This window comes from Topomyia yanbarensis, chromosome 3 (assembly GCF_030247195.1).
Source record: "Topomyia yanbarensis strain Yona2022 chromosome 3, ASM3024719v1, whole genome shotgun sequence".
NCBI lineage: Eukaryota > Metazoa > Arthropoda > Insecta > Diptera > Culicidae > Topomyia > Topomyia yanbarensis.
The window spans coordinates 324,639,822-324,700,769 of NC_080672.1; the positions used below are offsets into that span (position 1 = coordinate 324,639,822).

Below are 60,948 nucleotides of genomic sequence, written 5' to 3' on the forward strand. Positions count from 1 at the left end.
AGTTTGCCAACTTTCAAGGGTTCTCTGATGAGTAATACTGAAAAATTCGCTGAAGCAAATTGGTCTTTCGTAAACGTCTCCTTCTAAGGCACCCACCTTAGCTAAGGAGTCTGCCTTCTCATTGCCCGGAATGGAGCAATGAGAAGGGACCCATACCAAGGTAATCTGGAAAGAGTTGTCAGATAAAGCACTCAGTAGCTCCCGTATTTTCCCCAAAAAATACGAGGAGTGCTTGCCTTGTTTCATCGAGCGAATAGCGTCAATGGAACTGAGGCTATCCGAAACGATGAAGTAATGGTCTGCGGGTAATGTTTCATTGACTCCAAGGGTATACTGAATGGCAGCTAGTTCTGCGGCGTAAACTGAAGCAGGGTCACTGAGTTTGTAGGAGGCGGTGAACTTTTGATTGAAAATACCGAAACCAGTGGATCCTTCGAGGTTTGATCCGTCAGTATAAAACATCTTAGAACAGTCGACTTCCCGGAATTTATTATAAAAAATGTTTGGAACCACTTGTGGGCGTATGTGGTCCGGAATTCCACTAATCTCGTCTTTCATGGATGTGTCGAAGAAAACAGTAGATTCAGAAGTATTTATGAAATGCACACGGTTGGGATTGTAAGAAGAAGGGTTAATATTCTGCGCCATGTAGTCAAAGTACAGGGACATGAAACGGGTCTGAGAATTGAGCTCAACAAGCCTTTCGAAATTTTCAATCACGACCGGGTTCAAGATATCGCATCGAATGAGCAATCGATATGAGAGTTCCCAAAATCGATTTTTCAACGGGAGAACGCCCGACAGCACTTCGAGACTCATCGTATGGGTCGACTGCATGCACCCTAAGGCGATACGCAAACAACGATACTGAATTCTTTCGAGTTTGATGAAATGTATGTTCGCGGCGGAGCGAAAGCAGAAGCATCCGTATTCCATTACCGACAGTATCGTTGTTTGATACAACCTAATTAGGTCTCCTGGGTGGGCACCCCACCATGTTCCGGTTATTGTACGAAGAAAGTTGATCCTTTGTTGGCATTTCTGTTTCAGATACCGAATATGGCATCCCCAAGTACCTTTCGAGTCGAACCAGACCCCTAGATATTTTACTGTGAAGACCTGAGCGATAGTTTGACCCATTAATAGAAGCTGTAGTTGTGCTGGTTCACGCTTCCTTGAAAATACAACTAGCTCAGTTTTCTCCGTGGAGAATTCGATACCCAGCTTAATAGCCCAAGCAGACAAATTGTCCAGGGTATTCTGTAATGGTCCTTGTAGATCGACAGCTTTGGGTCCCGTAACAGACACCACGCCATCGTCTGCAAGTTGCCTTAACGTGCAGGAATTGTCAAGACATTCATCAATGTCGTTGACATAGAAATTGTATAAAAGGGGGCTTAAACATGAGCCCTGGGGAAGGCCCATGTAGCTAAATCGTGATGTCGATAAGTCACCATGCGAAAAATGCATGTGCTTTTCCGACAACAAGTTTAGTAAAAAGTTGTTTAAAGTCGCTGAAAGACCATGCTGGTGCAGCTTCTCTGAAAGAATGTTGATCGAAACTGAATCAAAAGCCCCCCTAATATCTAGGAACACTGATGCCATCTGCTCTTTGCTAGCATAGGCCATTTGAATTTCAGTTGAGAGCAACGCAAGACAATCGTTCGTCCCTTTGCCTTTGCGAAAGCCAAATTGTGTATCTGACAGTAAGCCATTTGCTTCGACCCAATTGTCGAGGCGAAACAAGATCATTTTCTCGAACAACTTCCGGATACAGGATAGCATTGCGATCGGACGGTACGAATTGTGGTCGGAGGCTGGTTTTCCTGGTTTTTGGATGGCGATGACCTTCACTTGTCTCCAATCGAGTGGGACAATGTTAGCCTCGAGAAACTTATTAAATAAGTTCAACAAGCGTCTCTTGGCAGAGTCAGGCAGATTCTTCAACAAGTTGAATTTGATTCTGTCTGGCCCCGGAGCTTTATTGTTACACGACAAGAGAGCAAGTGAGAACTCCACCATCGAAAAAGGTGTTTCGTTCGCGCTATCGTGAGGAGACGCGGCGCGGTAAATCTTCTGTGCCGGGGCGGAATCCGGACAAACCTTCTTGGCGAAATCGAATATCCAACGGTTTGAATATTCCACGCTCTCATTAGTACTGTTTCGATTTCGCATACGTCGGGCTGTTCCCCAAAGAGTGCTCATCGATGTTTCTCTCGTTAATCCGTCGACGAACCGGCGCCAATAATCGCGTTTTTTGGCTTTCATCAAACTCTTCATTCGCTTGTCTAACGTCGCGTACTGTCGAAAACTGGCGGGTAACCCGTCGTTCCGGAAGGTCTTAAACGCGGCGGCCTTCTCTGCGTACACGTCTGAGCACTCTTTATCCCACCAGGGATTGGGAGAACGTTTTTGTATGTTCGCGCCGGGTACTGGCCTAGTCTGAGCTTGATTCGCGCTGTCGAGAATCAAGCCAGCCAAAAAGCTGTACTCTTCCTCCGGAGGAAGTTCTTGGGTAGATTCGATGTTGTCGGATATCGCGGCAGCATAGCTCTTCCAATCGATATTTCGTGTGAGGTCATACGAAATATTGATTGATTTCAATGGCCTTGAACCGTTATTGATTGAGACTACAATCGGCAGATGGTCGCTGCCGTGGGGATCAGGAATTACCTTCCACGTGCAATTTAACCGCAGCGATGTTGAGCAAAGGGACAAGTCTAAGGCGCTCGGGCGCGCTGGAGGAGCAGGAATCCGTGTCATTTCACCCGTGTTTAAAATTGTCAAATTGAAGTTATCGCAAAGATCCTGAATTAAGGAAGACCGGTTATCATCATAGAGGCAACCCCATGCTGTACCGTGAGAGTTAAAGTCTCCTAAAACTAGTCGCGGTGCTGGCAGGGATTCTAAGATGTCTTGTAGCCGTCGGTGCCCAACCGCGGTGTTGGGGGGAATATATATGGAAGCTATGCAAAGGCTTTTGCCTTTGGTTGTTACTTGACAAGCGACAACTTCAATACCTGTTATCGAGGGAAGGTTAATTCTGTAGAAGGAATAGCACTTTTTGATCCCCAAAAGCACTCCTCCATAGGGGGTGTCTCGATCCAGGCGAATAATATTAAAGTCGTGGAAGTTGAGTTCTATGTCGGAAGTTAACCAAGTTTCACATAATGCAAATGCATCGCAACTCAAATTATTTATTAAAATTTTGAAGGAATCGATTTTCGGGATGATACTTCTGCAATTCCACTGTAGAACAGTGATCAAATCCGTGACCTCGTTCGATGAGTTAGCCATCGAAGGATACAATCGCTGAGAGGAGGGGCCATTTAGCAGTCAACTGCTTCAAAAATGTTCTCACTGTAGGGAGAAAAGCTAACATAAGACTTTTAATAGGATCAGTAATATTGAAAGTTTTTATTATCCAGTCCACTATGTCCGAGAGTTTTATAATTCCAGTGCTGTGATTACTCTCGAACTGAAACAAAGGAACACTTGGGATTTTTGATGTTCCTGGAAGTGCTGGGAACTCCTTCTCTGAGCTTAATCCTCCGAGACCAGGAGCTAATTGCTTCGGTTTGGTTGCAACACTTCCAATAGATGTGACTTTCGGAGCCCCCTCAAGGGACACCTTCTGGCCTTTACAAGGAACTTTACGAGAGGAAGTGTTCCTCCTCTTCCTATAAATTCTAGGCACCCTAGTAGATGTTCCCTCTTGTGGGTTACCAGCCTCGCCCTCGTCAGGAGGCAAGTGAGTATAGATGTTTGCTGAGGATGGTGGCGTAGCATTCTTTAACATTTCTGCGAAAGAATGTTTGGATCGTCCCGCAAGGGAACGTTTCAGTTTATCCCCGCGTAGTTTGAACGCGGGACATGCCGAGATATCATGCAGACTCTCCGCACAGTAAGGACACTTTTCGGCTTGCTTACTGCACGAATCATCTAGATGATTCTCCCCGCATTTTCCACAGCGGGCCTTGTTGCTACAATGGGTGGCTGTGTGACCCAGTTGTTTACACTTTGTGCAATTCATGACCCGCGGCACAAACAGACGCACAGGCAGACGAACCTTGTGCAAGAGGACGAAATTTGGCAAAGCGGTACCAGCGAAGGTCACCCGATAAGAGTTTGATTGGGGGTACGTTTTTGAACCATCCCCCGCAACTACTACTGAGTGCAAACGTTTGCACTCAAGTATTTTAACTGGCTGAAGTAAGCGGTCTCTGAATCGGCCAACCCCGTACTTCAGCAGATCCTCGCACGTCAAACTCTCATCGGTTACGACGCCTTCGGATTGTACTCTTACAGCCGGAATATACACGTTATAATCCCGCGTAAAGTGCTCACAGCAAGCAATATCGTTTGCCTGCTTTGAGTTGGCTAGCAACACCCTTATCTTGTCCGAGCGGACCTTTGAAATTTCGGTCACAGCCGAGAACCGTTCCGTCAGGTCTCTAGAAATCTGAAGAAGATTCAGTGATTTAGTCTTAGGCCGAAAGAAGACCACAAATGGACCAGTTGAGAGTTCTGGATAGCATTTGGGCCGGGGGGGAGCCTTAGAAGTTGAACCCGATTCAACTTCCATTTGACTATCCGGAGAGGGAACCATAGAAAACGTCAACGCACGGGGTCAGCGCCCGCGCAGACGGAAGAAAGCAATAAATGTGTTACAAAAGACAAAAACCACTTAGCTTTAAACTGGTGTCCAACGACGAACCGATCCAGCTTATACAGCTGGCTATTGTTTAATCCTCACACGCGAACAAAAGACTGAGGACCGAACCGAACTGGCAAAATAACCTTGAATGCGGATTAAAACTATTCTTTATCGCCTCACACAGCACTACGGACTAGAAAAAACAACCTCTGTCTCGATGGAGAGCTCGAAAACGAATGAATTTATGAGGTTATGTATGTCTTTCATCTACGTCGACAAACCTTAAACAAATGATGAGCTAGATGCCATTATTGAACACGTTACTCACATTCTTCAGTCGTTCTCGAGAAAGTGACTAAAAGGTGAGCTAGGGAAAGTTTGGTTCACCGGACTGTCATTTGTAATGATTCAGGTGATAATTATAACTGAAATAATGAAAAAAATGATCACATGCCAACTCAAGTAGTCCAAAATGAAAAGAAAAACGCTAAGAGCACCCTTCGATCGATAAATTACTAAGGTGAAAAATATTACAGCAATCAAATACTCTCAGTTCCTATTTTTTCGAAAAATATCAAAGTTGCAAGTAAATTTATTTTTCAATTTGTAATCTCGTGGTTCACTCGCGGAACATATGTGTACCACTGGTTGCGTTATTTCCAATTTCAGTTCATGTAACCATTGAATCCTTATTCCTATCCATTCATTTGTTATAAGATGCACAAGCATAAATACATATGATTTACCGTTGGTTTAAAATAGCTCCTATTTTAGTGGAAATTGTTTATTTTTATTGCATCTTGCAATAATATTTCCCTGTGCTTCTCATAGAAGTTTGACCCAATAGTTCAACTATTGGTATTAATGCTACTACCGCGGTAAAAGAAAGATTTACTTTTAAAATTTCTCGTTGCAATCATACATGTCACATGTTTACATTTTTCCGATACACCGAACATGTTATAGTTGGCGCCACCGTACAGTTCAATGCTTCTATAATATGAAGTGGAGCGCATGAAGTGTGACCGGTGAATTTTCTCAACGTAATGGAAACAAAAATTCAACTTCATTATTATCTTGTTGACCTTTAGTTATGAATTGGTCAATTCAGTGTTGCAAATGCTATTTATCAATACGTGCGAGTTTGTGATTCACAAGATATGACAAGAATACGACTTTGTAACTAGAACGTTTTCAGTAAGAATAGCATAGTACAGGGTCATATTAAGGAAAGGTATATTTGGATGTGAACTAAAAATTGTTCGATGGAGTCAAACCGTATGCTGGAATGTAGTTGTTCACAAATCAAACTCTTTGCTCATTGATATAAATTTGTTCGAAAAGCAAATTGTTTCGCCTTCACCAAAATCACATCCTAAATTTGGCCCTGGATGGCTAGAAAGCCATGTTTCTTATATGCGTCATTTTCTAATGTATTGGAAATAAAACCTCAACCGGCTCAGGGATATTCATAAAAGGCTACCGGTAAAGCGATTTATGTTCCTGATTTATGATAAATGTGTGATTTCATTGAATAATGTTGGATTTCTGATATGTTTCGGTTTTCTCCTCGAAAAAAAATGAGTTATTTTGTTGATAATTTGGTTTCACCAGGAGCACGTGTAATAATATGAAGTGGAATAAAATATCACTCACTCTGATGCGCAGAAAAATTTGATGCTTCATTGGCAATTTTTGACATGAAGAATGACACTACTGTTCAAATTTAAATAATCAACATATATTCTGACTTGGTCTTCATTTTCGTTTTCACTGGTAACATAATCTTAACATATTTATAAGAAAATAAGTAACTTTTCAGTTGCGATTGACAGTCTAGGTGAACGAAAAAATGGTATGATTGAGTAATCTTGTTGCGACCTGCATTCAACATGTTGACAACAATATGATTTCATTTAGTTATTCTCGCATGGTTATTCCAACGAAACGGGAACAAGTTTTTACTGTTTTGCTCAATCATAATCATGTTGAAAATCGGCCTAAAACTGCGCTTTTTAGGTCGCACAGGAAGTTAGATGTCAGTCACAACAGCATCTATTTTTTGTTGCCAACTGGTTGTGAAATAGTTACTGAAACAAAAATTGCTACTTGGGTAGCCATCAAATTGTTCTTTTTGACTGCCTCCCCCGTTACCTATCAATCCAAATGTTTTCGGAAGTTCAAAAGTTCTGGGGTCTGGCAGGCAGAGCTTCGGCAGAAAAAAGTTCTAAATGTCTGGGAGAAATAGCTCTGTCAGAAAATCTATCGTCGGAATTCGATCACCAAGCACTTTTTCGGATTGGCACACACGCAGTTCTTCCTACACCACCCTTAGCGAAAGTTTTTTGGTAAGATCGTCTATACAGAACCGGCGAGGAGTTTTCAGCGGTAAATACACGTCATAGACGTACAGCAGAAACATCAACGATCCCAAGTAGCTTCCCTGTGCTATACCTGGCAATCTTCAATGACAACCATTATCTCTAGATCTGAGAGCTAGGATCGAAACAGCTGCAAAACCTATCGTTGTTTCCAAATTTATCCATTTTATCCGATTGTTATATGAAAACTGGCGGATAGGTTGGTGTAAATAATATCAGTTTGAGACGTCCTGGTTTCCCAGGACATGTCCTGGTTTTTGATAGACTGTCCTGGTGTCCTGGGACCTCAAGGGAAATGCTTGATTTGTCCTGGTTTTGCTCTTCCAAGGCAAAAATCTTCGCTTGGTTCATTCTAATCGATGCAAACAAATCAACCCGGTTCTGGACGTGGAACAAAATCTGAGAGCTATCGATGTTAATGAAACGAATAATAGCTGAGCTTCTTCTTGGTTTAAATCATCTTTCAATCTTCTACAACTTTTAATAAGTCACATCGACGTTTGGGTGACTCCTCTTTTTCCGATCGTACAAGCATCTCTTGCCAGTGGCATGTTTAAGATGGATTGCTAGAAATCCGCCAACATGTTTCCAGTTCGTAAAAAGGGGATTAAGCGAGACGTCAATACAGTGGCGTAGTCAGAAATTTGGTTTGGGTGGTGGGGGTGGCTTTATGAAAATCGCGATTTTTTTCGGAAAGTGCTAAATTTAGTATGAGTTTGAAAACATTTTCAACGTTCAAGATCACCAAATTTAAAAATCTCTTACTTTGAAAGATTGACAACTTCGAGAAGTTATCCAACATAAAATAGTCCATACTTTAATATAAACATTTTAGTGATTAATTCTCATAGAGGTAATTATGGAGAATGAACTCTTCAAAAATAGTAAGAGACTTGGCGCCTTCAGCAAAGTTATAGATAATGTCATTATAAACAAAATTTGTTGAAAATATGCAGGCTACATGAATGCAGCATATCGAGATATAAAACAACATGCTATAATTCTACTTAGTGAAGGAAAATTTTGGTAAAACCTATGTTTTTTGCACTAAGGAGAAAATTGTTTATTGCGTTTAGACAGACTTCTCATCAGAACTCGACACTAACTTTGTGACAGGACTAAGCTAGCGCGGAATTGATGCCATCTCCAAAAAACGGAAACACTCTTTATGTTTCTGGGCAAATCCTTAGTCCTTTTTGCCTTTCTCATATAAAGAAAGGCTATGCAATCACTGTAAAAATCGACTTTTTAACCGAGGCCCGGAGGGCCGAGTATCATACACCATTCGATTCAGTTCGTCGAGATCGGCAAATGTCTCTGTGTGTGTATGTATGTGTGTGTGTATGTGTGTGTGTGTATGTGTGTGTGTGTGTCATTTAAACTCACACAATTTTCTCAGAGATGGCTGAACCGATTTTCGCAAACTTAGTTTCATCTGAAAGGTATAACGCTCCCATAAGCTGCTATTGAATTTTTAGTTGATCCGACTTCCGGTTCCGGAGTTACGGGTTGAAGAGTGCGGTCACACAGCAAATTCCCATATAAACTGGTACCACCATAATGTTCAAATGATGTAAAACATATTAAAATTGATGTAACATTACTCTAGTTTGCGGGTCTGGATCACTAATGATCAATCAAAGCAGCTTTGACCACATTGGCCACCTATGACGGTTCATGACGCCCTCGGGGAACCCGCCAAGTTCCTAAGCTAATATCACACCCATTCCACAACGAATTCTCTACCGATTTTTACAAACTTGATTTCAAATGAAAGATACAGTAATGCCATTGACTGCTGCTGAATTTCATTCGGTTCTGACTCTTGCTTCCGGAGTTACAGGGGTGTTAGTAAGGATACACTGGAATTTCCCATATAAATCGGTACAATCGTAATACCTCAGAGGCTAAAAACTATTGAAATGGTCACCAAATTACTTCTAATCGTAGATCTAGATCACTGATTGCCAATCAAACATTCTTTGAATATATTGTCCACTATCGACGATTCCGGAAGTCCGGAATTCCGGGCATATTCCACAATTAAAGTCACATTGGTTCATCGGTGATGACTGAACCGATTTTCTCAAACCAAGTCTCAAATGGAAGGCAAAATATGCAGTTGAGTATTGCGTAACTTAATTTTAAATGAAAGGTCCATCAGCTGCTGTTGAATTTTGTGTGGATCCGAGTTCTGGTTTCTGAATTACAGGGTGATACGTACGATCACGCAGCAAATCCCGATTCTAACGAATTCTGCGATGAATGTAAAAAGGTGATTTTTTTTCCAAAATGTAAACACAACTGTTGAATTTGTAGATCTAGGTCCCCAACAGTCATTCAAAGTCTCTTTGGCCACACTGGCCACCATCGACGGATCCGGAAGCATCCAAAGTCAGAATAACGGTTATATTGGTTTCTCGAAAATGGCTAGATTTGCTCAACTTCGTCTCAAATGAAAGGTGTTGCGTCCCCAGAAACTGATATTAAATTCCATCTCCATCCGACTTCCAGCACCGGAGTTACGGGTTGTGGAGGTCGATCACATCGAAAACTCCGATTCAATTTCCATAAAGTTATATTGTACGAACATTTCCATAAAGTTATATTGTACGAACATTTCCATAAAGTTATATTGTACGAACCAGCTATTAAATCATAGTTTGGAGAAATGAGAAAGGCACAATTGCACCTCTAGGTGGATTAAAACAGGTTTTTAATGTTTGGAATTTGTTTAAGCCAGTTCTCTTGAATATATCTTTTTTGTAAGCTTCAGAGACTCATAACTTGAAAGCAATGTGAATTTTATTGTTAATAAACCTTTATCAGATTTATTAAATAAAGTTATATCAGAATAACTTGTAAACGTTGCACAGTGGACCAATCCAAAAAAGGTGGGACAAAACCTATTTGAGGCCTTAGATGTGATTTTAGAACCAGCATTTCTTCGTATGATATGTTCACAATATTATTCTGCAACTTTTTAAATAGAATATTTTGTTGTTGGACTAAAGTAGAGTACCCGAGCAAAAAAAAAAATTTTCAAAAAAATTTTTTGGAGGGTCGATGTCTTCGACAAAGTTGTAGAATATTATGTTTTGAATAACTTCTTCTAAGATACCACAGACATCAGACCTCAAATTTCAGGCAAAATTGTTGTTTTTTGAAAAAATGATCAAAAAATCAGTTTTTCGATATTTCCATGTTAAAAACCTTAATTGATTAATTTAATATGTTCTACAAACTTGCAGAAAACACTAAAATACAACTTTTTGTTGAAGGAACTAATAACCTAAAATCAATATTTTGGCTTCTAAAACTATTTTTCATATAAATTTACTCTATTTTCATCAAAGATTTCTGTTTTTAGGTGCACTTTTGTGCAGCCAAACTTTGGCTATTCCGATACCCTATTATTCGTAGAATAAAACTAATACTACATAGAAACAGGATATAGTTGGACGCATTGTTTGGGTGACCATTCATGTACGACGGTTTATAACATAAAATGTGTCTATATTATTTTTAATGTATATACATTATTTGCTATTAACAAAATCTTACATTTTGTACGCACTTACAAGCATATAGAACATATTGAGTTGCTCAATTACGGTTACAATATGAAAAAGTGAAAAAAATGATATAAATTTTGAATTTAAACTGCCAAAGAACAACGATTTCGGCTCAAAAAATAAATAAATGGTATTTTCAACAGAATTGTTCCAAATACAATATTTAACAATTTTGCTGAAGACCTCAACCATTTAAACAAAATTTGATTTATTTAGTTCGGGATTTCTACTTTAGTTTAACCAATAATATTAGTTCTACAAATTCATAAAAGTAGAATAATATCTATTATTATCCTTAGATATATAGAACCTAAGTGTGTGGAAAAATATTCACAATATAATTGATTTCTATTTTTTAAGATGGTTGAGGACTTCAGCAAAGTTGTATAATATTCAATTTCGAACATTTTTGTTGAAACTACCTTATACATGCTGTAGATTTATTTTTTAATCCGAAATCGTTGTTCTTTGGCAGTTTAAATTTAAATTTTATATTATTTTTTCACATTTCCATATTTAAACCTTAATTGATCAACTCAATATGTTCTACATGCTTATAAGTGCGTACAAAATATAAAACATTGTTAATAGCTAATAATGTATATAAATTAAAAATAATACAAGCACATTTTATGTTATAAACCGTCGTTCATGAATGGTCACCCAAACAACGCGTCCAACTATATCCTGTTTCTATGTAGTATTAATTTTATTCTACGAATAATAGAGTATCGGAATAGCCAAAGTTTGGCTGCACAAAAGTGCACCTAAAAACAGAAATCTTTGATGAAAATAGAGTAAATTTATATGAAAAATTGTATTGTAAATTGTTGTAGAAGCCAAAATATTGATTTTAGGTTATTAGTTCCTTCAACAAAAAGTTGTATTTTGATGTTTTCTGCAAGTTTGTAGAACATATTAAATTAATCAATTAAGGTTTTTAACATGGAAATATCGAAAAACTGATTTTTTGATCATATTTTCAAAAAACAACAATTTTGCCTGAAATTTGAGGTCTGATGTCTGTGGTATTTTAGAAGAAGTTATTCAAAACATAATATTCTACAACTTTGTCCAAGACATCGACCCTCTAAAAAAAATTTTGAAAATTTTTTTTTGCTCGGGTACTCTACTTTAGTCCAACAACAAAATATTCTATTTAAAAAGTTGCAGAATAATATTGTGAACATATCATACGAAGAAATGCTGGTTCTAAAATCACATCTAAGGCCTCAAATAGGTTTTGTCCCACCTTTTTTGGATTGGTCCCACTGTGCGTTGTCTACTACCATATTTCGATACTCTGAATATATGTGATATTCATATTTTCAACAAAGTTGTTTGAAATAACTTTACTGGGGACAAGGCAATCGATTTACCAACTGAGCTATGCCCGTCCCCTAACCGCCAAAATTATGTTATTAGAAGATGGGTAGTTATACGTTTTGAAGTTCTTTAATGATAGTTAACATCGAAATTTGACAGTTTCGAATGAATGTAATCGTGACCGTTAAAAATCTATCGAGAATTTATTTTACTTTTCTTCATTATTCAAGCTCACAACTTGACAACGAGTCCTAGACACGAAGTTTTAGCACGCCATTCAATTCAGCACTCAAATATACACCATTAATAGCCACTATCTTGAAAAATATTGAAATATTTATTAATTCCAATCCTGTTTATTCATATAATTGATAATACAACAAAAATCAAATAATCATAAAAGCCGTTCCAGCACACTCAATTCGGCTCGGTAATATTTTCCGAGTCTCAGCACACAAACGTCACTTTTACTGAGATCTCTGCAAAAATAATGTTTGCTGAATCTCAGCTGTTGAAATTTCGGCAAAAGATGCAAAAATGCTGAGATTCGGCAGAAAAAATTAAGTGTGTGACGAGACAACCTGTAAACGTCATTTTTTATCATCCTCCAACTAGTTTCCGAAACGTTATTCTTGTTATTACCCATATTAAATTTTTGTCTGAACTCTACGCAATCTAAAAAAACATTTTCAACAAATGTTGGAATGCATGCAAGTTTTCGGTGGGCAAGTTTACACACTTAAATTTTTCTGCCGAATCTTAGCTTTTTTTCGCATCTTTTGCCAAAATCTCAACAGCTGAGATCTCAGTAAACAATTTTTTTGCTGAGATCTCAGACAAAGTGACGTTTCATAGCTGTGACTCGTAAAATATTTCACCAAAAATCAGCAAACAAATTTCACTTTACTGGAATATCAGTTTCTAAATTTGCTGACTACATGGCTGTTGGCAAATTGCTGAAACGAATTTGGTGTGTATGTTTCATAGACGATCAACCTATTCAAATTGTCTCTAATCCTTATTTTACAGCATCTTTTCAAAAATGAGCTCATGATAATTCAGGCAGTTATTTTATTTTACATTGAAGAAATTTGACAACTATGGGATTTCGACTAAAAGATAAGTTACAAAATCCAATTCCCAAAATTTTCCAAAAGTCCTCATGATGCTTAAAACACGGTTCTCAATGTAGTGATCAGAGAATATTCTTCCAGAAATATTTTGAAATTATTATACCTCGTAAGGCTCATTGACAGCAATACCTTGACGATGATCAACATGGCGTCACATCCTGATGTTTAACAGCGACTTACCTTCTGTTTCAAACATCCTACAATATTCTACATAATCAAGAGTATGGAATATTGTGATCAATTAACAGCTAATCTGCCGCTTCTGATAAATCAAACCATGATATAACAATCAGAAATTTATTTATTTTCGTCAACCATATGTAGACTACATAGAATGGTCTCTAAAACGCAGATATTTTTAATCAAAAATATTTTGTGTAATTGTTTCGATCCTACTTCACGAGAGAGATTTCCGGGTACCCACATTCAGGTACTTCAACATCAACAAATACCTCATGGAAGGCAACTGATACTGTTGATGTTTTCGCTGTACTTCAATGATGTACTTTTAGTGCTGAAGACTTCACGGCTATTCTTCGCGGATGATCTGTAGATATTTCGTCTGATTCGATTATAGATTTCTCCAACATCTGCATCAAGTTTTCGTTGATTGGTATAGAAAGAGCAGCATATGTGTAAATCTGAAGTAGTGTTCGGTGAGCTCATTCTTACGAAATAAAGACCCGCTTGGCTTCAATTATCTGCAGAAATTGAACTCGAATTTTTTTTTACTACCGAAAACCTGAAAAAAATGCCAGGTATGGATGATCAGTAAGTATCGTTAAATTTACTTTGCATCAACGAAAAGGCGGAGCCCCTTACGACTGTCCTGGTTTTTTACTCGTCTAATATGGTCACCCTGTATATACCAATCGACTCAACTCGATAAATTGGGTCAATATTTATACAAGCCTATCGATTAAATTTCATCCTTTTGTTTCTCTATGTCATTTTTCGTTCGGGACCACCGTTAGGTATTACTTCGAGAAGGATTATGCCATGAACTTCCTCTTTTATGTTTTTTTTTCGTAACCTGTCCAACCTTCGCAGTATAAATACTCTGCAAATATCTATAAATAAGTCAACCTACCGGGAGATACCAACCAATCTGTCTTATATTCATTCACCGCCAATCAGGGTTGCCAAAATTAAATCTGTGTTTTATCCTAAAAAATCTTTTCTCTTTTACTCTTCCAAAAATCTGTGTCGATATCTGTATCGAATCAGTTGAGTCGTTTAACCTTTTGCTGGATTATCTATCGAAGATATTAATTCTTGTGGTCTAAATCAGTCAAGCAAGGACCTGTTTACATTTTCATAAAAAAAACACTGTAAGTCGTTCTGATATTTTACATCCAGAAACTTGAACTTTATCAATGTGCACAATGGAAAATAATTTTCTTCTTCATTTAATGACTTCTGTTGATATATAATGTTATATACATTAAGTCGACCAATGCACAGTGGTCCAGAATGCAAATTTAGCAGGAATTTTAACTTTTTGCTAAAATTAAATGACAGCCTTACAACGTGTTTAGCAAAGTTGGTGTACTTTGCAATGCCTTTCTTTTTGTTTAAACCGATGCTAGGGTGGTTCTAAATTTAGCGATATTTAAAATAGAACTTTTTAACGGTTTGAGATAGAGATTTACTGTATTCGATGAAGTTGTAGAGCAACACATTTTAGACAAATTTGCTGAAGACATGCAATAACTTTTATAACTTTTGAACTTTTTATTTTCCGCTAAACTTTTGAACTTTTTATTTTCCGCTAAACTCTTTGGACAACTTGAAGATAATTTTAGGACGCATAATTTGCTTTGAAACACCAACTACTTAACTTTTCTCGTTTTAAAGTTATAAGAACTTTTATATAAAAAATATAACTTTTTCAAATAGAATTATCTTCGATTCGGGCACTGAACTTTAAATAGGGAAACATGGGGAGACTTGACCAAGCGCAAAATTCTATTTTCGGCTATGGCGTCTTCTATTCGATTCTTAATTTTTTTTCAAAAATATTTTTATACTTGTTTCGATCCTTTAAGGTAATTTTGAAAGTTTGGAGTAAAAAATGCTTTCCTTGCAGAAAATATTACGTGATTAATAAATTTGCAATAAATGATCTAATTTTTTTATCAAACTTTGTATGGACATATCTACTCGACTACTAATTACTATTAAAGGACTAATATACCATCTTAATTCTTGTGAAGTAGTGAAATAATTTTACATAAACTGGAACATTGGAATAGTTATTACTAGAATTCGCATGAAATTGAACGCAATAACTAATGTTGGGGAGACTTGACCAAGATTTTATGGGGAGACTTGACCAAGTGGCGATCAGCTGAAGAAAGATACAAAATTCCTAATATTTATTATGCTTTGGTACCTACTGTTAATGTTAATCACGCCATAAAAAAATCCCACCCCAAACATAAGTCTTTATATTTTAAAATTTGTAAGCAAAGTTAGAAATAGTAGGACTGATTTCGTGACGTGTGAACATGCAATGCAAGCAGTACATTTAATCCTTAAAAAGAAATGCATTTAAAAAAATCAAAATTTATCAAATGCAACTCTTTTATATTTTTTACTGCTACCTAAGGAACTCGACAATAGGGAAAAAAATAATTACAGTATGTTTTATGTCATCATTTTTTGTTATGATTTTTCAAAATTCTCTTGGTCAAGTCTCCCCACGCCTTGGTCAAGTCTCCCCGCAATGGGGAGACTTGACCAGAAAAAACGATCACAGAAAAACTTTTGTAACTTTTCAAAAATTAAATTAAAAATTCTGCAAAAAATAATGAAGACGCGCAATAACTTTGCGCATTATATCTGGATGATTTTTGGGGGATTGAAGGCTTTTTTAGAGATTTATGCAATTTTAGCTAAAAACCTGGTCAAGTTTCCCCATGTTCCCCTACTGTTGCTTTCATATGAAATAGCATGCTTTGTAGTATAGATCACCAAAAAATGGCAAATACGGTATTTTTTTATATATTGCAATATTTACTCCAAAAATTAGTTTATTTTTAGTAAAAAATATATATAACTTTATAACGAGCGAAGCTAGAGGTTCAATATATTAAGACAAATTGTTCTTCTTCAAAATATCTGAAAGTATTTCTAAAGTGGCTTAATGAAAAATCAAAACTGCAAAAGTTATACAAAGAAAACCACTTTTTTAAGAAACATCCTTTCTAAATTTCTTGTAAAATGAAAAGCACACGACGTAGAGTTTCAGTGTCTTCGACAAACTTGTTTAAAATTTCATTTTCTTCAATTATGTGGAAGACAGCTAAACTCTATCTCGAAGCATTAAAAAATTAATTTTTTGATTTTAAAAAATTTACCCTACCCACTATATAAAATAATAGAAAAGTATTGTGAAGTGCAATATTTTATCATGAAACCGAAACTACATTCTTAATATTGTTCACCGTGAAAGTAATTTAAACATATTACAAAGAGTCAATTCATGAAAAACCAAATTTTTAATATAACTTTTCCAGTTTTCATTTTTTTCCAACCTATCCTTCAGATGTTTTTCAGAGTTTTTGAAGACGAACATTTTCTTCTAATACATCAAAACTCTAGCTTTTATTGTTCAGAAGATATAAACACTTAATATTTCAAAAATAGATTTTTTCAAATGAATTTTTTGAAATTTTAAAAAATATCTTGTTCGCCATTTTTTGCTCAATTATAACTCTAATCATGACCTTATTTATAGTTCAAAAAGAATTATCTTTTATTTGCCCCAAATGAGTGATATTGTTATTCCAAAAAAACCCATTTTTGGCGAAAAAGTACTCATAACTTTTCAACGGAAATAGCTAGATATATGGTGCCATGAAACAAATTTTTCGCCTTAAAACAATCTTAAAGTTGTCTGAAGACTACTTCAGTTTTAAATGAATACAGCAAAAGTTATTGGAATAAAACTGTTTTTTCGGAGAAACACCTTAAGATCCGACTTTTAATTTGTTGTAAAATAAAAAGTATGACAGATAGAGCTTATATGTCTTCAGCAAACTTTTCCAAAATATATCGTTCTACAACTTCGCTGAAGGTCGTTTGGCTCTAGCTAGAATGATTAAAAAGTTAATTTTTTGATCTTGGTAAAATTAGAACCACCCTAACTGTTGTTTTAACAAAAAGACGGGGCTCATAAACTACGAATACTTCTCCAAAGACTCAATAAAGCTAAGTTGTTTAGTTTTAGTAAAATCTCAAAATTCCTGCTAAATTTGCATTCTGGACTGCACAGTGGTCGCAATGGTACCAAAACGTGCGTTTAATTAATGGTGATCTAGGAGTTCATTTTAGCGTTTTGGTGTGTTAGGAACACTTTTTCAGAATGGAAGCCTTCTTCTTTTGATGTATCCTGAATTGTGATTAATCCACCTAAAAGTGAGATAGAAAATTTATTTCCACTAACTTTCGATATAGAAGCATGATGTTAATGACAAAGTTATAGAAAATTCTACTGCGAGAAAACTTGTTGAACATGTAAACTCTCCAAAATGTAACGGTGTTGAGATAAAGCGCGTTGTTTGTGGGAAGCACCCTGAAAATCATTTTTTTCTTTATAACTTTTTTCTGAGATTTTTGCAATTCTTCAAATGTTCTATGAAGTTGTTTAAATTGAGAAATCAATTGCTAAAAATGTTATGCCTAAAATGTCGTAATTATTTTGTTACAAAATGCAAAACATACATTGCCGGAAAATATTTTTTATATACAGGCCGGTGGATGCCCGTTGTGAGTAGTATTTTTTCTTGTAGTACTTGTCATTATCTTTCTCATTGAATCAAAATCTCTTCCACATATTTCCACATCTTTTAGTAATTGGCGTTCAAAATGGCGGTATTTTCAACCCACTTTATTTAATAACTCTTAAGTTTTGAAATAAAAAATGTTGACGTTTTCGACAAATATCTGTAATTTCTTAATTTCAACAACAATTTCATAGAACATTTGAAGAATTGCAAAAATCTCAGAAAAAAGTTATCATGAAAATATGATTTTTAGGGTGCTTCCCACAAACAACGCGCTTTATCTCAACACAGTTACATTTTGGAGAGTTTACATGTTCAAGAAGTTTTCTCGCAGTAGAATTTTCTATAACTTTGTCATTGACATTATGCCTCTATCTCGAAAGTTAGTGGAAATAAATTTTCTATCTCACTTTTAGGTGGATTAATCACAATACAGTATGCATCAAAAGAAAGGGGCTTCCATTCTGAAAAAGTGTTCCTAACACACCAAAACGTTTTGGTACCATAGAGCACCATTAATTAAACGCACGTTTTGGTACCATTGCGACCACTGTGCACTGCACAGTGGTCCCAAAGAGCAAAAAAGGGGGTTTTTTAGATTGCGTCAAAACGGTTGACTTTTGCAATATTGTGTCTTTGAGAAAGTTTCTTGGAGTAGAACTTCCCTTCTTTCTGTCTTATCGGATTGATGATTAATCTCCCTAAAAGTGAGTTACGAAATTTATTTTCTCCAATAATTCAGATAGACAAATACTGGAGAATATTGGAGAAAACAAATATCGTAACTCACTATTAGGAGGATTAATCATTAATCTGATAAGACAGAAAGAAGGGAAGTTCTACTCCAAGAAACTTTTTCAAAGATACCATATTGCTAAAGTCAACCGTTTTGACGCAATCTAGAAAAACCCCTTGTTTGTCTTTGGGACCACTGTGCACTGTGCTATGTAGCTGTCGAATTCTAGGAAAAAAATCGAGAATTAACAGTCACAGAGCATTACAATTAACGTTTCTGGAAGTAGACTTTAGCCAGGCGTTTGCTGGGTGCTAACCTGAGTGTATTACAAACCTTTACCTTTCACATTGTGCTACCAATCTCAAAAGTGAAGATATATTTTAATATAGAGGGCTAAGCTGAGAGAGACAAACAGGAAGTATAGCTGAAACTGAAAAAATATTTCCAAAATAGTTTTTGTAACCACATTTCTCAAAAATCTGTATATCTGTACGTACACGAAAAAATCTTTATATCTGTACATACAGATTCCTGGTCTGAAAATGGCTGAAAAATCTGTATAAATACAGAATATTCTGTATTTTTGGTAACCCTGCCGTTACGTAACTTATGATTGGTACCGTTAAGGTCTTGATAGCTAGAGGTGGGTAAGAAAACCAACAGGTACGCACATGCACTGATATAGGGGAATCCGGGGCTATTCGAACCTATTTAAGCAAATCGCCCTTTTAAGTGCATAGAAGCGAAAAAAGTTTCCTGTCAAAAGTCCTAATTGTTAGTTTGAAACCTCAGCTATATGTTGCTGCCATAAAAGGTTCATTTCCACCACTCCATGGCAGCGCTAGACGACTATTTGCAAAACTCTACGGTTTTCTATCCTTTTACAATGTAATTCGGACCTCCCCACGGGGCAATTCAGACCGTTATTTTTCTTAATTTTTTGTACAATGGAATTGTGTTTACCTATGAAATATTTATTAGAGAAACTCCTCAAGAAGTAAAAGTCGATTGGCGCATCATGTTTTTTCTCTGCTGTGGTGTGTGCAATGGTGTGCGCAGCCGCAAGCTGCTGAACAGTGGTTGATAGAATAGGGGGTCCGAATAGCCCCGTACGCTCATTTCGCACAAAAGTGGTGAGCGCCTTAAAAGTATCTGGGTTTTTACCCAAACAAAAATCATTTCATTAAATAGGAGCCTCAAGCTTTCCAAAACACTTACCTCTTATTTTTTCACTTTTGTTTATTGCTTTAATCACGGTTTTACCATTACAATGATTTTTGTTTTGAGGATGGCAAAAACATGAAACACGTTGTATCTCCTTTCTACAAAAAAACAAAGAACTAAATTCAGCTCTCAAAATTAATGTTTTGAAATAGCGGTTTCACGAATATGTACACCCAAAACGTACCCGGTAAGATTCGCTTACATTATTGCAATAAATGCGTGCGAAAATTGCAAGCGTTCTGGTAATGTGCAAAAATTGCAAGAAGCTTCCTTGCATGTAATGCAAGAAACAGAAAAAAACGAGTTTTGCCTATGTATTAGCGATGTATGTGTATTGGTGACCAATATGCGTTAGATAAAAAAGACAGCTGGTATTGAAAAACGAACACTGCACGAACAGATCACTAATCAATACCTTATCCATCCAACTATGCTATCAGATAGTTATAGTGGATAAAAGTCATATATAAACATTTGGATGAATTCACGATTAATGAAAAAAGTAAAGCACGCACCCAGATTTGAACTCATGCCATTGAGTATCGTAGCATAGACCATAGACACTGATCTATTCTTACACATAAAAGCCGAGCGTTAAAACTCGTACAATCAGCACATCCGGAATTCGATGCTGCCTCGTGTGTAATGAATAAGCCACAATATTGCGTTTGAAGATGTTGGTGAGAAATGAATAAAAAGCAGGCGGTAAATAAAAACTCGGCGTGCGTTGCCATACAAACCGGCATAGGCCCGTGAATGTGGTGGCAATCCTGTGACAGTGTGTTGAAGAAACGTATGTAGATATAGCAAGAGATGAAGTGTTTTATATGCTTGCAAACATTGCAAGCGGCTTTAACTGCAAAATTGCAAGCGATGCGAACATTATTTGCAAGTGATTGTCGCTTACAATTATTGCAAGAGGTTTTTGTTTTGGGTGTACGACAATCAGTAAGTCTTGGTACTTTCTGAGCAATAGAGGGTGTCCGAATTACCCCCATTGTCTTAATAGCTCCGGGTCCCCCTATATTTTAAAATATCATTAAGTTTATTTTATTGAGTTTATTTAGCTCAAAGGTACATATCCGTTTAAAGTGTCCAGTATCAAACCAATGATTGGGAAACCACTTTCATTGCTAAAAATTGCAGCAGTAATGTATAATGCCTTGTTTTTTATAATGCAAAAATAAAATTGTCTTTTTACCGGTCACATAATTACAAAGAACGTTTCGTTACAGCTGTCAGTACCACTTCGCCGAATCCAAAAGATCCGCACAATGGGAAGCACCCGTTGACAAACGTGGTGCGTAAAATTTTCTTATCGGCGCGGAGGCGCTAGGCAGTGAAAATACAAACTGTTATCGAATGGTCGTTCGGGCGCTTCAAAATCACTGTTTTGGTATCCAATTTGAGAATAGATGCTTTCGAAGAGGCATTTGATTTGATGATAGCGCTACTTTATCGGAAGCAGGGCTGTATTGAAGTGGCAGTATGCAATTTTATATAGTATGGTATCATTTACCAAGCCAGTCTCAAACACTCAAATAAAGAGTCTTGTGATGATATGAGTTCCATTGGAAGAAATTGGAACGCTATTCATCCCTGTGTACAGCCTTCAGTTAACTAGCAAGAAGTACACACATTTTGACGGGGAATGCTTGCTTCCCGCCATGTTATCACTTGTTTAAGTCTGTTTTGATATCTCAATCGGAAATAATTTTGGTCAAGTTCGTGTCCCCAGAATGTCAGTTATTATCGAAGTTCGCCGCAGAATTCACGTGTACGTTGAACCTTCAGTCTCGTAATGTTACCTGATTTGATAAAAACTTGCATTGCATTATCGGTCATAGTTTCATTTGTTGTGCCGTTGGATGCAGCCGATGCAATTTGTGAGCGAATCGACTTCAACGATTTCAGTTCGTTCAAGATTCGACAGTGTTCCGATGGAAACAAGGAGATATTGCGTCTTTCGGCATACGCTGCGTCATCCCTATTTTCACCCTATCGACCAAATATAGTGTATTTTCTCTCGAATCCACTTCCGGGTATTACCTGCTGCGAATCGATTGAAAGTTTCTTTGTAAATGAGTTCACGGAAATTCGCATGATCTATCAGCTGGTATTCCGGTCGATTTCAACTTTAACGGTTCGGTTGATTGATCTGAATACACTCGACAACCGCGGCAAACCAGTGGTGGCACAAATTTGGTCGACCCAACAACCAACTCAAACCTGGAGTCTTTTTGCTGGACGCGTCGATAAGGAAATTCAACGAGCCAGATTGCAGATCGAGGTTGACATGAGTGCAGATGGACAAATAGCGATTGAATATATCACGGTGTTTAATCCGTTGGTTCTGGAACAATTTTGCAAAGAATTGGACGAGTTTTATGTTCCTCCGCCAGCCACATCGACTACGAGAGCCACACTTAGGCCTAGTACGATGACTGTTCCTGTAACTACTCTATCGACTACTAGAAGCACAACGCGTAGCACCAGCACGACATCGACGACGACACTGCCAACGACAACAACAAGTATCACATCGACTACAATTACTTCTACGATACCTACCACAACGACTACAGCTACTACAACAACCCCGACCACAACAACTGTTACTACAACGACTCCTACTACTACGACTCCTACTACAACGACTCCTACTACAACGACTTCTACTACAACGACTCCTACTACAACGACTCCTACTACAACGATTACTACCACAACGATTTCTACTACAACGTCTCCTGCTACAACGACTCCTACTACCACGACTCCTACTACCACGACTCCTACTACAACGACTCCTACTACAACGATTACTACTACAACGACTTCTACTACAACGTCTCCTGCTACAACGACTCCTACTACCACGACTCCTACTACCACGACTCCTACTACAACGACTCCTACTACAACGATTACTACTACAACGACTCCTATTACTACGACTACTAGTACAACGTCTACCCCAGTTCCATCCACTTCTACAACGACATCAATGCCAACAACCACAATTGTTGCTTCCACAACTACCGCTTATATACCGCCCACTACTACTCCCACAACAATAACTATTAGTACCACTACAACTACCGATTCCCCAATAATAATTCCCACAACTACTACTTCAACATCAACTACTTCCTCGACTGAGTCTACTCTATCTCTTACTACTACTTCTACGACTACTTTACCCACCACCTCCAGAGCAGAATCTAGTACTACTACGGTCACAGCTACACCATCTACAACAACAGCAATAACAACCACCACCTCATCTAATGCACTTCCAACAACAAGCAGCGCACCATTTACTACCTTACTTAATACTTCAACTGGTACGCCCGAAAGCACAACAATAAAAACAACTACACGATCTCCAGATATAACAACACCGCAACCAACCGCACTGTCGTCTAGCAATACAGCTCAAATCTCAACAGAATCAAGTACAATTCCATCCCCAACAACTTCAACAACCACAGAAGAACAACCATTAATAACAGAAACAGAAATCTTGGATTACACTACATTGTGGCCCACCACAACAGAACATGAAGAATTGTCAACTATATCTACAGCAACTACACGTCGCACTAGAACCACAACACGAAGAACGACTATTTCCAGAACGACAACTGAGACTGTTGCCTCCACTACGAAACTAACTACCGAATCAACAACTGAGCAGCATACTACAACTAATAATCCAATAACAACAACGACATCTCTGCGGACAACAGCAACAACAACAAACCAGCCTCCTCAATCAACGATTGCATTCTCAACTGAGACTACTTCATCCACCACATTGCCTGTATCATCATCCACCTGGCTGGACACGGAAACAACTGAATTAACAACTCCAGCCCCAACAATTGGTCTGACCACCCTCGCAGCTTCCACATCGCATTCTTCAATTAATGAGCCACTTGTCCCGATATTCCGTCCTACCCATCTACCGCTGAGCCAGGAACCGTACGATGAATCCAGTGCCATCTGGATCGCATTGACCGGCATTTTCGTTACTCTATTTTTTCTAGTAACGGCAGTCGGCATCTATTTGTACGTCAGCTGTCGACAGATAAACAACACCGTAAACCGAGAGCTAGAACTTGGCGATGTTGATCCTAGACCCACCATGCCGGCTCCACAAACCGCCATCAATCAGTACGTGTCGCCAATGGTTCTGCAAAATTTCCACCGTCAACGGCAGGAGCAGATGAAGAACCGCGCCCGGAAGCAGCGTGAAAGTGTACGGTCTACGACCAGTGACAACAGCAGTGCCTTCGTCAACACTAGGAGGTACACTAAGGAACCCATCTTACCCCTTGCCAGTCGGCCATTCTCGCTGGCTGCGGAAATCAAGAAGGCTAGACTCAAGAGTGGACTTAATAAATTTTAGTTTTAAAGAAAACTGGTTCAATTTCTCTTCATTGTGTTCGATCGTGAATGAGGCCGAAAATCATCGATGGTATTTAATGTGTCATAACTTGCTAATCAAAACTACAAATAACTTTCGCCTGAGGCTTGAGAGCGCTTGCGGAAATTAGCACCGTACCCGGGTGGTCAACAAAAATAAAACTCTTTTTATTATTCATTTTCTTTGATCAGACCCGAATTGTGGTTTTTAAAATCCCTTTCGCTTTCAACTGAGAAGCAAACAAGTACAGGTACATACTTGATTATTATTCAATACGTGAAATCGTTGAACAAACGTCAAACATAAATCGTCACCAAAACAAGCGATCTCATCATCGTTCGGTTCCGGTCGGTATTAGATTGTTTATGCTAATGTCGCAATAATTGAGCTGCGATAGATCTCTGGAGAATTACGTGCGTCAAAAGAATGTTTAGAACAGTATAGTAGTACGTTTTTTAACGTTGCCTTTCTCAATAGAAAGGTATAGCAATTGATCTGAAAATCGACTTTTCAACCGAGGCCCGGAGGGCCGAGCGTTATATACCATTGGATTCAGCTCTTCAAATCTCTGCAAATCTCTGTTTGGGGTTTGATGTAGATTGTGATTTTTTGAAAATTCTATAATATAATAGAAGTGTGATCTTTTATTGAAAATCCAGAAACATGATGATGATGATAATAGTTTTATTTACGTGACTTTAAATTGGTTATTCATTCGTCACGAGAAACATGAGTAGACTAACAGATACCACTACAGTCTGCAAACAAGGAGAACCAACAGTTTTTAAACTTTTCTAGATTATTTCCTAGTATAATATGTCAATTAAGTCAAAGAATGTAATTTTTTAAAGTGGGACAAATATTTGAAAACATTCTCAGCAGTCAAGATCACATAACTTCCAAATCATCAACTTTGAAAGTTTAACAATTTCAAGGAAGTTTTCCAACATAAAGCAGCGCATCTCGTCGCTGTTGTGCTATCATATGACAAGCGCCATTTTGCACATTTCGAGAAAAACGATTTTTAAAGTTTGAGATTGAATATCTTAAAACTTATTAATGGTATAAACAATCCAAAGAAGACAATTGATGGTTCTATCTATTCTGTATTAATCTCTCAAATATTACGATGATCGGTTGACTATGTTGCGAGTTTTTACTATGAATGTAAACAAAAGTCGCACTCACACGTGTCATAGGTGTGTATTGATGACAAAATTTGTATGACGTGTCATAATCGTGCATGGAAAATTTTCAATTGAAAAAAATCATCAATTTTTAATTTTTATTCATATTTTTGGCTGCATTTTCTATAATCAATCGGTGAGATGCATTTTGATGGAAATGAGTCAGATAGTCTAGAAAAAACAGTTATTTTTGGTTGCAGTGTTGCCAAATTTCCAGTTTAAAACATAAACTGTGTTTTTCTCACAACTCGTGTATTTTTCTTTTGAAATTTTTTATGCCATTGTGTTCCTCAGACATTTTTACGCATAAAAACATCTAAAACTTCAATATAACTTGAGAAAATCCCTAGATACAGTGAATTGAAGCAAAAAACTGACAATTTCTCATCATGTTTCTCGCTATATCTACGTAACCAAGCAGGATTTCAAAATTCTAAAAACGCCACTTTTTAGAGATTTTTCAGACAAGTAATGTGGCATATCTAACTCAGCTTACCCCAAAATGGCGTTTGTCATAAGATAGCCCAACAGCGACGATCTATTGATACACAAATTCTTCTAGAAGTAATTATGGAGAATTGGTTCTTTAAAAGCAGTAAGTGACTTGATGCCTTCAGCAAACTTGTTGATAATATCATTTTAAACAATTTTGTTGAATATATGAAATCGAGACATACAACAGTATTTAGCATTTTTTTTTCAAACCAGTGCTCTTCAATATAACTATTTCTTGTAAGCTTCAGAGACTGATACTTTGAATGCAATGTGAAAAAAATTTGTGCTGTTTGAACTTCATGAATTTTCAAGAGTGCAAACACATGAAATATTTGTGTTAGCGCAGGGATGCCAAATGATTTTCCAGAAAATTTGTTTTGTTTTATTGAATGGTCGAAGCAACTATATCGCACTCCTTTGTTCGTGATTATGCAAAGTGTGATCAAATACAAATTAAATACGCCAAGGTCCCATACAAAAGGGTAATCATTTTATGACTCACCACGAATTCAAATTTGTCTACCATTCGTGTTGACAGGTCGAATTGTAGAAGAAAAATTAATTTGGAAGCGCTGTTCGATCAAAGCATGCTGTTCATATTTGATTGAAATTTTCATTTTATTTGTTTTCATTTTATAGAGTACTTGGCAATCTGTAACTGCATTTGTGTGTTCAACGATTTGTTTTCTTCCACCAGTCACAGGTGGAGGAAAACAAATCTAAAATAGCTTTTCGGTCGGATTTTTTTATGATGGAACCTGACCAACCGGTATAGACTTATCCAGCTGCATTGGTACTGTGCCGTTTTGACGTTTGGTTTGCTAGGAAAATAAACCACTCCTGGGCTTAAGGGGAGGGCAGTAGTATAAAATTGCGAGATCTTGGTGTGCGTATTTCAAACGTCGATATCTACATAGTACGTCTCCTGAATTTACCTGAAAGTTTTACAGCGACACAGAGCATTTCAACACCATTATAAATACTTCAGGCGAGCTATTTCGAACGTTTAAATTGGCTGAGTTTTATATATGACAGCTGGAGGAAATCAAAACCCCAATTAGTGTGTGTGAAAGGAATTGCATAGAACTCTACAGCGACAAGGTCTACCCCAAAAAAGTTTGGGCAGACTTCAATTGGACAAAAACTGATTACAACGGGAATTTGAAAAATATTTAACCCTTAAAGGCGCAAACCAATTTTTTTAAAATTTTGTGAAAATTGTCTCACAGCTTTAATACGTTACTATGATAATTTTGAGATGGTTTTCGCAATGTTGTTTTAAAACAACATTGCGCATTTAAGGGTTAATCCTCTTGTATTCTTGGACATACAAAACGGCGATGAACACGGTATGGATTTTAGTTGCATTTCTCGCTCACTTGTTTATGTACTTGCTCACATTTACAGTTAAGTGGTAACATTCCTCCCACAGCTCCGACAGGTGTGGTTTCTGCGCAGACCTATGTAGAGCACTCTTTCGGCGCGTGCTTGCCGTTACGGAAGAACGAAGGGAACAAATCAGGTGCACCCTGACGATGCCAAATTTCTCCATTGCCTCGCTAGTGCAATCTAACTACATTACATGTTACAAACGCCGCCGAACCCTCATACAGTAGCTAATTATTTCCGAAAGCTGCTTTCAGATTCGGCCTAGCACAGGAGAAGTTGACATCAAAGTGGATCCAGAGTTAGTACACGAGAACCCGGACGATGAGCGATCAGATATCGAAAACGCAGTGAAAGATGCTGATGAATTAAACATTTTCCTTTGGAACCAAAAACCGAAATGCGCATCAAGGGAGAGAATGGGAAGATTTACGTTATTAGGAAGTTGGGAGAGGAAAAAGTTGAAATGGGCGATTTGCAGAGCGTTTTTGTCGATTTATGGATCCGGATCGCAAGATGAAACAAAGTAGTTCGAAGGAAGAAAATGGATCTGATGGTTTGCCGCTAAAGAAGGATCGTTCATTACCCATTCGGAACCGATGTCCATATTGTAATAAAGAGTTTGCGGACAAGTACCTGATGACGACGCACATTCGATGGCACACGAGTAGGTTAAGGTTTTACTTATTTTCTGTAAATTTCAATTATATACTGTTTACTGTTACAGGTGAAAAGCCCTTCAAATGTGTCCCCACTGTTCGAAAACATTCACTCAATCGATAACGCTGAAGATACACGTCAGGTTGCATACCCGGGAAAACTCCGTACGTGTGCGAATACTGCGGGTTCACTCAATCCTACAATCTGACGGTGCACCTGCGAACCCAACACAACCAGATAATGGCATAAGACGCGAAGTCGACGTGTTGCCCGAGCACAAATGTCGAGTATGTAGCAAGGTCTACAGATCGGCGAAAAGTTTCCGGCTACACGAGAAGTTGCAAAAAGTATAACACATATGTGGCCAAATGCAAGGCTTCTAATACCGACGTGAAGGAAAAGATGTACTCATGTAAAATCTGCAGCCAAACATTCAAGCATCAGCAAAGCGGGGTGTACCACATGAGCAACAAAAACAAACACAAACGGTTCGACAGAGGTTTTGAGAGATCTGGAGACGGACGAAGGAGAGGCGATTTGCCGAAGCTAAAATAACTTTCTCGTTTCCAAATCGTTAAAGCTACCAAGCACAACACCGGGCAACTTGAGCAATTTGTTCTGAGCATGTTTTTGAGAAGTGGTGAGGATAGTGTACGCGTTTATTGGGTAGTATTTGGCGCACCAACATTAGGTTGCGTTTGTTGGATTCGATGGGATCGCTATTGACAGACTCTTCATCATCTCGACTTCCATGAGCTCATTCAGTACTTTATGATAAAATAACAATATTCAACACAGACTACGGTCCGACCAGGATGTAAAATTCAACTAGATACATTCGACAATAATACCACGCAAGACTGACAGTACATATACTCAACTGCTGTATGCTTTTCAAGAGCAGCTGATTCCTGGTGAACTATGGGAAAGGATTCCAAAGAAATGACATTTGCTTACATTTCAGCATGTATCAACCAATTGAATTCAAATAATTTGTACCATTCCGATTCATTTGAGGCATGATTTTCCTGGAAAGACAAATACCAACAATATCAAAATAGCGCCGAATTTTTTTAACGTGTCGAATGAATTATTTAAAGTCACGTAAATAAAACAATCAATCAGCCGAATTTCAAACCTTAACTTTATTTCGTTTTGACAACAAATTCTGTCAAAACAAATCAGTTTCGCGTACGGCGTATTTTGCTATCCTGAATGAGCAAAGCACGTTTGTCAAACTTTTCCATCAACAAGTTTGACAAATTTCTCCATTAATAAGTTTGACAAACTTCTCCATCGACAAGTTTGACAAACTGCAGCGTTACGCTGTTTGAAGTTTTGACAAACTGGTCAGTACACTATTTGACAAATAGACAAATAATCGCTTCGACAAACACGAATGAAAAATTTGGCAAACTGTGTTTGATCAAATATTTGAAGAGCCAGTACACAGCAGTTCAAATTTATTTCACGAAAGATGTCAAATATTTGACGTTATTACAAACAGTGTACTGGTAGCTTAAGTCATTTTGAATGCAAAAGACTTAGAATATTAGATTTTCGAAAAGATGGAAGGGTCTGGAATCCTTATGGCCCACACCTCAACAATAAGGGTATTTTCGGAATGGTATCGACGAGTAGGTGCCAAAAATTGATTTTTGACACTATTTTTTTGAAATCCAAAATGGCGATTTCTGGCTTAAAGAAATTCTCTACAGCTCAATCAATATGAGTATTTTTGGAAAAGTGTTAACGATTAGATGCCAGAAATAAATAAATAAATAAATCTGCATCTTCCGCGCATGGTTGTCCATGAAAAATTGATTTTTGACGTCATTTTGAAATCCAAGATGGCGATTTCTGGCTTAGCGAGATTCTCTACAACTCAATCAATATGAGTATTTTCAGAATGGTTTGGATCAGTAGGAGACAAATGTCGATGTTTGACATCATTTTGAAATTCTAGATGGCGACTTCTGGTTCACCGAAATTCCCGCATGAAAAATCTGGGCGATCATCCAAAACATTCTCGAATATAAGATCTAATCATAAACCAGCGAAATACAAAATATTTTTATGCGTTCAATCAGAAGATTGCGGTGAGAATGGAAGTTAGAGAAGAAAGAGACGTATGTGGTATGAGTTAGGGGTTTGAGTTGATTTAAATTAAACAAATTGCTAAAATTCAAGTAAATTCAACTGTTTAATTAAAACTATTTACACTACAACTTTAAATTCCAAAAATGTCCATATTGATTGAGTTATAGAGAATTTCTCTAAACCGGAAATCGCCATCTTGGATTTCAAAATGGCGTCAAAAATCAATGTTTGGAACCTACCTATACCCATATTGACTTGGTTATGGCGAATGTGGTTAACCCGGAAGTCACCATTGGAATTCAACATGGTTTCAAACATCGACCTTTGTCTCCTGATCGTCAAGACCATTCCGAAAATACCCATATTGATTGCGTTATAGGGAATCTCGCTAAACTGGCAGTGGCCATCTTGGATTTCAAAATGGCTTCAAAAATCAATTTATGGCACCTACTCGTGAAGACTATTCCGAAAATACCGATATTGATTGATTTATAGCGAATTCCGGACTTCTGTATCTTCCATTTGCCAGGGAAGTGGACCCCGTCTAGAAGCTTTTGAAACACTTTTCTGAACATATCCGGGAGTGTCTGGATTGCAACTCTCAATGTAATGTTAGGAATTCCACCTGATCCGGGCGCTTTCTTCACTTTTAAACCCATTGCCAATGCGATGAGTTCCTCATTAGAGACTTGTATCACTTTGTCTTTGTCCCGCTCTACCTCGCCATACGATTTAATCGGTCATATCACAGAATCGTGCTCCAGAAAAAGACTTTCTACGATAACCTTCATTTCATCAGGGCATATTTCCAGAGGCGTCTTGGGCCTTCCGATCTTCGCCATCGGCATACGGTATTCGTCGCCCCAGGAGTTGGCGTCAGCACCGTCTTTAAAACGCTGTCAAGCAAATCAATTTGCTTCGCTTTTTCTCACGTTTCAATGCGGCCCTTGCGGTGCGGAACACTATATTATGCTCCTCTTTTCCGCTACGGTGCTAGTTCTCTGGGCGTATCTTCTGGCTCTAAGGAAGCTTGCGTGGAGGACTCCGAGCTCCTACCTCCACCAGTATGCGTCTGTTCCTTGGTTCTAGTTTTCTTGGCTTTGTGGTGTTTCATGCTCTTGCTAGCGTTTCTGGTATTTTCCGGGGTCATGTCAGAAAAGTCACTCGCTTCCTAAAGTGCTTCCACAAAGAAACAGTTGCCAAATGACTTCCCCTTCCACTTATCGCTCCCACCCTTTGCATTGACGCTTGGTATCGTTGACCAAAACTGTACCGGATTGCCAGGTGGTCACTGTGCGTGTAGCCCTCGCAAACTCTTTAGTTCATGTTTGCCACTAGCGACGGGCTACAAAAGGCAACGTCGATGATGGATGTTTGCGGAAAGTTATGCTGGTGCTCTCATTTCAGCTTCCAACAGGCTATACTCTCTTGTGTTGGTATGTCTGCTTCCCCACTCCACTGTCCAAGTATTGAAATCTCCCCCGATGACGCTGCTCTTCGTCCGGTTAGCTCTCCAGTAAGCTCATCTTGCATTCGATGGAACTACTCTACCGTTTATCTAGGGCACGCATAGCAGCTTTCGGCTAACCGAAGACTCGTTGAGCACATTGATCATAAACGGTTCCGGAAGTGCCCCGCAAAAGTGACCACCTATCAAAATTAAAAACCTCACATCAGTTTATCGGGGACGGTTGTACCGATTTTCACAAACTTCGTCCCAACTGAAAGATATATTATCCCCACAGATCTCTATACAATTTCGTACGGATCGCTTACATGGTTCCGGAAATATAGACTGAACCGTCCGGTCACATATTAAATCCCAATATAAGCCGGAGCTGCCAAACATCTTTAAAATGCATGAACCGTCGAACGTTATAGCTCAGGTTCTTAAGAATGTCACCTCAAATTTTTATAGAGATCGAAGCAGTGGACGCAAAGTTATAGCGTTTTTCATCTTGCTCCCCCATGGAGGTGTTGCTTACGCTTGGAACTTTAAACGCGATTATCTCGAAATCATGTTTCCCAAAAGCGTCTTTGCGGTGACTACGATTGCCGGAATAGTTTTCAACCGATCTCAAAACTTTTTTTTGACTTGTTTGCAACTAAACTGCCGTGTCCTTGAACGATTCCAATTTTGCGTCAAAATTTTCATATTATTGTTATGATTTTTTTAATATTTTTTTTCAGGTGAAAATAGTGATTTTTTTAGAAAAATCGTCCCCGTTTCCAAAAAGATTTTTTTTAAATCGATCGTTCAAGGACACCACAGGTACATATACCAATGATTTTTTTTAGTTTAATGGTTTCTGTTGAGCTGTTGGACTGGAATCGTGATCACGGCAAACCTCTTTGAAGAAAACGCGTTTTGCAGAAATTGCTATAGCTTCGACAATTATTAATTTTTTCTATTTTCTCAAGTGGATTTTGCAAATTGGACATTGCACTACGCTAAACGTATAACAAGTTTTTCATAAAAAATATGGCTACATACTTTCATAAAAAATCAAACTTTTCCCTTTTTCCCCGCATCTCAACATATATACCCCTTAAAATGTGTGAAACATTACTTGGATTTGCGTGTCTAGATTATATTAATGACCCAACGCAGTCGCTTTGACTACATTGGCCACCTCTGGTGGTTCTTGATATCCCCGAGGAGCTTGCCAAGTCCCTAAGTTAATGACATACCAACTTCTCAGCGAATTCTTTACCAATTTTTACAAACTTGGTCTGAAATGAAAGGTACTAAGTACTTATCGGCTGCGGTTGAATTTCTTATTAACGACTTCCGATTCCGGAATTACAGGGTGATGAGTACGAACATGCAGCAAATCCCGATCTCAACGTATACTGAGATGAATGTAAAAGGTGAATTTTTTTCCAAGATGTGACCACAACTGCTTGGATTTCTAAATCTAGGTCACTAACAGTCATTCAAAGTCCTGGCCACCATCGACGGTTCCGGAAGCCGGTAGTATTTAAATTCAGAATAACTGTTAAATCGATTTCTCGATAATGATTAGACCGATTTGACCAAACTTACTCTCAAATGAACAACGTTGCGTCCCCAAAAACATATTAAATTTCATTTCGATCCGACTTCCGGTTGCGGAGTTACGGAGTGTGGTTACATAGAAAACTCCTATTCAAACCGATGCCGCGGCGAATGCAAAAAGGATTTTTTTTTTCTAAAATTTGAGCTAAACATCTTTCATTTGCAGTTCTTAGTTACTGATGGCCTATCGAAATCTTTTTGACCACATTTACCACCATAGATGGTTCTGGAAGTCCCCGGGAAAATGGCCATCTTTCAAAATTAACAAAATCATATCGGTTACTCGGAGATGAAAAGTCGATTTTCACAAACTTAGTCTTAAATAAAGGGTTCATCGTTAGAGACCGCTATAAAATTTCGTACGGATCTGTTATATGGTTCCGGAAATATAGAATGAATCGTCCGGAACTAAAATTTTTATATCTAAGGGGGAACCCCATGAAACTTCAGAAATCGAATTCGTATTTTTGATGCCAAATGGCTTTAAAATGCATGAAAAGTCGATATTTTATGCTATCCCGAAAAATTGTTTTTTAAGAAAAATCGATTTTTTGGGACTGTTGATTTCGCACCTTTTTGCCTTTCTCACATAGAAAGGTTATGCTACAGGGTTGTTAACCTTCTTTATGTGTTAACTTATTGGAAATCAGTTTTAAGCCACATTTTCATTCAAATCTATATGCAACTGCACCCAAATTGTGTGTTAGAGTTTCAATTTTCAGATTCTGGTAAATCTTACCGCTTTTGAACAGGTTGGCTACCCGAGCAAAGTCAAACAGCAAAATTACAGCAAATAGACAGCATATTTTGATATCAGGCGTCAAATTGGCATCGGTTTAAACTTTTTCAGATATGACATTATATTTTGATCTCATTTCGATGTGCCTACATGCTTCGCGTTTTCAATAAAATATGTTTGTTTCTATTTCTTTGGTAAACTTAAAATTGATTACTTATTTTGTTATCAATGAAATATTTCAACATCTTAATGAGTTTTCGTTTTGCTTTCACTGATAGCAATAATAGTTTTCTGTTTGATGTCATGGGCCAATTTTTCTGCTTTCAATTTTGATCTTTTAACCATTAAAACGACCAAAATGATAACAACCTGAGTAATCATTACCTACTACATCACAACATCATGTATAATTCTCAATTTGTTACCAGACTCTGCTCGGGTAGTGGGAATCGGTACAGAATGGGGTCATGTTTGTCATACATAGATGTATGCAAAACAGTCATCATAAATCATAGGTTTATTGACAAAAGACTAATAATAAACACAACAAATCAAAAATAATAATGTATATACCAAATTTATACGTGATGGGAGCGATCTTGGACGTTTCGGAATTTGATTCCGATGCCGATTCATGCGGTATAATTGTATATCTCATAATGTTGAACACGTGACAATGAAACTGATCCCAAACATTTGTAATAAGCTTGAAAGTTTATATAAAATTATTGTATTACGTCTAAAAAGATTTTAACACTGTGACTCAACTATTGACCCTGGATTCTACTGAAAATCATCGGGAAGATTCGGAGTATCCGTATAATTAGTCAGTTCATGAATCTAGTTCTAGAGCTCTGAAGTTTATTTTCGAAAATATCTGTTGAATTACTTCGCAGTTATAACTGGAAAATTAGCCCCACAATAACTTTCCGGAAGATCTGGAACATCCGTGCAGCTGGTCAATTAATGAACCTTGTCCTAGAGCTCTGAGATATTTTCGAAAACATATAAGGGTATAGCATTCGCATAAATTCGTACTTGTGACTGGGGCAGAGACCCATTGACCGGCGTAGAATTCGCAAGTTCATAAATAGGGTCTTTGTTCCGGCCACAAATACAGTTTCTTTGCAATAATAATTCTAAAAAACTTTCGAGGAAACCTTAGATTTCAAGAGCCAGTTCCGGATCTTCCGGAACGATACGAATAGGTTTCATATCCCAGTCACAAGTACGAATTTATGCAATTGAAATTCCCTAATTTATGCGAATGACATTCCAAAAAGTCTTTGAACTCTAGGACTCATGAAATGGCCAGTTCCACTGATGGTACAGATGTTCCGTAAGGTCATAATGTAGCAAAAAAAACATGTGTAGGTTTTAACTACGACCGCGTTCAAATGAGAATTCAAGAAACACTAAAATCCCATGGATCTAAGACCAGCTATATAGATTGATCAGTTTAGCGAATGTTCCAGATTTTCCGGATGCTCATTATGTGACCAATACGGTCAATTATTCACTCGGCACCAGAAATTCATACCAATTCAACGTGAATAAAAGTTTTTGAAAAAAGTGCAGAATTCTAAAACTAGATTAATGAATTAGACAGTTCTACGGGCGTTCCGGATTTTCCGGTTGACGTTCACGTAGAATCCAGTATTTGAATCAGAGTATCAATATCATTTTAGATAGGATTTTATATAAGCTTTCAAAAATATTACAACACTTTGGGATCAGTTTCACTGATTGACCACATTGTCATTTGGTCAGTATTGTGAGAAATACTATGGTATCGCCGGAATCAGTATCGGAAGCATAATGCGGAACATTCAAGATCGGTCCAATCATGTACAAAACTGATATGTACATTCTTATTTTTGTTTTGGTTGTGTTTTTTATTAGTATTCTGTCAATAAACTTGCGGTATATGATGATGGTTCTGCATACATCTATGCATGCCAAACATGACCCCATTCGGCACCGATTTCCGCTGGCCAACCTGGTCAAAAACGATAATATTTACCAGAAACTGAAAATTGAAACTCTAACTAACAATTTGGGTACAAGTTCATATAGATTTGACTGAAATTGAGTTCGTAATCGGGTTCAATTCGCCCGTAACGTAACTTTTTTGTACAGCCCTTCAGGAATGTCCGAAATTTTTAAACTCGATTGAAAATCGTTGCTCTCCATGAAAGAAAAAAGGCCAATAAATTCCACACTTCTTGGTGCAACACATTTTGAAAGTTCATTCTAAGTCATATTGGTTGGGGTCAATATGACTCAAAATGAACTTTCAAAATGCGATAACCTAAAGAAAATTAATCGACAATTCATCGTCATCGTCGATAACGTCATCGGAAACTCCGTTAACGATAATGTATCGTCGAATTTATCGGTGGTTATCGTGATACATTTTGCGTTACTTTCCCGTTTACTGGAATTGAGGTGGTTAACTTTGAATTGTTTAGAAATAAATACCTACATGTTGTTGTGCAGTTGAAAATCAATAGTTTCGGACATTTTTAATGCACAGTGAGATCCCATGATATGTAAAAATGGATTTTTTTTTCAACTTTTCGGGAAAGTGTTATATATTGAAGGGAAAGTTATTGGAACCGTCATCGGGGGTTATTTTACTCAAAAAATAGATCTTTTTTTACATTACACTCAAGAACTACGATCACGCAACTTCAAATTTGAAACTATTTGATGTTTTTCATATGGCAGAAGCACCCAAAGAAGTAAAAAGATTTTTTGGAAAATCATTATTGAATCGTGACTAATATATCAGGAATCATGAACCAGTTCACGAATACATGAATATTTCATAATTTCGTAAACTATATCACGAGCACGTGTATTGGATCATGACTAATATATAAAAGATCATGAATTAGTTCACGAGGATTGAAGGGATTCATGCATAAAATTCCGAATTTACGAAAATAATTTACGAGAAAATACCCAGAATATTTTAATTTTGTGAACGAAGGTTCCTATATCTATGAAAATCAACCATAGGTTACATGAATAATGTTCATAAAATTGTGAACTAGTTCGCGTTCTGAAAATCGAATTAGAAATGACTTGGCGGAAACAGTGACTGAAGTTTACAAAACAAAAACAAATATTTCCACTAATAAAAGCTTCATGCGGGCGTTACTGAAGGGAAATTGAACATAGTAATAAAACACATGATTTTTGTTCATGGTCCTGTTTTCATAACGTGAAAACTTGATTGTTCCAGAATTCATGGCACTTTATTCATGTTTTTGGGAAAAATTTGTTTTCCGTGTGACTCTGAAATTATTGTTGCCGATTACGTTAAGTGCGTTGGTGTATTCTTGACTCAAAACTTAATTCGACAACCATGGAGCGACAACTTGAAGAATACGTAGTTTGTTATACTGACGGTTCTTTATTGTAGGGCCGAGCCGGTGCTGGTGTCTATTGTCGTGAAATGACATTGGACCAATTTCATTCACTTAGTAGGTACTGTATCGCATTCCAAACAGAAATCTTCGCCATTCTATGTGGCCGTCGATCAATTGGATAAAGCATAAGATTCACGTATATGATATTAATACGCTATAACCGAAGATATTATGATTTCACTAATCGTATTTCTTATTTCAAAGATAAAACGTTGTTACTGTAGCTCAAACAATTGTTCTACTTATAATTTTTGAGATTTCATTTTCGCATACAGCTCACGATTTTTCATTGGGAATGTCCATCAGTTAATTGAGTTAAGAGTTGCTGAAAACTAATGTTATATTATTGTCCAAATTGAACTGGTGATACTCGACGAGAGACTAATTTGTTTTTTTTTCGAACCGAAAACATAATGTGAAGCTTTCTTTCCTTTCTACGCAATTAAACAAACTGAAAAAACTTACAACCTGTTCGTCATGTTCAATTCTACAAAAATCCTTGTAAAGAGTTTCAATGTATTAAAATACTACACTTATCACGAATATCTCGCTTTGATCGCTGCTAGTAAAGACAAGTCAGAATGTTGTAAGGAACCATTATGCATTTCGCCACCGTTATTATTACTACTGGTTACTGTCAGACTTCACAGAAGATTTTTGATACAGTTCAACACGTAGTTCAAGATGTTTTCATTGGGCACAACGCCATTCAGCATGTAGATATCAGTTCGGTCTTTGATTTCTTTCGAATGTTTCTCATACATCGGCCACACGCACATCTCGAAATATCCAACCACATCGGGAGGATCGTAGACTCGCTGCAATCGCCTTGCGTAGCATTTCTCGTACGGAAGATGCAGATGGAATTTCACGCTGCATAGATCCAACGTGAACGGATGGTTGAATATCAGGATACCCTCGATCAGCAGCACATTCAGCTTAATGTTCATATTTTGGAATGTTTCATTCTTGGTTTTCTTCATCATCAGACTCGAAGCTCTTTGGTTCACCCCAGTTGCACCTTCGTCGTATCTGTTCAGATAGTTACTCAGGAAGTGATCGGCGAAGATGTTATCCTCATCCGTAACAGGATCCACCTGCTCGGCAATGTTGTTGTCCGTTTCGCTCTTGCACAGCTGCTGGCAGTTGTACAGAATGAACTTGTGTCCGAGAATCTTCATGATGTCGTGACACATTTTATCCATATCCATCGCTGACAGGATTTCCCAGTTGATGTGATTGAGTTTTTCGATTACCTTGTGCTTTGGGCTGTCCACCGGTAGAAAGTAATCATCCTGGCAAAGTAGCGTCACTTTGTTCAGGGTGATGTTTTCCTTAAAGATGATTTTGTTCAGATGACCGCTAAAGTAGCTCTGGAGGGATTTGGCCAGCGTCGTTTTGCCCCCGTTGGTGACACCCGAAATGCCAATCACAAGCCACGTCTCCATTGTACATCGAGCCGGGAGACCAACCTAGGAAGATGATTGAATTAGACTGATTAGCGAAATGATTCAATGGAGCGCGATCGTAGTGTCTGATTATGTTAGCGCTAGGGTGGCTACAAACTAATTATTCGAAATAGCAGGGAACGTCTAATTTTAAAATGTATTTTTGTTGTTATTATATGGAAGATAATTTCCATGACAAATTGCAAAATTATGAGAATTGTATGAATCCATGCACTTAAGATTAGGAACAAATAAAGTTCAATACTTTAGAGAAGTACCACAATGAGATGAATATATTTATATATAATATATAACAACGAAGCACATATTTTTTGTAGAGCGATAATGATCGTTCAGTAGTTGTAGTTAAAGCTAGTAGCTAATCGCGATATTCGTTTGAAGCGATAAGTAGCGCAATAGAAACCAGGCACTCTCAGATCAAATTTTGAATGAAGGACGTTACTATTATGCTAAATACATACATCAATTTTTAAAAACATACCTAATTTGTTCAGTTTGATCATTGACTATCTGAACCATTGTAAGAAGTGTATTGTTAAAAAATCATTAGCCAAAGCTCATAATCATATTTATTTTTAACTTTGAGCCAGCGGACAGTTGAAATTAAGTAGAAACTTCGGTGAGCCTTGACAGATCTGAATTAATTCAAATTTCTGACATTTCGATAATTTTAATATAAAAGTTCGAATGGACATTATTGCCTTTTCGGACCGCGATTGGTTGTCTACTGCTTGACCGGAGAACGGACAATTTGTTGCATTGACAGCACCACCCCATTTGATGACCAAGAACGGGAACTACGCATAAAAGATGCCTGTTTCGATAGCGGAACACACTACATGACAGGAGTTAAGGGGTTTTATATGTAGATGGATTTACATCAGGACAGTGGCGTAGCCAGGGGGGGGGGGGGGGGGTTGGTGGTTAAACCCCCCCCCCCCCCAAACCAAAATTAATTGGATTCAAAAAAAATGGAAACTGACGAGTTTAATTTAATATTCCACAAAATATTTTTGGAAAAATATTCTCTGATCACTACATTGAGAACTGTGTTTAAAGCGTCATGAGAACTTTTGAAAAATTGTGGGAAGGGGATCTTGTAACTTATCTCTTAGCCAAAATCCCATAGTTGTCAAATTACTGCAATGTAAAATAACATAACTGTCTGAATTATTATGAGCTCATTTTTGGAAAGATGCTTCAAAATATGGATTAGAGACAATTTTTCGAATGGGAATCTAAATTTGAATAGGTTGATTGCATATAAAACATAAGCTTGTTTACCGAAAACTTGCATACATTTCAACATTTGCTGAAAATGTATTTTTTTAGATTGTGTAGAGTTTAGACAACAATTCAATATAGTTAACAACATGAATAACATTTCAGAAACTAGTTGAAAGCTGATGTAATTTTGTCTCTAGCAGGTCAGGATCGGTTTTACGAGCATTGGGTTTTTGTTGTATTATCAACTATATGAATAGCCTCTTAGCAGGATGCAATGAATGCCGTACTAAAATTTTGTGTGCTACGTACTAGTACTGCAAGTTGTGAGGTTGACTAATGAAGAAAAATAAAATTAATGCTCGATAAATTTTTAACGGTCACGATCACATTCATTCGAAACCGCCAAATTTCGATGTTAAGTAACATTGAAGAATTTCAAAACGTAAAACTGTTCATCTGCTGATAGAATAATTTTGACGGTTAATCCTCCAAGAAGTAATTATAGAGAAGAATTACTCTTCAAGCAAATTTGAGTCGAGACTTAATGTCTCCAGCAAAGTTTTCGAAAGTGCTATTTCAAACAACTTTGTCAAAGACATAAATATCCCACATATTCAGAGTATCGAAATATAGTAGTAGAAAACCTTTACAACAAGCTATTCTGAAATTACTGTATTTGATAAATCACTTCTGCGGTAATTAAATAATAAATTCACATTGCGTTCAAGGTGCCTTTGAAGCTTACAAAAAAATAAGGGAACTGGATTTAAAACAAATAATTCCCAGGGATTAAAAGGATTCAAAAACACAAAGAGTGATTCCATTTTCAGGAGCTAGCATCAATTCGGCGCTGGCTTAGTCCGCCCACCAAGTTAGTGTCGGATTCTGATGAGATGAAGTCGAAACGCAAGTTTCAGTTCCATCCATCCATAATTTAGTTATAGGTTTTGTGTTCTCAACTCGCAATGATTGTTTCAAACAATTTTATCCGTAGCGCAGATAAAAATAGTTTTCGCCTAAATTTTTCTTCACTAAGGAGAAATATAGCAGGCCTAGTCCATTTAAATCCCTATATGTTGAATTCATGTAGCTATCATAATTTCAACAAAATTGTTTGAAATGACATTATCAAAAACTTTGCTGAAGGCACCATGTCTCTTAATATTTTTGAAAAATTAATTCACCATAATTACCTCTATAAGAATTAATCACTAAAATTTCTATATCAAAGCAGGCGCTGTTTTATGTTGATAACTTCCCGAAGTTGTCAAACCTTCAAAGTCTAGGATTATTATATTAGGTGATCTTGAACGTTGAAATTTTTTTAGATCATTTATCACACTTTAAAAGATCGCAATTTTTGACTTCATTGACATTTTATACAAGAAAATAATCTATAGAGGTTTGAAAACTGTTCCATGTTGATCCTTCTTGTTTGTAGACTGGAATGACATCTGTTAGACTACTTATGTTTTTGAGTTTCCAATAATTTATCAAACTCATATTAAATTTTAGCATTTTTTCAAAAAATTTGCAATTCTCATCAAAACCCCCTCCAAACCAAATTTCTGGCTACGCCACTGCATCAGGATCTTAGGGATGTAATCTCAAATCTTCATAGACATCCAAACAGTATAAGCAAAGTAATATCGTTTTTCATCTTGCTCTCTTGCGGAAGCGTGGATTAGGGGAACATGGGGAGACTTGACCAGGTTTTCAGCTAAACCTGCATAAATCTCTAAAAAAGCCTTCAATCCCTCAAAAGTCATTGTGGTATAATATGTAAAGTTATTGTGCGTCTTCGTGATTTTTTGCAGAATTTTTAATTTAATTTTTCAAATGTTATAAAAAATTTTCAGCGATCGTTTTTTTTTTTTGGTTAAGTCTCCTCATTGCGGGGAGACTTGACCAAGGCCTGGGGAGACTTGACCAAGAGAATTGCAAATTTGTTAATTGCGGAATATTTTCTATGAGGAAAGGATTTTTCATTCCAAACTTTTAAAATTACCTTAAGGGATCGAAACAAGTATAAAAATCGTCTCGGATAGTCTGAGTTCTATTGACGCTATTCGCTCGATGAAACATTGAAAGCACTCCTCGTATTTTTTGGGGAAAATACGGGAGCTACAGAGTGCTTTATCTGACAAATCTTTCCAGATTACCTTAGTGTGGGTCCCTTCTCATTTCTCCATTCCGGGCAATGCGAAGGCGGACTCCTTAGCTAAGGTGGGTGCCCTAGAAGGTGACGTTTATGCACTGATAATATAAATTCGTAAATATAATGAAATCGATCATACAATACACGAATTCATTCGTCGTTTTCTGCAACGAAGTATTTTCGTGCATTCTAAATAGTAGGTTTCGTTCATTTCATGAACAAGAATGGCCGCTTGGTGAACGAAATTTTTCGTAAATTTTACACGTTTAATTTATACTGCCCGAATGTTATCGTTGATAACGACATTATTTTTCGTGAATGAAACGAAATGTTTTGTTTATTTTAATAAACGTGTGTGTATATTACGAACGATTTCGTTGGTCGCCCGAATTAATTTCGTTTATCTTAGAAAAGTATTCCTCTTATTGTTTTCAGTCGATCTTTTGGGATCGATGTTTGACAACATCGATTTTTTTTATTTAAAAAAATCGATGTGGCCAAATCGATTTTATTGTGGTACGAAGAAATGGCCGCTTGATGAACGAAAGTTTTCGTAAATTTTACTTATTTAGTTTATCGTTGATGACGACATTATTTTTCGTGAACGAAACGAAATGTTTCGTGTATTTTAATAAATGTTTATTTATATGATGAACGAATTCGTTGGTCGCACGATTTCGTTTCGTTCATCTTAGGAAAGTTTTCGTATTCATTAGCATATTATTTTTTCAATCGATATTTTAGGATCGATGTTTGACAACAACAATTTTTTCAATTAACTAAAAGGATCGATCTGGTAAAATCGATTTTAATTCAACCTGCTCCCTTCTATTGAGGACTAAAAAGATTGTGGTGTGAAGTAATGGCCACTTGATGAACGAAAGTTTTCAAATTTTACATATTTAGTGTACATTACATGAATGTTATTGTTGAAAACGGCATTATTTTTCGGGAATTATAAATAAATTAATAAATTATAAAATTATAATAAACAGTTGTGTAAATTACAAACGATTTCGGTGGTCGCACGAATTCATTTTGTACATCTTAGAAAAGTTTTCGTATTATTAGCCTCTTATGGTTTTCAGTCAATCATTTGGGATCGATGTTTGACAACATCGATTTTTGTTATTTAAAAAAATCGATGTGGCCAAATCGATTTTACTGTGGTACGAAGAAATGGCCGCTTGATGAACGAAAATTTTTGTGAATTTTACTTATTTAGGTTACATTGCACGAATGTAATCGTTAATAACGACATTATTTTAAACGTTTATGTATATTACAAACGATTTCGTTTGTCGCATTCGATGTTTTAGGATCATTGTTTGACAGCACCGATTTTTTATTAATTAAAAAGATCGATCTGGCAAATTCGATTCTATTTCAACCTGCTCATCATTATTTAGTACTAGAAAGATTGTGGTGTGAAGAAATGGACGCTTGATGAACAAAAGTTTTAGTAACTTTTACTTATAAAGTGTACATGGCACGAATGTTATCATTGATAACGACATTATTTTTCGTCAATGCAATGAAATCATCCGTTTATTTCAATAAATATTTGTGTATATTACGAACGACTTCGTTGGTCGCACAAATTCATTTCGTTCATCTTAGAAAAGTTTTCGTTATGATTATCTTCTTATTTTTTCATTCGATCTTTTGGGATCGATGTTTGACAACACCGATTTTTTAGTTATAAAAAACAGATCTGGCAAAATCGATTTTATTGTGATATGAAGAAATGGTCGCTTGATGAACGAAAGTTTTCGTGAATTTTACTTATTTAGTGTACATTGCACGAATGCCGTCGTTGAAAACGACATTAATTTTCGTGAATGAAACGAAATGTTTTGTTTATTTTAATAAACGTCTATGTATATTACGAACAATCTCGTTGGTCGCACGAATTCATTTCGTTCATCTAAGAGAAGTTTTCGTATTTAATAGCATACTCTTTTACATTGCTCCGGCTAGGGTTCGTCGCGGTGCGGATGTGGGCGGTAAATGGATAGTCCGCACCGCAACCGCAAAAAAATAATAAAACCGCACCGCTTACCGCAACCGCATTGCATTTACCGCACCGCACCACGCGGTAAGGCGGTAAATGCGGTAAAAATCATGTATTTTAAAAATGGTGCTGAAAAAAATATTCATTTGTTTTGTATATCCATATTTAATAAAATGTTATTCTTATTTACACGAAAATTAACTTTGACGGACTCTTAAGAGTGTAACATTTATGAAAATATTCAACTTTGCAAGTTTTATTAAGGGGGAAGGGTTTTGGCGTAAAAAACACTTTCTCGATTTTTTTAAACTGCGTAAAGCGAATTGATCAAAACTTTTGTACATTATAGTGCATCATTTCCATAACATGCTATAATTTTTCCATACAAAAATATCGACAAACGACTCGGTGACGAAGCTTTCTGTAGAACGTCTCTGAAAATACATGATTTGCAATGTTACCTGCCATTCAAAAACTACTTAACCGATTTCTTTCAAACTTTGTATACAGATTCTATGTAAATGATACCCAACCCCTACGTTAAGATTTCGAGATAAATTTTCAATTAAGTCAAAAACTGTCCAAACTATGCAAAATTTGGCATCTGGGCTAACTTTGACACTTGTCACAATATGAAGGGAGTCCGTGAGGGAGACTTTGAGAAACACAAAAAAAATCGCACTTCTCTACACTAACTTCGAAAGCTTTACTTACAAAAAGTTAAAAAACACTCCTAACTGAAAAATATTATTCGTTAATTTGGTAGAAAATATTCCCAGTTGGACGAACAATAGATGCACGCGAAAAAAAATTCCTCCAAATTCGTTTGGTTTGATGATGATAATTACATTCTTTGGATTGTTTTTAAGTCTTAGTATTAGTAGTTCTTCAAGTTCTCCAAATTAATCAAAATTCACAGTTGAGAAAATGTCATCGAAAATGATTCATAATTCCACGATTGCCAAGAGGAATCGGGAGAAATGATGCATTTTGTAATTGGATTTGACAGTACAATTTAATTGTTTTTCAATGAATGCATTTTGCGTTTTATGTATTTGAAAAGCTTGGTTTGTAAATTTTTTCTTTGAAGTATAAAATAAATAGTTTTCAAAATATGTCGTAAAATAATGGTGCCAAATTATATTGGACACAGCCTTTAGATTTTATTTCTTAGAAACAGTATGTTTTATCAAATTATAATGACCAAAATGTAAAAATCAACTAGTATCGCTAGGTCGAATACAGATTATACTCGGATTTCTTTTCAAATCATTGTCAAGTTTATGGAAATTAGAGCAATTAAATGTTTATCATGTTTCTGTGTTGTACGATAATAAGTAAAACTCGAACGATCTGACAGAGGGATTTTCCTAATAATGACATTGCTAAGCATTCTTTCAGAAAATAAATCTAGTTGCGTTCTTCTCAAATGGTAAAAGTCATAGTTTTAATTCACTTTGTAATGCAGACTGTATCAATTATTTTTTGAAGTGCGGTTGCGGTAATACCACGCGGTAAAAGCCATTTTCCGCACCGCATCCGCGGGAAAAAGTGTCTCACCGCAGTTTTTGCGGTGCGGGTGCGGGTGCGGTAAATACCGCGCGGTTGCGGTAATTACCGCAACCGCGACGAACCCTAGCTCCGGCAGAGAAAAACTCAAAATTATTCATGCAGAACCATCGAGCGATGGCTCAACTGCCCTGGATTCTGGATCCGATAGAAGCGGAAGAGGTTTAGAAAACCTTCCTGAAACCGGCGGACACGGATACGGCTACTAAATAGCCAGATCGAGACCGTCGTGAACATCAACAATTATCTGACGTATAGCAACAATGACTCCATATTCTACCTCTATTGAAGCTCTGTTGACGTTGACGGTTCGACGAATGGTGCTCGTAAATATTATGAAGATATTCGTATATAGCATCGAACAATTCGTTTGCCGAACGAAGCTGTTTCGTAATAAGCCAACGAAAGTTGTTTCGTGGTTTTCACGAAAAACTCGTTAAAAAAATAAATGTGTTTCAATAGAACTACGAATGATTCATTATATGTACGAAAAATTCGCATATTTTACGAAAATTATCTGTACGAAACTAATGCATAGCGATTTACGAATATATTATATCAGTGTGAAAGAACAATTTGCTTCAGCGAATTTTTCAATATTACTCATCAGAGAACCCTCGAAAATTAGCAAAACTCGTGGAGCAATGGGGAGCTAGGAAGGTGGCTACATTCGATAGTCCCCAAGGTATTGACAAAACCTTGGTTCAAGGGGATGGATTTGGGTCGTGACTTTATTCGTGTGATGTCTCGACTCATGGCAAACCATTACTGGATGCACATCTCCGGCGTATTGGGCTAGTGTATAGTGGTATTTGCGCTTGTGGCGACGGCTATCACGACATCGAGCACATTGTCTGGGCGTGCACCGAGTACAGTTCCGCCAGATCTCGGCTAATGGATACCCGCGGGCCCAAGGAAGGCCAACTAACGTCCCGGTTCGAGATGTGCTGGCAAGCCGCGATGTCCTCTAAATTCCCCTTTTTTACACGTTCATAAAAACCATCAATATACAAATTTAACTGCCCCTTGTTATTTCCTATCATTCTCAGAAACGCTCTCTTCCACTTGTACCCTACACCCACGCAGGTTTGATGCGATTCCAAGGCTACACAAAACATCTCTGTCGAATTATCCAACAAACGTGGGACCTACAGTACGAACATCACACGCAAAACTCGAAGTGTTGCCAATCCACATCTGAGCCGTACTACGAAATCGAAACCTGTGCCATCTTGAGGAGGACCACCCAGCATCCCAGTACATGATTCTTCCTGATGAAGGCCACCCGAGTACATGCCGTTGATCTCCCGATGCCTGAAACTGAAAGTTTAGAATTTTCTACCCCTATCATCTTTGTCCACCCTCCCTCCCCTGACCCTTATACCCAGAAGTATAACCCCTACCCCCCCCCCCAAATATCTTGAAAATGCCCAACTCTACTACCACACAAAACAAACCCTAATTAATCTCCCCGAATCTTTACAAAATTCAATCGCGCCCTTTAGTTATTCCTACTTTTAAGATAGTTGTAAAATTGACCCCCTTAGTTAAAAATTATTTGCTCCAATAATCTCCCTGCTTAAAATGTTAAAACATATTGCCATAAAAATTAAATGACCCCTAATCTTGCGAAAATTAAATTACCCCCTTGTGAATATCATAAGATAGCTATAAAATCTCCATAGTTGCATTAAAAAAAATCAATATGTAATCCCCTAGTTTTAAGTAATTTAAAATGTAAAACAAAACAAAATTGGCACCTTTAAGCTAACGCAAACGTACCTTATCAAATAAACGAATTGAATAAAAAAAGTATAAAAATATTTTTGAAAAATTTTTAAGAACCGAATAGAAGACGTCATAGTCAAAAATTGAATTTTGCGCTTGGTCAAGTCTCCCCACGTTCCCCCATACTTGAAATACGCGATTATCTCGAATTATTGTTTTTTTTTCAAAAACGTCGTTGCGTATTTGTATCAGTGTTATGACTTTTTTTAATATATATATATATATATATATATATATATATATATATATATATATATATATATATATATATATATATATATATATATATATATATATATATATATATATATATATATATATATATATATATATATATATATATATATATATATATATATATATATTTCAGATGAATAAAGGGGCCTTTTTGGAAAAAACGTCCCAAGAAGCAAAAAAATGGCTTGAATCCTACCCATACTAATACTATACTAATTAAATATGCTCGGTTTTATACTTTCAGTTGAGCTGTTGGATTGGAATCGTACACCCAAAACAGCGCGATCACTTTTTCTGTTTATGCGCTCACAATCTCATGCTCAAAAGCAGACTTTTTGAACATAAGGTTATTCGCGTACAGTTTGAGATGAGCTCTAAAAAATGATAGAACACACTCACATACAAAAGATTTGGTAAGTATTTGTTTTCGTATGAATTTTCTGCTACTTACGAAGTTCACAAAGAAATGTTTCTTCCACACCTCACATTCCCATCTACCCTTCGGAATGCATTGCTGCGCGGCATGACATGAAACTTTAAAAAAATCCGATCATCCTATTCCTAGATTAGAGCGAACAAACATACAATCGCTATAACACCTCTTTACTATAGTTTCTCTATTCATAGTTAAGTGGAGACACTGAGCGGAGCCAATTGAACATGTCAAATGCCGGAGCCAATCGGGCATGACGCCATGTAACGTTTTCTTTTTGGATCTTTATGGAGAAGGAATTGTGGTTATAGTGACAAATATTTTACTCTTTCGTTGTGTTATAAAAACAATATTTTTCATGTAACACCGAGTAATATCACCAAGTGTAAAATTACGTTTTCCTATACATACATGAAAAATTTTTGCTTACCGCGGTAACAAAGAAACTACTCTTCTACAGCTTGAACATTTGCATGGGGTGCCAGTGTTTTCTTTCTGGAATAAGAGTTGCCAGTTTTCCGACTTTTGTGTCCGCCGAACTATGAATATAGTAACAATACTCTTTACTAGTTGTGCTAAGAAAACACATACTTGTTGAGTCGTAAAATGGAATACTATCAAACTTGCAACACTTCGACATGTTTTTGTGAAGATGAATTTGGTAACGCTGATAATAACGCTTACAATTTAGCATCATGGTACTGGCAGTCGATTTTTTGTTTTGTTTCCTTAGCACAGCAAAGTAATCTTCTGTAATTCGAATTTTTCCTAATAGAAAATAATTTGGACTTTCGTGCTTTGCTCCACTTGCAAGGTAAGAGCATATCTACACCCAGGTTTTTTGACGCGGTTTTTTACGAGGTTTTGTTTACGCGGATTTTCCAAGTAACGCGTTTTTTACGCAGATTTTCCAATTAACGCGGATTTTCCAATTAACGCGGTTTTTGCAAAAATATTCTAAGTCCTTTTTAATGCAAAAGTCTTAGAAGATTTTCGGAAAGATGGAAGAGACGGATCTGGAAGACTCCTTGTGGTCCGCACCCCAACAATATGGGTATTTTCGGAATGGTCTTGAAAAGTAGGTGCCAGAAATTGATCTTTGTCGCCATTTTGAAATCAAAAATGGCGACATCCGGTTTAGTGAAATTCGTTACAACCCAATCAATATGGGTAGTTTTGGGAGTTGAAGTTGTAGTACAAATAGTTTTAATTAAACAGTTGAATTTACTTAAATTTAATCAATATGTTTAATTTGAATAAAATCAAACCCCCAACTTACACCACACAAGTCTCTTTCTTCTCTCTCTTCCATTCTCACCCCACTCTTCTGGATTAACACATAAACATATTTTGCATTTTGCTGGTTTATGATCAGATCTTATATTTGAGGGTGATTTAGATGATTGCCCAAATTTTTTATGCGGGAATTTCGGTAAACCGGAAGTCGCCCTTTAGAATTTTAAAATGACGCCAAACATCGACGTTTGTCTGCTACTCGTCAAAACCATTCCGAAAATACTCATGTTGATTGAGTTGTAGAGAATCTCGCTAAGCCGGAAGTCGCCATCTGGGATTTGAAAATGGCGCCAAAAATCAATTTTTCTTGGAAAACCTTGCGGGGAAGGTGCAGAATTATTTATTTCTGGCGCCTACTCGTTAAGACCATTCCGAAAATATCTATATTGATTGAGTTAGCGAATTTCGCTGAACCAAAAGTCGCCATCTTGGATTTCAAAAAGGCGTCAAAGATCAATTTCTAGCACCTACTCTTCAAGTCCATTCCGAAAATACCCATATTGGTGGGGTGTGGGCCATAAGGAGTCTTGCAGACCCGTTTCTTCCATCTTTCTTAATACGGTTCTTGAACCAATGCTATGGAAGCTTTACCCTCTCGACTCATGCAGGAAGGTAAAGCTTCCATAGCATTGGTTCAAGAACCGTATTTACATAAAGGAAAGTTCTATTTTGGAAAGTTACTTAACACTGCCTTCATTGCTTACAACAAGACAGGCATGACTAACCCACGTGAAATGCCTCGTGCTTGCATTCTTGCAAATAAGGCTATTGACGCGTGTCTCATATCGGAGCTCACAACTCGCGATATCTGTGTTGTCACAGTTACATTGACTGTCGGAAACGTAGACAAAAAATATATACATTGTTCAGCATACCTACCGCATAACGAATCATCTCCTTCTGATGATTTCAAAAGCGTTGTATCATATTGTAGCAGAAATGGGCTTCCGCTCATTATCGGCAGTGATGCGAATGCTCATCACATCATTTGGGGCAGCTCAGACATCAATCTGAGAGGCTCTGAACTGATGGAGTACATAAGTAGTACAAATCTCCATATTCTGAATGTGGGAAACCGACCAACTTTTGCGAGGTCTGGGAGGGAGGAGGTGTTAGACATAACACTTTGCTCTGATAGAATTTTGCATGAACTGGGAAATTAGCAGGTTCCAAATGAAACTGAACCGTCTCTATCCGATCATAAATATATATTTTTCGATCATTTTGATGTCACCTTCAATGTGGTGACATATCGTAATCCTAAATCTACAAACTGCTACCTCTTTTTGGAAAACTTGGCGACTAAATTTCATGGATATTTTCCAACAATTAGTCAATTAGACGACTTAGATGACGTCGTGGATACGACAAACTCATTCATCTTAGCATCCTACGAAGAAGCTTGTCCACTTCGTACTGTTAAATCGACTAGGGGAACCCCTTGGTGGAGGGCTGAGCTTGAAAGAATGAAGAAAGTTATGAGAAGAGCTTGGAACCGGCGTCAGCGTGATGACTCCAGGGCTTTCAGGTCAGCTCGTAGTGCATATAAGAAATGTCTTAGATCTACAGAACGGGCGGGCTGGCAAAGCCTATGCACTAATGTCTCTAGTCTGAACGAGGCTAGCAGATTAAATAAAATTCTCTCCAAATCGAATGATTTTCAGATGAACTCCTTGAAAACCAGAGATGGTGTTTATGTGACGGACGAAAAAGATGTTCTTAATTGTCTCTTCGACACACACTTTCCAGGTTGTATCGATCCGGAGTTGATCAATGTTCACAGATCTCATTCTGGTGATTCGGACTCGTGGGCGTTAGCACGCACATTGGTTTCCACTGAATCGGTCAAGTGGGCAGTTGACAGCTTTGCTCCATACAAATCACCCGGAAAAGATGGAATACTTCCCGTGCTACTGCAAAAGGGATTTGATATTCTTAAACATGTCTTGAAAAAGATTTTGCTTTCCAGTCTTGCTACCGGGTATATCCCGAAAGCATGGCGAGAAATAACTGTTAGATTTATTCCCAAAGGGGGGCGCTCAAGCTATGAAGAAGCCAAGAGTTTTAGGCCTATCAGCTTAAGTTCTTTTCTTCTGAAAGCTTTGGAACGGATAATCGATCATCACATCAGGAACGTTAGTTTAGTTGAATATCCACTGCACAAAATGCAACATGCATATCAGTGTGGGAAATCCACGATAACTCTACTTCACGATGTTGTTTACAACATTGAGAAAGCCTTCTCGCTCAAGCAATCTAGCTTGGGTGTATTCCTAGATATTGAGGGTGCTTTTGACAATGTGTCCTTCTAGTCTATTCTGGAAGCGACGCGCGGTCATGGGATACCTGCATGTATCTCAGGTTGGATAAACGCAATGCTTAGTAACCGCATACTTTGCTCGTCACTGCGACAGGCTGAGATACGGAAGTTGAGTATTTGCGGTTGTCCTCAGGGCGGCGTTCTGTCACCTTTGTTATAGAACTTAGTAGCTGACGGCTTGTTGAAGAAACTCAATGAGCTTGGATTTCCAACCTACGGGTTTGCTGACGATTACCAAATACTAATTACTGGATTTTGCATCGGAATAATCTTTGACTTAATGCAACAGGTATTAAGAGCCGTCGAACAGTGGTGTCGACAAGTTAAACTATCAGTTAACCCAAGCAAAACTTCAATGGTTCTTTTCACAAAGAAGCGAATAACAACCGGGGTTCGTCCCTTGCAGTTTTATTGATTCTGAGCTACTGTGTGCAGATCAAGTCAAATACGTTGGAGTCATATTGGATTCCAAACTGAATTGGTCTGCTCACATTGAGTTCAGAGTCAAGAAAGCGTGCATGGCCTTCGGGCAGTGCAGACGAACTTTTGGAAAGACCTGGGGTCTCAAACCCAAATACATCTATTGGATTTACACGACAATTGTACGTCCAATACTGTCATACGGATGCCTTGTGTGGTGGCAGAGGGGAGAGGTGGTGGCAGTCCAGTCAAAGCTAAACCATCTGCAAAGAATGGCGCTCATGGCGTTGACTGGTGCTTTCACCACGACTCCGACTGCTGCTCTTGAGGCACTTTTAAATATCAAACCATTACACATACACTTAAAACAAGAAGCACTATCATGTGCATACAGACTGCAGGTTACTGGGCTTTGGAACAGTAATCATGTTGATCTTGCTACCAGTCATACACGATTGTGGTCACAAATGGTTACATGGGGTGAAGATATTCTTGCTCCCAGCGATATTACACTCACTTGTAGTTTTCCTTACAGCACATTCCATGTGAAGATTCCCTCTCGAGAGGAGTGGTTGTCTGGCTTTATGGAAAGACAACAACAAACGCAAGTGGTTTGTTACACTGACGGTTCTCTGATGGAGGGACGTGCCGGTGCTGGTGTCTACTGTCGTGAAATGAGATTGGAACAATCTCACTCACTAGGTAGATACTGTACTGTATTCCAAGCAGAAATCTTTGCGATTATGTGCGGGGTGCAATCGGCCCTTCAACTGAGTTTGTCCGGCAGAGTTATAAACTTCTGCTCCGATAGTCAGGCTGCAATCAAGGCCCTTAGCTCAGACAAATCCCGGTCCAAGCTAGTGATCGCGTGCCGAACCCAAATCGAATAACTAAGCATTGTCAACACTATCTACCTTGTCTGAGTGCCCGGACATTGCGGTATTACTGGAAATGAATGGGCTGACGAATTGGCCAGGGCAGGTTCAGCGATTGACTTCGTTGGTCCTGAGCCCGCGCTGCCAATTTCGACAAGTTGGATAAGGGAAAAAATACGGTCCTGGGCTTCGTCCGAGCACCGAAATTATTGGAGAAATCTACAAACGTGTCGCCAAACAAAGGCGTTTCTAGAACAACCATGCCCAGTGGTTTCGAAAAATCTCTTACATTTTTCGAAGCTCCACTGTGGCATGCTGACCAGGGCTTTAACCGGCCACTGCAAACTCAATTATCACATGGCAACTATTCAGCGCGCTGAGTCTTTTTCATGTGATCTTTGTGAATCCGACTACGGAACCTCATATCATCTGATATGCAACTGTCCAGCGGTAGCGCAATTGCGATTTCGAGTCTTCAGCCGTCCTTATATAGACGAAACCATGTTTGGTCGACTGAAACTCAGAGACATACTAAAGTTTCTTATCCAATGTGGTAAAGAGCTTTAGGCTTATTCGCAGGCAAGTTGAACTACTTGTGAGTTTAACTTACCTATTGTTTATTTTTGTTTTGTGCTGTTATTTTTCCCACCCTTCCAATTCTACTTCCCCACACCTCCTTGTCCTTTCCTTCCGCTCAGGAAATGATGAAAACACACGGCAAGGCACAAATCCCCGACTATGTCCGGGGAACGTGCCATTTGAGCCAATATATTCTGATTCCTGATTCCTGATGATTAGATCTTATATTTGAGGGTGATTTAGATGATTGCCCAAATTTTTTATGCGGGAATTTCGGTAAACCGGAAGTCGCCATTTAGAATTTTAAAATGACGCCAAACATCGACGTTTGTCTGCTACTCGTCAAAACTATTCCGAAAATACTCATGTTGATTGAGTTGTAGAGAATCTCGCTAAGCCGGAAGTCGCCATCTGGGATTTGAAAATGGCGCCAAAAATCAATTTTTCATGGAAAACCTTGCGGGGAAGGTGCAGAATTATTTATTTCTGGCGCCTACTCGTTAAGACCATTCCGAAAATATCTATATTGATTGAGTTAGCGAATTTCGCTAAACCAGAAGTCGCCATCTTGGATTTCAAAAAGGCGTCAAAGATCAATTTCTAGCACCTACTCTTCAAGTCCATTCCGAAAATACCCATATTGGTGGGGTGTGGGCCATAAGGAGTCTTGCAGACCCGTTTCTTCCATCTTTCTTAAAGTTTTTTGCATTCAAAAGGACTTAGAGTATTTTTTACAAAAACCGTATTAATAGCGAAATCCGTGCCAAAACAACTTCCAAAAATATTCTAAGTCTTTTGCTGAGAATTTTATTTTACGCGGATTTTCGAATTAACGCGGTTTTTTACGCGGATTTTTCAATTAACGCGGTTTTTTACGTGGTACGTATCCCCCGCGTAAGAAAACCTGGGTGTATTTTTTTTTATTTATTTATTTAAAAGGCTTTAACCTTATAGGTTATTGGCCTTGGGAGAATAAGAATCAGTAAAAGAAGATGGCATTGCAGCGTACAAGTTAACAAATCTAATTTACAAATTATATACAAATGTTACATGCATGCTGGCATATTGTTCCAGGCTAAGCGTTATTGTCGGTTCTGTCACATAGGACTTCTTCCCGGACAGGCTCGTTGTGTATTATGTTTCCGGTGGTCCTTCAGCTGGCCAACTGTTGCCGTAAACCGCGACGCCACACGGTATTATATGCCTTCGCCACGTCGAGTATAGCAATGTCGGCATGCAAGGCATCGAGCGTAAATTGTGTAGATAGTTGTAAAATCTCGTTGTCGTTGTTCCAAAAGTTTGCCCTCCTCCAGTAGATCCATCAACCGGCTGTTGACTATTCGCTCCATCGTCTTAGCCAAGCAGGGGAGCAGTCTGGTGGGGCGGAAATCGTCCGGCATTCTATTCCCCTGGTATCACTTTGGGATAGTGATTACCAGGGCTTTCTAGCACAAAGCGGGCATCGGATCGCCACTCCAAATGATGTTAATACTGTTTAATACGGTTCATTTGGCTACCAGCTGGGAATGTCGTAGTAGAGAATGTTCTCTGCCCAGTGCATGATTCGCATGAACAAAGAAGAGAAGGCGCTCAAGCAACACTTAATGACCGCTGTTTGTTGCATAACCATAAACTTTTGTTAGTGCGCTTTTTGGTCGCTGAATCAGTTGAATAATGGTTTATGTACATTTCTTTTCAACGAATTATTTTGCAGAAACTGCTAGTCGACAAACGGTGTTGCTCGGCCGGTGTCTGCAGACAGAGAAGCAAAGTTTTTTTCATGGACTTGTTGACTTTTCTCGATGAAAATGAAAACTCAAAATTTTCCCATTACCACACGTAATGGGAAAATTTGGAGTTTTCATTTTCACCGAGAAAAGTCAACAAGCCCATGAAATAAATATGTTGCGGTGACCATAAAATCTTATAGAGAAGCGAAGTGCTTGCCTAGCTCGTTGCCGATGGTCGTGGCATCGATTGTCGTGCACCCGTTAACACCAATTGCAATAGCCGCTTTCTGCTTAAGGCGTTCAGTCTCCGCCAGAGTTCTGATGTCGAGGAGTCTGGAGAGATACCTTCCAGAAACCCGGTCCAGTTGGTGTTTTTACCTCTTTAATCGTTTTTCTAGCCTCCTTGCTGGCCTTTCTGAAGTCATCTGCAAGTCATTTTTTAACTGACTTCGGTGTGGATCGTCCATAGAAGAGGTCTTCAGTACCCGCAGCGTAGTTTGGCGTGCCCTTAGAGCTCTCTCGATCTCTGGGCACCACCAATGCACCGCATGTGGAGAACGATTCCAACTTGTCCTGGGGATACAAGTAACGGCGGCCCGGTTGAATATACTGGGGAGTTCCTCCGGGATGTATGACTCATCCCGATTTACTATATCGTCGACGGTCTCCTCGTAGCGGGTGCAGTCTACCCGATCGAAGTGAAATCGATGGCGGATTCCATTTGCCGGCGCAGAAATGTCGAGCTGCCGTCGTTGAGAATAACGGCATCGTTGTTTTCGACTACTTCAGCAATGTCGTTTCCTCTCTGTTGCATGTATGTGAGTCCCGCATCGTCTGGTGCTCGGCCACTGAAGTTTGCAGCCCACATTTGGAGTACCAACGGAAATATACAGTGATACGCCGATGCCCTGGATCCTTCTAGCTACGGCTATTAGTTCGGTATCCAAAGGTATCGGCCGGGATTGCTTGTCGACCCGGATAGCCAGACCCACCGCCTGGTAGACGTTATCTCCACTGGCGGCATCCCACGAATACCGCTGCTCAAATCATGATGCCGGGTTCGTCCGATCTCTGATGTGCGTTTCCTGCAGAGCCAAGCAGACGGGTTGACGCTGGGCAATAATGTTTTGTAAGTCACCCAGGCATCATTTGAAGCGATTTGCGTCCCACTGGAAGGCTAATGTTGTTGAGTTGATGAAAAAAGCTTGTTCGGTGGGTTGAGATGGGGTTTCCATAAGCTCCGACGTCGTTGTTGTACCTGTGAGAGAGATACGAACAGCGGGCAGTTACGGGCTGCGTTTACCGTACCACGAGCTTACCCGGAGAGAGGCAGGGTCTCCCCGGACCGGGCCAGCACGGGGAAAAGTAGGCTCGTGTTATCGCCAATAACAGTTTCATTCGTGCTGGTATAGCATGCGGTGAGAGTACAGTTACTCCCATCGTGGCTGAGATTAGTTAGCAACTGCTGATGGAAGGTAGTATGTTTGCTGGGTGCTTCTGAGCTGCAAACCTCTCTGTTAGTTGAGCCTGATGGCGAAAATTTGCCGACATATGGATTTTGAACGGGGTTGAGTGTACTGGTACCTTCCGGGGGAGCACCGCTACAAGGCGCAACGTCCCCGGTCAGGGCACGGGGGAGTGGGCATCACGATTGGTGACTATTGGATTCCTGGTTAGGCTAAAAAGCACCGGGTGCCAAGAGTTGAGGTTGCAGTGTAGGTTGATTTTCTGGATTCCTTTTGGTTGGCTTATGGTTGAGGTTTGCGAATGAGTGAAATGGATGCTAATGGGAAAGTTAAGGGTAGTTCCCTATTGAAGCCCCAACGATCCTGTGTAAACGGCCGCCAGGGGTGCGTCGGACGCATCCGGAACTTTGCCGGTCAAGGTCGACACAGGCGGACTTTGTTTCACGTTTCTGTTGAATCCCCAATATCTGTCTTCTAGTCGATGCTGAGTTAGTCGGACATTACATAGTTTTGTGGTATTTCGGTGACCGAGATGTTCAAAGGTGCGACTATTGAAGGGCTGTTGGTGCGAGTATTCGCTCTGGTTGTCCGTTTGCGTCTTTGGTAGTGCTGGCTCTGTGTTGCTTCTGATAGAGCTTCGGGTTTGTCCCCGTCACCTACTCGGCTACGGTTTTTTAACTGCTTTCGTTCATCGCGAAGTCTGTTGTTTCATAGCTGTTGGTGCTTGGCTTATTGACTTTGTCTTGCTCTGCCTTTGCTATAGTTTATTTTAGCTCTGATCGCATCATTTGTTACTTCGTACTAGTCTTTGCTTGGCGATCTTGCACAATGCGGGATAAATTCATAGTTGCTGTACGCTTATGCTGAAGATTAATTTGTGCTACTCTAATGATACTCGATCACAGCCCGGGTCTAGTTGGCGGTTGGGGTAAGTTGACGGAATCCTCTTTTCTTCTCTGTCTCTCAATGTGTTATTGTTGCAAAACTTTTTGTTTTGTAGATGTTGTGGGCGATATTGTGTTTTCGAGCATACTATGTAAACAATTTTTTAATTTTAAACATTTTGTGTTATTTAAGGTTATTATCAATCTATTCCCAGAATGATTATATTTTTCGATAGTGCGTGAAATGAGCTTTCACTCTTCATATACATATTACACATATCTAAAAATGACATAATTATTTTTAAATCCCTTTGATAAAATATGCGGTTGGGGCGTAAGTTGGTGATGACGCACGCGGGGCAAGTTGGCGCCACTGTTTACAGTGAAAAAATAGTCAATTTGCTTTTGACTATGGAGTACGCGTCGAAGTCAAAATACCGGGGACTGAACTATAATAGCAAGTGTCGAATAATATACTGTTTCGTCGGAAAGACGATCTGCACATTTCAGGAGGACCCCTCAAATAATTGAATGTTCATTTGATTGCTCATTTTATGGCATTTCGCCATCTTACCCCGCACATGCTGCCAACATACCCCGGGACTGGAGTAAGTTAGGAGCTTTTCCGCGTCACATATTCTTGTCTTTAAAAATGGAAACAATGAATCAAACATTTTAATAAAATTCAGAGATGTGGCCAACAGTAAGCCCTTTCATGCAACATGTTCTATTTTGCACGATCTATCTAAAACAAAACGGTAAAAATTGAAAACTGAAAACACCACCATTAACACTTGCATACTGCGTGTAGTGCTTGTCCAGAAGAGATGACAAATTTTTAGGGTCGACGAAATTGGCGCATCGTTCTTGTTAATTAAAAGTTCTTCGGCATTAGCTATGTAAACTCTTAGCAAGTTCAAATGTTATGCACCGAAATAAATACTGTGATAAGATTTTAAGAGTAATATTTTGTCATTATGATTGCGAACTAGCTATCAATACTCAATTTGAGATCCTTTTTGAAAATTTGGATGGTACATATTTGTTGTTCCAGCTGTCAACACTAATCAATCGGTGTGAGAATTTGGTCGGCCTAAACGGTTATATTTGGCAGACGCTGTGCGATTTTAAATTGGCTCATTAAGCTGTTCGTTTGTAGTTTCTACCACAACTTCTACCACAACTTCAAAATTGTAGCGACATAAAAAGTATCTTCTTCAATTATTACGCCGTTACTATAAAAATTTTCGTTAATTTTTCAGTGCGTATTTAAAGATGATAGCTTGAGAAGCTTATTATGTAAAAGCAAAAAGAGAAAACGTAAAAGCAACAGAGAAAGTACACAAAGATACGCTCCTATTTCCAGTTACATTGTTTTGAAAAATTATGGCAGGTTTATTCTAAACACGCTGATATGAAAAAGGTCACCCACCTCCCTCCGTGCAGTACGAAGCCGATTTCTTCTCCTCGCCACTGCACTGCCGTACCAGTTAGTATGATCTAGTACACAAAACTGCCTTTTTCGTGTCTTCCTTGAACGTTGTGCAGTTCTAAACCGAGAAAAGCGGCTTATGCGGATACCAATAGGGTTCTGATGATCTAAACAGCAAATCTCGAACGTTTCAACTAAACTTCTAAGTTGGAACTTTGTTTCAATTTTTTGGTTTTGTTCTGTTCAACATTTGAAGAGTACCCAGATTACTAAACAATTTCCATCACTCACTTCGACCAGAGTAAAATGTATACTGCACCTACGAATGTGCATCACAAACTTGAATCACTTATACTGGTTGATAGACGAACTGAACACAAAGCATACACAATAAGTGCCATTAGTCAATTTACAACGCAACGGTTTCATCTAATACGTACTTGTAGGGAAAGTTTTGCAAAGCATTCATGTATAATTCTTCGCATGATCTCCACCACCAGCGATGGACTACAAAAAAACATAACACATCTGACCTTGAACTTGCCAATCATCGCAATCAACTTAACAACTACGCGCTTGAACGGATTAGTGCTAATCAGCCGTACTCACCACTTATTCGTTCCGGTTCGTGTTGGTCCTCGATTGAGCCCTCAAATGGTACAGTGTGAAACCGGACAACCCCCCGAGAAACAGCACGCCAAACACTGCTGGAACCAGAAAGGCGAACTTTATCTCCGGGAAAAGTGAGTGAATCCAACTATCTGAAAGAATGAATTGAAAGTAATTTGCCTGCCTGCGTGCTATAGTAGTGCGTCTTGGATGACGGAAGTGTATTGTATAACAGCACTATGTATTGATAATGGAACGGTACGGTACTTACCGCTCCCAAGCTAGTTGATTCTAATTGCACAGTCAACTAAGCTAAGCGCTTGAGATTCACAGCACTTACCTTCGCTGGAATCAATCACCATGAAGGGTAAAACGGCAACCCAGAAAAAGTAGTAGCAGAACACGGACAGCGTAAACGCTAAAACCAGCTTGCCTAGCAGCGCATTCGAGGCCATTCACTGCCGAAGTGTTGGGGAGCTAGAATGAAGTCAAAGCTTATTAGATGACGCCGAAAGTTGACGAAAAAAGATGTTGTTTTTATTGCTGGACCATCTGTACCGAACATATACCTGAGCAAGAATCGAATGAGAGCAGCACAAATTGACGAAGGAATATTTTTTACAGTTTATCTGTTATTACTGCTGATGCGATATAGGCAAAAGAGAATTGATGGATGTAAACAAATTTGCCGAACAGAGAACTGTCAGATGGCGACAGGGTGACCAGCAAGAAATAGCTCGCGCCGTGTGAAATTCGAGCAGCTGTCCGAAAAAAACTCACACAAATGAGCAAAACAAGCAGTGTTACATACGTCGTTTTTCATTGAAAAACACCGGGGCAGTAGAGTGCACTGGTTTTGCACTTTTTAGCAGACATGGGAATGAAACACGTCTAGTGGCCCGCTCTTCTGCTAGAAAATGCAACACCAGTGCAATTCACTGCCCCGGGATTTTTCAATGAAAAACTCCAATAGATTTAGTTATCCGAGCCACAACTTGGCCGGAAAGACGTTCCTTGCGCTCGTTGATTTGATTACTGTCTGATAAGCTGTTCACCGATTTTTTAAAAGAATAGCTGATAAGCAACAGTAAACAAAGAGCGCAGCAAATGTCCTTCCGGTCAAGAT

General features: G+C 38.2%; 2 protein-coding genes across 3 annotated transcripts; one reads left to right on the forward strand and one right to left on the reverse strand.

Moving 5' to 3' along the window:
* Positions 1-21,802: 21,802 nt before the first annotated feature.
* LOC131690778 (mucin-2-like) lies at positions 21,803-24,236 on the forward strand. The gene has a single exon (XM_058976782.1). The coding sequence runs from the start codon at positions 21,924-21,926 to the stop codon at positions 24,234-24,236; it is 2,313 nt and encodes a 770-aa protein (XP_058832765.1). The 5' UTR covers positions 21,803-21,923.
* A 13,535-nt stretch (positions 24,237-37,771) lies between these two features.
* Positions 37,772-60,517, reverse strand: LOC131690779 (nicotinamide riboside kinase 1). Of its 2 annotated transcripts, XM_058976783.1 has the most exons (4): positions 60,392-60,517; positions 60,163-60,299; positions 59,823-59,974; positions 37,772-38,788 (listed from the first exon to the last, which is right to left on the reverse strand). In XM_058976783.1, the coding sequence occupies exon 4, from the start codon at positions 38,762-38,764 to the stop codon at positions 37,961-37,963; it is 804 nt and encodes a 267-aa protein (XP_058832766.1). In that variant the 5' UTR covers positions 38,765-38,788; positions 59,823-59,974; positions 60,163-60,299; positions 60,392-60,517; the 3' UTR covers positions 37,772-37,960. The 2 variants fall into 2 exon arrangements, with proteins under 2 accessions (XP_058832766.1, XP_058832767.1); XM_058976784.1 differs by lacking the exons at positions 59,823-59,974; positions 60,163-60,299; positions 60,392-60,517 and adding an exon at positions 59,214-59,435.
* Between the last annotated feature and the right edge of the window lie 431 nt (positions 60,518-60,948).

Excerpts from the sequence above, each read along its gene's own strand:
- LOC131690778 (XM_058976782.1), top strand. The coding sequence starts at position 21,924 with ATGATCTATCAGCTGGTATTCCGGTCGATTTCAACTTTAACGGTTCGG.
- LOC131690779 (XM_058976783.1), bottom strand. The coding sequence starts at position 38,764 with ATGGAGACGTGGCTTGTGATTGGCATTTCGGGTGTCACCAACGGGGGC.